The sequence below is a fragment of the Prunus mume genome, linkage group LG5, assembly GCF_029339155.1.
Source record: "Prunus mume cultivar Tortuosa linkage group LG5, ASM2933915v1, whole genome shotgun sequence".
Taxonomy (NCBI): domain Eukaryota; kingdom Viridiplantae; phylum Streptophyta; class Magnoliopsida; order Rosales; family Rosaceae; genus Prunus; species Prunus mume.
In genome coordinates this window covers 26,440,575-26,493,971 of record NC_142702.1, presented here as the reverse complement: position 1 = coordinate 26,493,971, position 53,397 = coordinate 26,440,575, and the positions used below count along the sequence as shown (strand labels likewise).

Genomic DNA, 53,397 nt, shown 5'->3' with positions numbered 1-53,397 from the left:
GTATTAGAGTAATTTAGAGTATCGCTCGTGTAGGAAAGAAAACATCAAAGACATTAAAAAGCGTTGATTAGGAAGCTTCATATCTGAGCATCAAACAATGCAGGTTGTAACTCATTTTGATTTTGACCTCGTTTTCTTCCATAAGAAAAAAAGTAGCAAATAGTAACCACCAACGTAGTCATTATAGAGAAAAAGGAAAAGAAAACGCGTTATAGGTTTTATTTTTTTATTTTTAAGTAAGTGGAAAAAAGTGAAATGAAAATGGTCCCGTAAACGACCAAAAAGACTTACCACCAAAACAAAGAGAAAAATAAGAAAATCAATGGGACCAGTTTCCACGTGTAGAAATCATATATCGACACGTGTACGACTGCTTCGATGATAGAAAATATGGGCCTACCAAAAACCAAAAGAGAACCCCCAAAACCCATGGCCCTCGCTTTTCAAAGTTGGTAAGACATTAGACACCACCTTCCGCTCTCTCTCTCCATCCTTTAGCTTCAGATTTACAGCAGAGATAGACACAGAAAGAGCACATAAGAAGAGAGAGAGAGAGACTCACTCTCCTCTCTTTCTCTCTCTTTTACAAGCATGCAAACCCTGAACCACGTTGTAGCTTCCACTTTTGCCGCTCCCAGCTCTCTTTATTCACATGCACTCACCTCTTTCCCCACTCCAGTAGCTCTGAGTTTTTTCCACGTTCATGGCGGTCTCAGCAGACGTCGATGCAGTGCTGCAATTCTTGAGGAAAAACGGGCTTTCAGATGCCGAGTCGGCACTCAAAGAGGATATGATTGAAAAAGGTGATCTGGGTTGTCTCGATTACGAGAAATTCTTGTTTCCGATGGTGCCTCCGCCTCCTCCGCTTAGAATTCCGGCGAGTTTCCGGCGATCAGAGGTTCCAGGGGGGGGCGAATGCTCGAGATCGAGCTCGCAGGAAGACGATGAGTTTGTGAGCATGGGGTCTTCTACTTCTAATATGTGCTCATCATCAGGTAGTTCAAAGTTATTGACTTGGATCAAAATTCAGCTACTGGTTGATAGCTATAAGCATATTCTTATCATTTCAGTTTGTTGTTTCTTCCAATATGCCAAAAAAGCAAAAAGAAAACTTGCGCATTGCCGCATGGAACTTCTACTGAATTTTTTTGTGTCCTTTGTTTCCTCACATTTTCTTTTCCCTGAATTGTGCTTTAGCAAATTGTCTTTTAGTCACTGATGATATGCACATGAAAAGGCATGCTGGAAAATCAAATATCATAGAGCACCTATAATATCAGTAACTCAAGGCTTATTAAATTTCAGTCTTTGTAAGATTTTCTACTGCTTCCCTAGTTCTTCAGCCAGGAAACAGAAGATTTCCTAGTAATTATCTTGCCATTGTTTCTTTCTGTTAGTTGATAGTTAATTAGAGAAGTCTCTCCCATTTTTCTTTCACAGAATTTACAAATCCGTATGGAATTCGATCGACATCTCCAAGTGGTTCCAAAGCCTCGTCTGATAGATTCTCTCAATTTGGCACTGCCCGTGATTACCATGATTTTGATATGCAAAATGACCTGTTCTGGCACGATGAGAAAGATGATGGAGACTTCATGACTCCTTGCTTTGAAGGGCCAGACTTCTTTGCCTGTCCCAGTGAGGATAAGTACATCATGACTTCGGACACAGACAAGCAAAATGAGAACCTTCCGGGTCTGAATTTTAAATCTGGAGCATTTCAATCAGACATAAGCCTCGATTACTTGGACAAGAATTGTCTTACTAATATTTCTCCCGTGGGTGATAAAAGTGAGCTTTATGTAACAGATCATTATAATTTTGATAAGAAAAATAACCTTGAAGGAGGCTTTGAGGAGGAGCCTGAGGGATGTGCTCCCCCTGCTTCTTCAGTCCACCTTTACAATTGCTGTGTCGGAGCTGAAGGATTTTATGGTGAACATTCTGCAGATTGCTGCTACCGGAGCTCAAAACAAACTGATTTCAATAATTGCCAATTAAAGGTTTTGGGGGACATTCCTCCCACTGACATTGGTTCTGCTCCAAATCATAGAATAAGCAAGAGTTCTGAAAATGACCGGGTTGAAAACTTTAAAGGCTCCTCTGGTTTAGATGGTAAGGTTGTAGAGAAAGATTTCATGCAAAAAGGACTTGATGGCTATGGAGTTGGAGACAGTGAAGTAAATGAAGAACCTTGTGAGCCTGAGGCTGCTGCTGATGGAGATGGTGTTGACACTGATGAGGTTCTGATGTACAATGCTAACGAGGATGAATATGAAGTTTTCGAATTAAGAATCATACACAGAAAGAACAGGTTTGTTGGGAATAGTATGCTTTCTATGGTTTTAGTTCTGTCATAGCTAAATTCTTGGTGTCCGTGCTGTTGAGCTAGTTTTTGCCACTTGTAAGGCATTGACAACTTATTGATTCATCTTGACCAAGAAGAAGCATTTATCTTGGGAGGATATTTTCTTATCTATGTTTTGATAGAGGTTTGAGCTCATGTACGTGTGTATTGATAGGTAATTATCAGTTTTACTCATGTGTTGTGCCGTTTACAGGACTGGATTTGAAGAAAACAAGGATTTCCCCATTGTGCTAAAGACCGTAATTGCAAGCAGATACTATATAACAGAATATATTGGTTCGGCAGCTTTCAGTAAGGTTGTACAGGCTCATGATCTTCACACAGGAGTCGATGTTTGCCTTAAGATCATAAAAAATGATAAAGAGTTTTTCGATCAGAGTTTGGATGAGATTAAACTTCTAAAGTTTGTCAACAAAAATGACCCTGGAGATGAACACCACATTCTGCGATTGTACGACTACTTCTATCATCAGGTATTTCTTTCTGATCCAATGTGAAAAGAACTTCAAATAATTTGCTTCATTTGAGTGGGACACGGTAGATTTCATTCACCGAGGCTAAGTTTATAACCCTATAATTGTTATATATGTAAGAGGAGGAATGATTACTCTGTTGGGTGATTGGAATTCTTACAATGGCATGCATTCTTCAAATTATTTAATATGCCCAAATTTATTCTTGCAAAACAGGAGCATCTCTTCATTGTTTGTGAACTCCTTCGGGCAAACTTGTATGAGTTTCAGAAGTTCAGTCAAGAATCTGGCGGAGAAGCTTACTTCACAATAAGAAGATTGCAGGTGCGTGTTTTATTAACTTGTAATGTTTTCCCTACTGGATTCCATCACTATTAGCAATGGCTTTTCAGCTGCTTTAAAAATTAATCGTGCCCTCTTAACAGGTCATAACCCGTCAATGTTTAGAGGCATTGGATTACTTGCATCACTTGGGAATTATTCATTGTGATCTAAAGCCTGAAAACATTCTTATAAAAAGTTACAGAAGATGTGAAATAAAGATCATTGATCTTGGAAGCAGTTGTTTTCGCACGGACAACTTGTGCCTTTATGTGCAATCTCGTTCCTACAGAGCTCCTGAAGTCATTCTTGGCCTCCCTTATGACGAGAAGATTGACATGTGGTCTTTGGGCTGTATCTTGGCTGAGCTATGCTCTGGGGAAGTATGTCTCTGTTTGCCTCAACTTTATTCATTATGTTCGGCTCTGTTTTATTAATAGCCAATCAAATGATGCTTTCTTAGGTTCCCATCAACTTGAAGGAATAATTCCTCTGGTAAAAATTTTCGTACATAAATACAGTTATGTTCATAATATCTATGTCTTCATCAGGTGCTCTTTCCAAATGATGCGATTGTAATGATCCTTGCACGTATGATTGGAATGCTTGGTCCTATTGATCTGGATATGTTAGTGAGAGGTCAGGAGACAGATAAGTACTTCACAAACGAGTTAGATCTTTACCACATAAATGAGGTGCATACTCCAAATCTCTCTCTAAATGAGTAGTTATAGACTTTTACAGTTGTTTCCGGTAATTCACTTAATAGTAAATCATCTTTACTTTTCTTTTTGTACTTAACGAATATAGCATATGGACTAACGCTTGCCATCCCATATCCAGGAGACAAGCCAACTGGAATATATAATCCCTGAGGAGTCCTCCTTGGAGAATCACCTGCAAGTAACCGATGTCGGGTTTATTGACTTTGTTAAAAGCTTGGTTGAGGTCAATCCCGAGAGACGCCCAACGGCGAGGGAGGCAATGGAGCATCCATGGCTTTCCTACACGTACGAATCGAGTCCTTTCTAAACCTGTGGGGGGTCATGGTTTCCCCTCGTGGCTTTATTTGCTGTACATTCAGTTTTGAAGGGCACATTTGTGAGCAGAGTTGAGTTGCATCCTGTGAGGCACAGGACTGACTGGGATGCGCTTCCAATATGCAATATCAGTTTTGTTTTTGTGTACATGTCCTGTTTGGCATTGTCCTGTCGTATATTCTCATGCTGATTAACATATTCATACTTTGTTCTTTGTACAAAATGCTCCCATAAGCAATCTCTGAGTGACTGGGTCATAGAAAATGTAATAAAATCTTTTTGGCGTGGATTCGGTTCTTTTAGATGCCAATTCTACGTTGGTCGTTTCCTCATTCGGTATGTTATCCAATTCAATCCAATTCAATCCTATACACCAAATGATCGTTTTCTCATTTGATATGTTATCCAATTCAAACTGAAGAATTTGTTTTCTAATAAAATTTAAATCTTTCCATGATTGATAAGTGAAATTGTTTGAAGCTGTCAGTGCCAGGTTTCATGAGATGAGAAAATGACCTTCAAATTTTCCATTCGTAGAAATGAAAGATAAAAGATAAAAAACCTTGACCAAAAAAGACAAAAAATAATAATAAATGTTCCTCATCCACTTTTGCTCATCATCACCAATCACTGAATGCAGACCCAAAAACACTGAATTATTTCAGCGGTGATGATTTTATCAAAACGGAAAGTTGGTCTTAAAGAAGAAAGGATTGTCTCTTCTGATTGGCGCGACTAGGATTTACTTTCCCACTTTTCTCCACGTTCCACGCCCTCATTTCGCGCGTGTAAATTTTGTCAAAACCTCCACTCGGAAACCCCTCAAAACTCTCTCTCACTCGCCTCCGCAGCGCGTCGGCGTCCGCAACCCGACCCTCGCTCTAGGCTTCGTCCAAAGCAGCATCGCCGAGAAAACAAGGAACACGATAGAGACAAAGAGGTGGTGTGTTTGGTTTTGATTGGCTGATGAGAGTTTAGAGTAAGTAAGAGAGAGAAAAGAGTCGCAGTTAACGAACGAACAAAAAGCCCAATCAATCAGCCTCCTCTGTTCTGACAACCAAAAACAATGGCCGAGTTGACTCAGGGCGAGGTGGTCTACTCGCCCAAGACTCTCCAAGTATGGCGGGCCTTGGTGAACTGGTTCGGCTTCTTCTTCCAGATCTTCCTCCAAATCCTCAGAGCCCTCGGTCACCACCCTCTCCTCTCTTCTTCGTCTTCGGCTTCGTCTTCTTCCGCCTCCTTCAAATCCCTGCCGGTCGTCGAGTTGCAGGAGCTCGAGCACGACTCTCCCGCCTCCGCGGTTGAAATCGCCGACACCCCAGATGCCGACTCCGACGACCGCTTCCACAAGCTCACGGTACGCTTTCGAATTTCAGCAACTTTCAATTTTTGTAAATAAAAATCTTGAATTACTGGAATTCTTGTTCTAATTTCTGGTTTTATTCATGTTCTGTATTAATCAATTAAAAAAAGTTTTGATTTTGCTATCAGTGGAATGTTAAATATAGAAGCTAATTTACGAATTTGATGAATAATTAAAGCTAATGGGACGAAGAATTAGTTTACTAAAAATGGCTGGATGATATGGAAATTCAGTAGAGAGAGAGAGAGGGAGGTGTGGTGGGTGCGCAGTGCACTCTTTCTTTTTTGTGTGTTTGGCACTAAAGAGCTACTACTACAGGTAGTTCTTGACCTGGATGAAACTCTAGTGTGTGCATACGAGTCGTCTAGCTTGCCCGCTGTCGTTCGAGATCAAGCTACAGAAGGTGGGTTGAAGTGGTTTGAGCTTGAATGCGTATCTTCAGACAAGGTGCTTTTCTTCTTTAATTGATTATCTTGTCTACATTCAAAAGATGCAAAGTTTGTTTACACGAGTGTGTTGGAGTTTGAAGGAATGTGATGGGAAACCAAAGGTCAATTATGTTACTGTCTTTGAGCGTCCCGGGTTGCAAGACTTCTTAAGACAAGTCAGTCAGTTTGCAGAGCTGGTGTTGTTTACTGCTGGTCTTGAAGGTTTGCTTATAACCTTCCATTTCCTTTTTTATTTTTCTCTTAATTTGGCCCTTCCTTTTCCTCTAACTATTTGGAATGTCTATGTTTCTGAATTGTATCAGGTTATGCTAGACCACTTGTTGACAGAATAGATGTTGATAATTTATTCAGTTGTCGACTTTATCGGCCTTCAACAACCAGCACGTAAGTGATGCTCCCTGTATTTTTCATCTTCTGTAAACAGTTTTGGGTCTCTTTTCCAAAATTAGTAGCTATTTGCAAGGAAAACCTCATCTGAGATTTTATCCGACCTATCTACATGAGTTTCTTCTGTTGCTTTTGCAAAAAATATGTATGTCTCACGTTGATGCCCGTGTAATTGTCCTCTTGAAATTGCTGCTTCAGTATTTTACTTGGAGATCGTCGTATGTCATAAGCACTTTCAGACACAGAAATCTTATGGTCCTTCATAACATGTCACCATCACTTACGTGTTTGATCACCCTATAAAGTTAGCCTATTACCAGCAGCACTCTAGTCTCTAGTTGTCTTCTAATTGAGTGTGATAAAATATTTATGCTCTTACAAGAAACCACATCATAAATGCCATATTGAGTTATAAGGTGTATTCATGTTGGAGTAGCACGTACGCAGCTAGTAATTTTCGAACTTTTTCTTGATGGCTCATGAAATTATTAGAGTTATTTCAAGCTCTGTATAGAATGTAAACTTAACAGAAGATTTTCGACATATATCTATACAGTTTATCACTTTCTGTGTTCCTATGTTTTATTGCTTCAAGTCGTTATCCCAATTTGTCGATGTATACTTTTAGGCAGCCTTGTGGCTCCGTGAGTATTGTTACTGACGTTTTGTTTAAATAGCTCAAGTACTGGTATTAAGAGGATTTAAACCCTTGGTTGTTCCCAGCTCAAGACTAAGTTGTTTAGTTTGGTAAAACCTCTAATGTTGGATGAATACAGGGAATACCGGGAGCATGTGAAGGATCTCTCTGGCCTAGAAAAGGATATGCGCCGAATTGTTATCGTTGACAACAACCCTTTCAGTTTCTTGTTGCAACCTTTGAATGGAATTCCATGCATTCCATTTTCTGCTGGGCAAACACACGACACACAGGTATAAAAATCAAACTTATTGAAATTTCCGGCTCTTTACCAGCTATTACGTAACTTCTTGGTTTCACATCCTTTTCCTTTCCTCTTAACCTTTGTTGTTCAGCTTTTGGATGTTCTTCTTCCACTCCTCAAGCACCTCTCACTACAGAAAGATGTAAGGCCTGTGCTTTATGAAAGGTTTCACATGCTCGAATGGTTTCAAAAGCAGGGGATTCCTTCAACAAGTTGGAAATAGTAGGATTTTCAATAATTATATGCAATGGAATTCCCGTTCTTCTTTCATGCAAATCCTCAACCGTTGCTTAGTTCAAGCCTCAAAGGGAGTGTCTGTACAGCTTCAGTGTGTGCACTGCAATTTGTTGATACAAGGCTGTGTTTTGACCAGAGGTCCAAGTGCTTCATCTCACTATCATACGAAAACCATTTATGTATCTAGATTTGTTTACTATGATTTTTGTGTAACTTTGTCTATATTGCTTGCTGTTCTCTTCAATCCCTTATGTAATTTGTTAGGATTTTGTGAAATTGTTGCCAATAATTATTAGCAGTTTATACGTTTCTCATCATGCTTGTGTTTTATCTGCTGCTGATATGAACTCAAAAGAGCCAGAACTCAACGGAATGCCATCAGTTTGCATGTGTAAGCGTACGTGCTCGAATTGGAATTACACCAGAGATGTTCTAAGGCCATCTCAAATGTAATCCTATATAGAGTGAAACTTAAACCACCAAAAAAAACAGAGTATAACTTGGCTTAGACCGAGTCTACTCCTTCATAAATAGATACATAGGAAGAAAAAATCAATTCTGTCTGGTCCTGAGTTGAGTGTGACCAGAAGTAACCTAACAATTCTAATCCTAGCCCCTTGAGCCACCAGAAAGTACATTGACGGACCAAACTTCAGCCCAACTGCTAGTCTCTGTGTCACTTTTTGGTCAGAGGAAAAACCCAAAAAGAGTCTTTAGGGCCACCAAACTGGACTGAACTATGACCATGTGAATTGACATTTTTAGGCTGAGCCTGTTGGATGGTTAACGCTAGGCCTCAGCTGCCTGCAACCGCTGGTAAATTTTGATTCACCACCGCCAAGCCTTTTTTCAATACAAGCGATAGTTTACAAGGTGGAGGGGTTTCTCACACACACATACTATCAAAGTATCATAAGCCATCACCGAGCCTTGCCCAAAATTAAAATAAACTCTACATATCTTCACCTTGCCCTACCTTGATCTTTGTGCCTCTCAAATTATCTGGCACAGCAACAAGGACACCCTTCTTTCTTCATAACTTCTTTAAGGTTGTTTAGTTGTTAATCGTGTCGTGTTAATTGAGGAGCAGCCAGCAATCCGACATTATGTTAGGCACTCATGGTTCCTTTAACAGCTTGGCTCTTATATATTCAGTGACAAAAGGCAAAGGCACGAGGGTCTGCCTTATTTTTCACTTTTTTTTATTATCTATATTTGTATTTTGTGTTCATTCATTCTTGCCTTCTTGGTAATTTGGCTGTCGCCTTTCATTTAATTTAATTTTTTTTTTAAAATGGATCGCTTTCTCAAAACTTGCCAAACCCAGACAAGCTGAATCTTGATAACATGCCTATGTTGCCTTGAGTTTCATCGCCAACTTTTCTCAACCTCACAAAAAGCCCGGCATTTCTAGGTTTCAGCTTCGCCTTTGTTAAAAATAATAATAAATAAAACTGAAAATCTGGAAAAGGCCACCTTCTGCATCATTATCTTTATATGCTGCACTGCATATATTATTATATCTGTAGCCAGTCAACATTCGACACATATATATATATATATATATATTGATGCCACAAGATTGGAGAGTCTGTGTGGATAATTTTAATGTATTTAAAAAAGAATTAAAAAAAACATAATGAAGTTGGATATATTTATTAGATTAGCACTGTCCTAATCTTGCGCAACAGCTATGAGTTACTAATAAAAAACTTGGGCCCAGATGTTCTTGTTGTTCAATTATTTTTGCAGTTGGTTGCCTTTTTATTATATCTTAACTCTGCTGACAACTATGCACTACAACTTTCCTTCCAGTTCACACTATTTTTAAATTTATTTATTATTGTTTTATCATAAATGAGGTTATTTTTCCCATTTGAGTGCTTTAATTATATTCAAGCCTCCTTTGGGCAGTTTAGGAGATTGCTTAAATTTATCTAATGATCAACAAATATTGGGTCAAAACTCTTTTTCTAGTCAAAGCTCAAAAGTACCTTTTTACTATCTTATTTCATTAGTTTAGATAAATACAATCCCCATCTTTTGTCTAAAAGCAAAAGCTATGTACAAGAATGTGAAAGTATTGTGAAATAAACTACAATTTATAAGTGAGGTAGGTCTTTTATGATAAAATTTCATCTTGCTGGATTATACATGTAATTAAGTTGAAGATAATATCGATGTTGATAGTAACGAGTTATTGATCAATCTTTCTAAAAATGTTTATCATATTTTGACAAAAATGTAGAAAAGCCTAATGAACTGAAAACTAGATGAAGAAACCTGCATCTCCTCTTCCACTTCACTTCAACCATCACACCTCTCTCACCTCCTCCTCGTCTCTTCCCATCACAATACATAAGTTCTTTCCTCTCTCCCTCCCATGAGATCTGAAACCTAAAATCCTCTTCTCTCCCTATGATTTTCTTAGTCGTCTACTGGCTTGCTGCATCTGCTTCTCCCCTACAACCCGTCTTCATATATGAGCTTTTGTTATGGAGGCGTGGATGTACTAGACTTTTTGTAATCTCTATTTGGTAATGACATGTTCATTCTTTTGAGAAAAAATAAATAAAATCTGCAGTATGCACATAGCAACCAAATCTTCAGTATATATGCATTACTAATTAGTGTATTCAGACCCAAAAAGAAGAAAGAAAGAAATAAAAAGAGTCCTTATTTTGTTTCATTATGAGAATGACTCTGTCTTTTTCACACGTCAAACGTTGAAATGCGATTAGACAACAGAATAGCAGGTTCTTCCTCATCTTGAAATGCAATGCAACTAATTAATTATCATTAGGCCATGTGCTTAGATTACTCAATATTCACGTACACACTACACAATTTAATTAACTAAACACGTCTGCTTTACCTTTTCTGAGATGATCATTTGAATATACTTATATCTATTTTTGCCAACATTCTTTTTGTTTGGTCGATCAGCTCAAGTTTTCTCCATTTAATAGTTTTATTTCCCTTCTCATTTGGGGGCTTATATATACATCTGTGTATATTAATTAGGTTACAACAACAATTACATCCATTTTTTGAATTGGTCATAGGTATACAATTCCTCCCATTTTTGAGTTCATATTTGCAAGTTGTGTTGCAGTTTTTAATTGGAGATTGTGTGTTAATTGCACCTGCTGACCTAAGGCAGGTCATTAGGTGAGCGGGATTGATTTTAATAATAGTCGTATCAAACTTATGTTCAAAAAATTAAAATTTTAATAATGTGAGTGGTGAGTATATCTCTAGCGAACAAATCAAGATTCAGTTACATATTCATATTAAACTTGACAAATTCAGCTAAAAACCTTAATATATATACACGCGCGTATGCAAAAATGGGAAGAAAAAGAGAGACTTTGTTTGTGAATTGTGATGGTGAAAGATTGGGTGAATTGGTAAACTTGAAAAATAACGACAGGGATGTATTTATCTGGGATCTTCGAGTGACCTGCCCACCTTTATTTGGGGTCTCTGTCAAACGTGTTTGACCACGAAACAACCCTTCTCTTTCATTTATCTTTCTTTTTGTTTTCGTTTCCTCCCTCCCTCCCTCCTCTAAAACATTTTATTTTATTTTACACTTACTCAATCACTGATTATGTTTCTAATTTAAATATATGAATTGCTTAATCCTTAATTATGTTTCTAATTGTCTCAAATTCTTTTTGGCTTTTGCTTTTGCATTTGTTTGGTCAAATATCTCACCCTACCTACTCCCTCATAAATATTTTCATTTCCTGAAATCCCTTTTTTTTTGCATGATGCATGCACATTACACGTGCTTCACCCCTCGGGGAGCCTAATTCAGATTTATTTTCCCACACGTGTTATGACTGTTCCCAGCGGCTTTCTAAAACTTGGTTCCACACAACTAGTTCCATAAAGAAAAATACGTGAAGAAATAAATAAATTCAAAGAATGACAGCAAATACAATGAAAAATAAAAATAAAAATAAATTAAATAAAACATAGTTTTAAGATGGTTCAGTGGAAGTTTAAAAGATGGTTCCGCGGATGTCACTCAAAGGCCGTTTACACCATACATGACACAAATGCAGTTTTATTTTTCACTATAGGAAACTGTAAAGCTTTTTAGCGTTCGGAGGAGTATCTTTTGTGATAATTGAAATACAAATTCTCAACCGTTGCATACGAAAATAACCACATAAATTTTACTCTTTGCACCCCCCTTTTTTTTTCCTCCATTGTCCTTTTCAATCATATTTGCAATACATTCTAGGAAGGAGTTCAAGCATTACTCAAGACTCAAGAGGTTCGTTCGAGGAGCGACCCTAGAGGTTTCGGAGACGACTACAATTTTAGTATTCTTTAAATTGGCTTTTGAAAATTATTAAATTAAAAAAATGGCTAAAGGGGGGAAAAAAATAAATTGAATAAGGAAAATGGCTAGTTTCGAAAATGTCCCAAACGAAAAAAGGAAAAAGAAGAATGAAATAAACGGATTAATATAAATGCTGTGAAACAAACTGAAACCCGAGTCTTTTATCAGTTTCTGATTCTGAGCTCCCAAATCTAACTTTGGATTTCTCTGTGTCTCTCTCTCTTCCTCTGTGTCTGTGTGCATGTAGACGCCTGAGAGCTCCACCAATGAAGCAGACCAGAGAGTCCAAACCCACCACCCATGCCGTCAATCTCCGCTCTTTTAGATGACGAAACTACCCTTCTCTTTCCTCACCACCTTCACCACCTTCATCACCACCCTCCTCTTCATCCTCCCCTCAAATCATGCCTTAGGCTCCGGCTCCACCCTCGCCATCGTCTCCGCATCCGGCACCGTATGCGGCCTCGTTTCAGGCCAACCGCGGCAGCGCATACTCTGCTACCGCCGTGGAGAAAACGTCACCGTCGAACCCAACATCTCGTTCTCAGCCATCTCCGGCGGCCGGGCATTCCTCTGCGGCATCCGCTCCGGCGGCTACAGCCTCCTCTGCTGGGACAACCTCTCGTCCCAAAACTCGACCTTTCATTCCAAACGCCTATACGTCAACGAAACCTTTTTGTTAGAAAATCTGTCAGTCGGCGACAGCCATATCTGCGCTAGAGTGGTCGGTACAGGCGCTGTGAAATGCTGGAGAGCCGACGACTTCTCCGAATTTCCATCTGGGTCGGAGCAATTCGAGTCAATTTCATCTGGGTCGGGCTTCTCTTGCGGAATTTTGAAGTCTAGCTTTCGGGTTCTGTGTTGGGGGTCTGGTACTACTTCAATGGCGAATGAGATTGAAAACGGGTTCAGGAACATGTCAATGTTGAGCATTGTAGCCGGTGGTTCGCACGTGTGTGGGCTCAACATTACTGGGCTTCTGGTCTGCAAAGGGAGCAATGATCATGGCCAGTTAAACGCCCCTATTGGCTCGCCATTTGAGTACTCTGCTTTGGCTCTTGGAGGTTACCACAGTTGCGCAATCAGGACATTAAACCAGTCTCTGATTTGTTGGGGCGGCGGAGGCGAATATTCAGTCAACGAAACCAATGGGGTGTCTTTTGAAACCATTGTTTCTGGGTTGAATTTCACTTGTGGATTGACTACGATGAATTTTTCAATTATTTGTTGGGGTCCTGGTTGGCCTGGTCTCTCTGGTTTGAGGTCAGGGGATGAGCTCGATTTGCCTCAGCTTCTTCCAGGCCCTTGTGTTCCATCTTCTTGCAACTGTGGTATTTATCCTCAATCTCAAAAACTCTGTGATGGCTCAGGTAACATTTGCAAGCCCTGTGTGCCTCCAATTTCATTGCCACCGCCACCACCCACCACCGACATTGCCATTGCCGCCATCTCCATCAGTTTCGCCCCCATCACCTCCATCTAAGGCTCTGACGACGGGTTTATTGGCGTTTGCGATTGTGGGTTCTGTAGGAATCTTTGCAGGTATTTGCACAATTGTTTATTGTTTATGGACAGGCGTTTGTTTTGGGGACAAGAAAATTCACAATTCAGTGCAGCCCACAATCACCAGAGCTGCTAGCTCTAACAATGGCAATGGCACAACATCAAACAATAGCCCCCCTTCGAGATCGTCCACCATTAGGCGCCAAGGGTCGAGAATTATGAGGCGCCAGAGAGTGGAACCTCGTCGGCGAAACACCCCGACAGGGCGGAGGAGTTCTCGCTGGCGGAGCTTGCAACAGCCACCAATGACTTCTCATCGGAGAACAAGATTGGCGCTGGAAGCTTTGGTGTTGTGTACAGAGGCAAACTGAGTGATGGGCGTGAGGTGGCCATCAAAAGAGGCGAAACAGCGTCGAAGATGAAGAAGTTTCAAGAGAAAGAGAGTGCCTTCGACTCAGAATTGGCCTTCTTGTCAAGGGTTCATCACAAACACTTGGTGAGGCTTGTTGGGTACTGTGAAGAGAGGGATGAGAGGCTCTTGGTTTATGAGTACATGAAAAACGGTGCGCTGTATGATCATTTGCATGACAAGAACAATGTCGAAAAGAGTAGTAGTTTATTGAATTCGTGGAAAATGAGGATCAAGGTGGCCTTAGATGCTGCTCGAGGCATCGAATATCTGCACAATTATGCAGTCCCTTCTATAATTCACAGGGACATAAAGTCATCAAACATTCTGCTGGACAACAATTGGACAGCCAGAGTCTCCGATTTCGGGTTGTCGTTGATGGGTCCTGAAGCAGATGCTGATTACAGGCCAAAGAAGGCAGCTGGAACAGTTGGCTACATTGATCCAGAGTACTACGGCCTCAACTTGTTGACAGCAAAGAGTGATGTGTATGGGCTTGGAGTGGTGCTGTTGGAGCTTTTGACAGGGAAGAGGGCAATATTCAAGGACGGCGAGAACGGAGGGACCCCGATAAGTGTGGTGGACTTTGCGGTGCCGGCGATTATGGCCGGAGAGCTGGCGAGGGTGTTGGACAGAAGGGTTGGGCCTCCGGAAGTGAATGAAGCAGAGGCGGTTGAGCTGGTGGCATATACTGCAATGCATTGTGTGAATTTGGAAGGGAAAGATAGGCCAACCATGGCTGATATTGTGGCCAATTTGGAAAGGGCATTTAGTCTCTGCGATGAAAGCCATGGCAGCATCTCCAGTGGTGCAATCTCAATCATCTCTGCAGAATTGTAAGTGATGCTCTGCCCATAAAAGCAAACAAGAAAAAAAGAGAAGAATTATTTGTTCAAATTTTTTGTCAATTTCTTTGTCTTTCTTTAGGATCATGTGGATGGGTTTTTACCGTTTTACCTTTTTGGATATAGAGACTAAAGATTTTAGGAGACAAGTTCCATCTAACATTTGAGCTGTAGTGTAGAATTTTGTGAACACTAACAGCCAGAAAAATTACAGTCTTGATTTGCAGCTTCATTCTTTCTTTTTTCCTTTTTCTATTTCCTGGTTTGTTTTTATTATTTAGAACTGTATATGGCATTGCCATTGCCAATTGCCAATGCATGTGTGTGTGTTGCGCATGAATTTGCGTAAATCTAAAAGGGTAGAGGACAAAGAATGTGAACACAAGTTTCGCTTTCTATAAAAACCATAATAAATGTGCTTTTTTCTAAAGTGATAGCCAAAAGATTACAAAGGCCTGCGCTTTGTACTTGATTGAGAGCAGGCAGCAGAGCAGAAGAAGGCCGCAATGGCACACCACACACACCCAACCAACAACCAATTTGAGAGAATTAGAATTTTTCAAAAGTCCTAAAATATCCCTACAAAGTATGGTCCAGCACAGAAAGAAGAATAAAGCAAAAAGTACTTCCAGTCCTATACTTTGAATGAATGAGGAAGAGAGAGAGAGCTTTGAGTCTCCACGTTCAGCAGTTTTGACTTTCAAACTTCAAAGAAAGCTGCCAAATCGGATAAGCCCATGTGGCCCCACAGTTTCTAGACACGTGTAGCCTCAATATCCTATTAGACTAGTACATTAAATCTAGCGGTGCCTAAAACTTAAATTTACTTAATATATGCAATGCGCACCATTCAGTTATTTTTGTAATAAATAAGTATATTATAAATACAGCTAGAGAGAGAAATGGAGAGGGAGGGGGGTTTGTCTATGAATTTGAAGTATGAACACTGTATAATATATGGACCGGGGGTGGCCGATGACCCACCCACCTCCTCCCTTGACTATGTATTTATTGAGAGGTGTTTGATGGAGATTGTCCGCAAAATTTAATTGTGGCTTCAAAGAGTTAAATATTATGAAAAATGCAACGTATATCTTTGTCAATGGCGCCTTAATGAATGTAGTTTAGAGCTATTATTAGTAGGGCGGTTTTGATCGTAGATCACTTTGAAACTTATATTTCATTAATAGTCACAGACGGAAGGATAACAAAATTCCTTTGTATTACTTCTACACTATCAAGATCACAAAGTTGGTGCAAATTCTTAACAATGTATGTATTATGGAGGAAGAAAAGAGAAGGAAGTTGTTGAATTATACAACCTAAAAGGAGAAGAATGTAAGGACTAACTTTGAAATTTTAAAGATCACAAACTCAATCGTATCACAAATTTGAAAGATTAGGTAACTGTTGGAATAATCAAAGTAAATTTAGGTTTTGGCAAAAAAAATAATTTCACTTTTGTTTTTCAAAAAGACTTTCAAATAGGTAAAGTGTTGGAATAATTTTACAAAATTTATCTCTCTTTTGTGTTTTTCCAAAGTCTCCCGCTATTTGATATGGAGTTGGAAGGAAAAAGAGGTCAAGATTTACTAACTCTCTTGGGCCTACGAGAGACCAAATGGACTGCTGGTGCCTTGAGAAGTCTTTGTTTTGATGGGGACATTCATTTGAACAAGAGAAATGGGAAGAGAGTAGCTGAGGGAGGACGGCAAATTCCAAAATTCATGTATTAATTTATTTCATACAAAAAAATAAAAAAGAATTAAGGGGAAAAGGGATTTTATAAAAAAATCAAGTTTGGAATCTCAGGGCCCAAAATAAACGTTGTTGTTGACCTCAATTCAGGTGTCATTAACCTTTCACATGATGTAAATTCTTTTTATCTTTTTGTCTATTGAGTCTCCATTGAACAAAAACAATAACAAGGTAGGAAGAAGTGGTCCAGCTACGGTAGGACCTCGTACTCATTACGTGTACATTATACTCGGATCATCATGATTCATTCGTTAGTTGGATTAACATGATCACTCAATAAATCATAATAACCCGAGTATAGCATTTTCATATGTTGGTGATTAGTACGAGATTTTATTACAGAAAAATCTTTGCTTTTGTTTCAAAAAGATGCAGAGGACCAAGTGAGGCACGTGTCGTTGGCACTGGACAGGTGTCGTTCCCAATGAGGCAACATCACGATTTCCGTTTGACACCGTCTGCGCCGTCGAATTTAAGCAATTGAAACTGCAATTTACCACATCAATCGAATCTACTGGAAATGGGAAAACTCCAGTCCTCTCTAAACCAGACGTCACGTTGAATTCAGAAACTTCTTGGGTTGAAGAACGAGTCATGGACACAATAGCATAGCAAGGGAGGATGATTAAGTGGTGTTTGACTTGGCATCTTAACTAAAGTTTATGAGTTATACAAACAAGTTGGCTACAAACAATGCCGATACTTTGGTAATTGTTGCACAAGTATATATGAAATATATGAGGTAATAAGGGGTAAAAAAGACCAAAATTTCGGGTACTATCGGGAGAAAGGATTTGGCCTGCCTTGGAGTGACCATTTTCTTAACTTTGAGGAAAAAGAATGTAGGGTGAGTACTCAAATCTGTGTTGGTGGGTAATGTATTACTCCCATGCTGGTTTATAATGGCTTAGATTCTAGGGTATCTTCCTTGTCTTTTCTCTTCAACTTCATTCATCCAATCATTGAGCCAGAGGAGAACCTTGTAGCCATAGTATGATACTGCAACTAAAAGCAACAGAAGTGTAACAAGTAGAAGAAACCGCTTCACGTTGGAAACAATTCTCTGTCAAAACAAACAGTGGTCACAGTTAGCAAGTGAATATAGAGGCAGTTCAACTTCAAAGTGCTCACTTTTACTTTCACGGAGATACGTACTTGCAGTGTCGAGATTTGTGTCACTTCTTGCACCCGTTCACGCCTTTTCTTTCGCTTTGGTCCATGCTTATCAGTATCTGGTTCCTTCACCTTCAAGACCAATTAAAATAAAAATAAAAATTGCCATTAGGATGACAGCAGCAAATCTAAAATTGCCAGTCATAATACCCGCATACATGTGGACCAGCAAAAGAAACTCTTCTGTTTGAATTTGAATATATTACCTCCACAATTTTAGGCCTACGCAACTGTAGTTCTGAATCAATAACCTTTAGTTTGCTTTTGCAATTAGAATTGCAAGGAATAAGTGCATGTCCAAATTGATTCTTAGATATATCTTTGGGATCAGAACCAGCATTCCGATAGGCTGCCTGAACATCGTGACATAACCACTCCTTTTTCAAGCTCTGGCATGCACAACGGACAGTAACCTTGCATAGAGTTAGAAATCAGGTGAGAAAACTAAATAGTACATGAACTAGTAATTTGTGCTAATAATATTCACATTCTTCTCCTTATAAACAACATGAAAAAATTCATTTAAAATCCGTCTTTCCTACTCTATTGATACAAAGTAAGAAGTATTTGTACCTTTTTAGAGCACTTCTCAGGGAATGAGCATTGACCAGGATGACAAAGCTCTGGGCACAGATGATTACAATAAGGCAACTTTCTGCACAATGAACACCAACTCTCAGCTCCTCTCTTAATTCAAAATTAAAAAATTTAAAATTTAAAAGAAGAAGCAAGAACTTGAATAATACTAAAAAGTAAATAATAAGCAGAAACCAAGATTTGTTTAGTACAATTGAGTTAAATTTCCAATAAACAAGCATGCAATACAGCAGAACAAGAGAAAGAAAGCATATACTATACCTATGACAGGGCCCTCCACATGAACGAGCTGCCATTTGCTCCTTTTCAGACAAGCTGTTATAATATATGCACTCAAAAACATGGACCATGGAACCACAGTGACATGATCGCTTTACAAGCACCTTGCAAGGGGGGCAGTCTCCAGGGTGGCATGACAAGGGACAAGGATGAGAACATGCAGGCTCCCTCTCCTGAATCAAGACATTTACAGCAATCATGTAACCCATTAGTTTTAAAAGTATCTAACAAAACTGAAGATAATATTTTAGAAAAACAACCCTAAAGAAAATCAGCAGAGCAGTCTAATATAAGGAATAAATAACACCTTCCCGCAAGGAAGATGACACTTCTCACAAGGCTCACTTCTTGCTTGCTGGACTGATGGCAAAGACTGATTCTTGAGCGGGTGACAAGTTTTGGTGCAAAAGTGATTACCACAAGGTAGAGGATTTCCACATAAGTTTTCACAGGAAAATAGTGTTTTATCTGAGCAGACCATCTGATACGAGGAACAAACAAATGATAGTGGATGAGGACATGAAGATATAACAAAGTCAAGTTTATTTGATTTGAAATGTTCTGCTAGCAAACACAAACCATTCTCTCCACCCCAATGTGCTGGCCAACACATGACCTCCAAACATGTTCTGGGCAAGGAGGGCATGGAGAACCAGGAGTACATTCACTCTGATGAAGGGACTTCTTCTTCTTTGGTTTCAATGTAAATTCTGGATTCGGAGGAGGTCTAGGACCATGACACCTGAAAATTAACAAAAAATGAATTACGGAAAAATAGTGGTACAGAGGAGAGGATAATGGAGCTACACACCAGAGGATGGCTTAAAATAACAACAGTGCACTGAAAAATCCTGCAAACCTTAGCTTGCACTTGTGACCACATGGGTATTCTTCTTCACAAAGTACTCTACATGGGGGGCAAGCTCCATAATGGCATTTGTGTGGCTGGGGAAAGAACAAAAATGATTGTTATTACCATAGCTTGAGATACATTGTTAAATGGGTTAACATTTTTCTTGTCTCTAATAAATTAAAAAAAAAAAAAAAGGAAATACCAAAGAGAAAAGATACACAAATGTTGGGAGAAGTAAATATAACTAAAACCAGCCCTCCAACTACAGTCCAAGGTATCTATCACTTGAACATTCATAACAGTTGAATGTTAGGAAAGTACAGACATGATAATGGTCACGCCATTAGTTTCAACCACCTAGATGCATTTTTGGGAATAAATCTAAGACACTCTTGTAAAGCTCTTAAGTAAATCATAACAACAATATTTGAGATAAACTAAGCCAAAGTAACCACTAGTACCTTGCGATTTTTTCCATGCCTGCATAAAAGAGTAATAGGACATGGCTTAGGACATCTGGGAGGCTTTTGATCCATCTCAATACCACAAGGAACCTGAATCAAAATCCATTAAGCAGGGGACAAATACATCTTCCGACCAATTTGGCAAAGCTACTTAGAAGTAGTAAATTTCATTATGCAACAAGCTACCAACCGGGTCTGTTTTTCTAAATCATAGAAACCAAGACAAACTAAGTAAAAGAAATGAGAAAAGAACAAAAAGTACGAACGCTTTTGCAGCGGTCACAATCAAGGCCACCATTAGTACATATGTTATATATCCTGATGAAATATTCAGAATTACCATCTAAGTACAAAGATGAACTAAAGAATCAGCAATGAGAAAACTCGCACCTCAAAGTGTGTCTCGCCGCATAAACATGCAATCGTCACCATCACTGGGCAAGGAGCGCAAGCACCTCTGCAGGAACAAAACTCTACTTCAGAAGTTCACAAACTAAAAGCTTTTCTTTTTTAGCTAGGGCTTCAAACTATTCACTTATTTTTCCTCTAATACAAGTAGACTTTTCATAGAAACACGTAAGTTTAAGAATGCAATGCCAGACTTGTCATATTGATTTCAATTTCTCATAAGTTTAAGAAACACTTAAGTTGTGTGCGTTATTTTGATCTAAATGGGGTGTACTACCATGATAAGCTGATTAAAATACAGATTGAGACTAATAGCAAGAAATGACACACCAGTTTTAAAGCCAAGAGAAGTTCATAAGCTGAAAAAACAGGGTTCCTATAATAATGAACAGAATGTACCAGCACTTTTCCCTTGAATTTTGTCCTTTCAACTAATGGACTACAGGCCATAATCTTGCACAGCCATGTGATAGGGTAACATACCTATGGCATGGAGATGGGCACTTGTGGTTCTTACATCGAAGCTTTCTGCCACAAACCTAATAGTTCAAAAATCAATACAATACAAATTATTTGTAGACCTAAAATAAGAAAGCAGAATGAGAGAGAGAGAAACCTCCGAGCACGGTGGGCAGTCCCCATCACAGCAGCGACGCTTGCAAGCATGGCGCCCACAATCCCTTTGTCTCTGGCACTTCCTTTCGCATGTCAAATCTTGATGGCAAGGAACCTATTCTAGATCCAATTGCACTATCTTTTAGTGATTTTATAAATAAATAAAAAAGAACTGAAATAATCCCTCTATAATCCAAAGACATCTAATTTTGAGCAAAATAGCAGACATCATACCTCCTTCTTCAAGCTCCCGCACCGGCATGACTTGATGACAACTGTTCTGCAAGTCACAATGCACTGTCCACGATGACACCTCTCCGGGCACCTATGGTAGCCACAACTAAGCATCTTACTACAAGTTGCACCACACAAAGGCACAGAGGCTTTGCAAGACAATCCTTCATGTACTGTCTTCCCACAGGGGCATGTCCTCTTCCCCTGAAATGGGCATGGTCCGCAATCCTCCGAATGACAGCCTTTACTACACTTATGTTGCCCACACCCAAGAACCTTTTCACATGGCTCCTCACACCTAAAATCAAGCCTTTCACAACACTCCCTCTCCTCCTCTCTCTTCCCACATTGGCACCGGTACACTGCCCGAACCGGGCATGGCGGGCAGGGCCCCTGATGGCAAATCTCCGAGCAGCAGTGGACCCTACAAGCCAACAACTTCTTACAAACATTGTTACATGAGAAATTCTTAAACCCACATCGCCGAACGTCCTGCACAGACCCACAAAAGCATCGAGCTTTTACGAGTTTTGGACAGGACGGGCAGGGACCCGGGTGGCACAGAAGCAAGCAATGGTGGCCGCAGCTGTGATTCAGAGGCCTATTGCAGACCTCACCGCACGAGTGGGGCAAAACCCACGGGTCATCGCTAGGTGGGTTCTCGAGTTTTCCACAGAAACAGAAATAAGTCTTGGGAATTTGGGATTGGGGGTACTCTACCCTACATTTGGGACAGTTCCAGAGGGATACCTCGGCCGCTTTCTGAGCAGAAATGGGAAGGCGCGTGGAAGCCCGTAAGGCGGACAAATCGGAGGCCTGGCGCGCCCAACTCTGGATGCAAATGAGGTGGAAGACGGAGAAACAGACGGAGGTGCAAGACCAGATCGGGTGGGCGGGTCGGATCCGCTCCAGGCATATGAGGCATGAAAGAGCGCCGGAGGACGATGAGGTCAGGAAAGATTGGATCTTGGAAAGGTCGGTGTTGGTGGCTGATGATCGGCCGGTGAATTCCAAGTATGATCGGAAAATGGAGTCCGAGAGGTCCGAGTGGCGGACGGGTTCGGATCCGGAATGGCTCCGGTCGGAGTCGGTGTCGGAGTCCGAGTGGGGTGAGGACATTTTGGGAATTTCGGTATGAAGCAGTTATCTACTCCGGTTTCGCAGAGCGCGGCAGATTCAGAGTCTGTTAAGAATTTGAGCGCCACGTAGTTGGGAGTCTCTATTATTCGGATTCGGAATTTGGTGCATCCGTTTATGGGCCAGTGAGCCTCAAAATAATGAAGCCCATTCAACATTTGGGCGGGCCCATGAAGTCCAACTAGCCCATTTACCTAGAATAACTAATAAATTATCAAATAATGCAAAAGATTTCAAATTTTATTGTGAAGTACAAACTGTTCTCTTCTCAATTACTTCAATCTTACAAATTTATACACTTCCAGACACACAACGTATATATAAATCACACAGAGAGAACTAAATGCATAACCATATACATACAAGCTCACAAACAAAATTTACACACAATGTAACACAGCAAAAGGCTTTACATTATTGTAGCGTGTTCTTCTCTGTTCTCTGCTATCACAACGTCCACGAAACTGGTTTCAAACAAATTCGAAGTGCATTAGAAGCTTTATGGATTTGTACTTATCTCCCTTAGGGCTACGTAAGGGTTTCACACAAATTCGAAGTGCATTAGAAGCTTTACGGATTTGTACTTTTCTCCCTTACGGCTATGTAAGGGGACTGCTCGAATCCCTTTTCTTAGCTCCGACACCGGTAGGCACGTTTGACCTCCAAAGTCATCTTTTTCTGACATGTCATACTCGTGAACTTCAATACGAAGCACGGCGAGTTCTGGAACAGTTAATGGGAATTCAAATTCCTCATCCCAAGCTGGAATCCAGTCGTCCTCTAGGGTCTTTGTCTTCTTCATCACACTATCAGCAGCAACTCCAGCAATCCCTACCTGAATGTATAAATAAAATCATCACATTGTCAATTCCTTGGTATACATGATTCAGAAATTTTCAAAAACACTAGTATAACTATGAAGCATCCAGACAAAAGCCAAAAGACTGGGAATGGGAAGTGGTCAAAGATGTGGGTGAACGAACCCACGAGACAACAACAAAGTGCACAAACGATCAAGTTCCCAAGTATGACAACAGAAATGAAGGCATCAGTGGGTTAGTTTGTATTGGCCTGGTGCTGTTGCTGGGTAGCGTGTTTTCTGTGGTTTAAGGCATCTTCTTTTGGCTGATTCTGCCATATTTTCCTTTTTCTCAGGGTTTCTTCCTCTTTTTTTTCCTTAAATAATTCTAATTTACCCCAAAAGAAAAAACATAAACAAAGGCATTCATATCAAAAGTCAAATCAGAGAACAGGTAGCCACATGAATTAAAATGATGTTGTAGTCTTCAACTTACCCTTGCATAAAAATCGGGGGGCGAATATGCGTCAAAGTGTGTGTGCTTGAAATCATAATACCATCCTTCTCCCACATATACTTTTACCTTTTCAAGGGAAAATGAAAGAATAACCATTAGTTATGAGATAGAACAAAATGAAGAAATGAACATTATAGCAACAAGAAGCTTAAGAATTACTGACAAAAGTCTGAAACCTAGCAATAAAGCACTCACCTTCAAAGTTGTTTTAACAGGTAACTTATATTTAGGATCGAAGACCTCATTATGTGGACCAGTCTTCAACAGAAAATCCGGTTTTTTCACATAGCCGCACCCACCATTGGCTCTAAACATTCCTTGCATCACCCACAGTGATCTTCCATATCCCTGTCACAGGGAAACCCATTCAAAGCAATTGCAAGAGGTAAACTTCTGGGAAAAAAAAAATTCTTGCAAAACCTGAGTGATCTTGCCCTGATTCTAAAACCAACACTAGGAGCAACAAAACACACCAAAATAGCATAAGCCTAAGTGCCACATATTACTCTTAAAGTCATAATGCAACTCCTCAGAACTTCACCTGATTGACGGTTATTGACACAAGTTCACTCCAAAAGGAGAATAAAAAAACAATATTAATTATATAGCAGAATGGAAAATAAATAAGCACTACCAATATGGAAAACTGGACTTTTAAAATGAATAAAAAATCATTACCTGCATATTAAATGCAACCATTTGGGCCCCATGAGACCACCCAATCATTGGGTTGTAGTTTGATGAGTCAACGCGTATGCCCTTTGGGTACACCCTCAGAATATTCCTCTGGGTAAATCTATATGAAACCAATCATCAGAATGGAAATTTGATCTAGTATTGGATAAATGCTTTTGTTATCAAAAGGTTTTTGTTTCTTTCTTTAGCTAGAGTACAGACAGAGCGAATTTTCTTTTTTATGGGATGTCTGAGTGATGGTTGTTTTAGGGATGAGGATTCTGTCTTCAGTTTCTAGTTCACAGCTATGTTTGTCTACACACAATTACTAAACAAATTGAATTAGTGCTAATTTATCTAAAGGTTTAAGTAAATAGGTTGGGATAAGGTTAACTGGTACTTAACAACACTTGAAATAACACGACACAATTTTCGCCCTAGTGCTACATTTCTATTGTAGTAAAAAATAGTGGTATGTAATTGCCATGCCATAGATGGGAAGAAATTTAAGAGATCCCTTTACTAGTTCACAAAAGATTTGGATCAAATACCTGACAATTTCCTTTGCGTAAACTTCTGATGCCTTTTCAAGCTGTTGCTCACTTAAGCTAAGACGCCGCACTTTATCAGGATCTACTTTGAGACACTCCACCAATCCACCTTTGGGTTTCCCAGCATGAATGGCAATTAAACGCTTATATTCGGGTGCTACATGTTGTGGGGACTTATCATTATCTTCCTCACCGTTGCTATCGTCTTCATCCAATTCATCCTGCTAAAAAAACAACTGAAGTAAAACAAAAAACCAAAAATTGGCACATTGAATCAGCAAAGCAGCAAGTTCGCAAAAAATCACCACACCTTGTCATCTGCCACAATTGCACCTTTGTGATCCGGTACTTCTTGACCCCAAGCTTCCTCATCAACTTGGGTTTTTCCGCTCTTCGGATCATTTTCACTTTTCACAGCATCTTTTGCCTCGAGATATTCCTGAGGTGGTTTGGTCGATATAATAATCCTTTTCTTTAGTGATTCTGGGGATGGAAATTCTTTCAGGCACTCTGAGCCAGGTGAAAACAGCATGTCTCCAAATGTTTGAGTAACCAACTAAAAATTGGTGACAACACAGTAAATATCAGAACATGAGAGCTTAAAATCCTAATAAGGAAATCACAAATACCCACCTGAGCGACTTTAGCTTGAAGATCAGGGGTAAGATGGTCTTCTAAAGTTATTACAACAGGGTATTCAGATGCAACAAAGGCATGTTCCTTAATAGACTTCAAACACTTGATAAGTTGCACTGGTGTAGTCAATGTCCTATAATAAAACAAACCCAGTTTCTTCTCAATTTGGTACCAACAAGAAAACATACCTATACTATACAAGGCACTATTACATTACCATTTTTAACAAATTTGTCCAAATGGGTACCAACATTACAGCAAAAGATTGCAAATTTCATAAGCATACATACCCTCCATGAAGTACATCCACATCATCCTTTGTGGAATTAGGCCAAATATCCAACTCAATCACCCTCACTCCTCTATGAAGCGCTTGTATGATAGGAACATCACTGCAGTCACTGCTCAGCTGGTTCCCAGTCAGATATGAATTGTGCCCTGTGTGTATGAAATAATGCGACAGAGGCGCGCTCATATCATGATGAACCTAATCACAAATGAAATAAACAAAAACTAAAACTAAAAATTCATAACAAAAACAAAACAAAATGAACTAAATTGAGAAGAAGAACAAGAACAAAAAAATTCGATAAAAAATGAAAGATGAAAATGTAAGGAGAGGTACCCCAACGGAGGGCGAGAGAGGGGGGTTGATGTCGCTGAAGAGGTACTTGAAGAAGGTTTCGAGATTGAGAACCTTGCGGTGGAAGATGCTGAGGTGCTTGAGCTCGCGGAGGCAATGGTCGATGGTAGCCTGAGCTTCCTCCTTGGTGGCCTTCTCTTCTTTCTGGACTTCGGTCAAGAACCTATGGAGGTGATCGACCGTCATTACGTCATTCTCCGAGTACTGATCGAACAAGGCCTTGATCTCCGGCGGTGCTTCCGATATGGCGAGCTTGAACCGTCGCTGGAAGCAGAAACACACTCTATAGGTGGTCTGTTTGGACATGGGGATCGGCTCGTTCGGGATCGGAATCCGGAAGCGGAGGATTTGGGGATGCGTCGGTCTGTCCTGTCCTGTCCGGTGTTTGATTGTTTAATTGGTTCCGGGAACGAGAAATTGGATGGGAGAGTGTAGTAATTCCAGAACAGTGGTGGGGAATCGAGTGGGGCCCAGACCCCAGACAGTTGGGTTAACTTTTACTTTACACCTGGCTGATGATAATTGTTATTAATTTTGATTAATGAGATAAGGTGTAGCTTTGCCATATTCAGCTTCAAATAAAATGGATAAACTTAGCATATTTTTTTACCCCAACCAAAAAAAAAAAAAAACACTTAGCATATTTTATGATTAACAAGTCTCTTGGGCTACACCTATATTTGTTTTTCCTATTCTGCCTTTGAGAAGAACATGCTCAATTTCCCTATTTATAAATGTCTATAAACATTCTCATATAAAAAAAAAGTCTGTAAAATTTTTTATTTTTGTGTTTCATTTCATATGAAACTTAATTGATGGAGAACATTTATTCTTAACTTACCCAATGTAGAAAGAATATTGCATAATTTTCAATTAATTATTATAATACAAAGAGTGAACATTTAGAGTATCTCCAACAGCCACTTCAACAACTTTTAAATTTTAAAATATGTGAGCCACATCATAAAAATTATCTCCAACATCTCTTCAACCTCACTCATCAAAGCTGCAACATCTTTCTCTCTTCAGGACTAGTAACTTGACTTTGGCTATTCAAACATTTAATTTAATTTTGCAAAAACAAAACCTACCTTGAAAATGTTAAAAACATGCATTTTTTCTTTTTATATAATAAATACATAGACATTTTTCACATGTTTTTATTTTATTATTATTATTATTATTATCAACATATTGTATTAATTGAATTGAAGAGTTTATTAGAGCAAAAATTATTCAAGTAGCAAATAAGGTTTTTCAAATTGCCACGTAAATCAATAACCTTCAATTTAAAAAGTTTTATTTATTACTACTGTTTGAGATGCTTTTACCATTTATTTTTTTTGGTTAACCAATTAAATATATATATATTTTTAAGGATGATTGGATCCAAGAAGCAATATAGATAAGATATTCCTTATTAGTTGGCAACGTGTTTGGTGAGGCTTGCAATGTTCAATTATTAATTAGTGAAAAAATTAAATGGTAATAAATCAACACCCATTAATAGTGGTGTAGTGGTACCATGAAGGCCCCATCCCAGCTATCAAATAGGACCACGTCGGATCATTCAGAAAGAAAATGACAACCACCAACATCTCCATGGATGGACATGGATGGATCTATTGAGTCTTTGACTTTTTGAATCTTGGAATGGAAATGCATTAACTTGGACGACCCCGCATAATTTACTGACATCTTCATGTCGGCATCTTTTCTTTTCCAATTCTTTTTTCCTTTTTTAGTGCTTAATCTTGATCATTTTGTTAAGGGTTAAGTGACACCGATAATTCACATTTGCTTAGGTATTAAAGAATCTCAACTCGTAAGGAGCTTATTTTAAAGTGGTTAAAAACAGTTACTCATGCATCTGAAATCATGTATTCGAATTCCTCCTCCCTATTATCGCTTGGATAACTAATCTCAACTATGTAGTAAGGGAAGATTAAAAGTTAATGCGTATTATAAAGGTGATCCCACTGGCAAAACTCATGAGTCATGATGAGTCAATGTCATGGCTTCAATACAAGGCAAAGCTAAAACATAATCAACACTCTCACTGACTAGTAATTACACATGGACCTGCATACAGCTGATGTTGTTGAAGCCACAACAAAAATTTAAACAGAGATGCAGGGGGGAAGTGCCTTTATCCTGAAGTATTAGGCAGATCTAAGTTCACACAAACTGAAACCGCATTAGAAGCTTTACAGATTTGAATTTCTCTCCCTTCTTATCATAAAGGGGCACTGCCCTAATCCCTGGCTTTAGCTCGGAGACGGGCAAACAGTTTTGCCCGCCAAAGTCATCTTTCTCAGACCTGTCATACTCTCGAACTTCGATTCGAAGTATGGCAAGCTCTGGAATGGTTAGAGGGAATGTAAACTCTTCATCCCAAACAGGTATCCATTCATCCTCAATTATCTTTGTTTTTTGCTTGCCACAATCAGCTGGCACTCCAACAATATAAACCTGCCATAAACCCCAACACAAGACTTTCAGTTGGCTTGGCACACACCAGTGGATTAGCTTCCAATTTGAACATTCAAAGAAACATAAAATTAGCTTAATGCAAAACAAAATTGATCTGACCTTTGTATAAAAGTCTGGTGGGGAGAAGGAATCAAAGTGTGTTCGGCTAAAATCCAAGTGCCATCCAGTTCCCATGTATACTTTTACCTGTCAAATAACATCCCTGTTCTGAGACCATTGCAAAACTGCCAAAAATGAACTTCACTTTTTAAGTTAAAGAAAATATGCTCACCTTCAATGTCTTTTTCACTGTCAAGGTCTTTTTAGGATCAAAAACCTCATCATTTGGACCCTTGTGCATCAAAAAGTCAGGCTTTTTTACATAACCACATCCTCCATTGGCTCTAAACATCCCATGCATCAACCAATTGTATTTGTCATTTCCCTGTTAAAGAATTTTTGACATGTTAGCAGGTTTCTATATATCTGTCAAATATAGAATTATATTATTTTAGAAAACAAATAATCCCTTTATTTGGACCTTGAAACCTTGAACTTGCAGCTAACCTCTGACCAAACAAAAAATACTTGAAACTAACCTGCATATTAAATGCAACCATTTGAGCTCCATGCATCCACCCAACATGTGGTTTGTAATTCCCGGAGGTGAATCGAGTTCCTTTCGGGTACACCCTTAGAATATTCTTACTTGTGAACCTAGAGAACATAGCACAACAGCAAGTTACAGAATCATTAAGCAGTAGAACAACACAGATATTGATGGGATGAGTTAACTTTGTGCAGGTACTACCTTAGGACATCAGTTCCGTGATCCTCAGCAGCCTTTTCAAGTTTCTGTTCGCTCAAACTAAGACGTCGAACTTTATCACCAACAGCAAGAGCATCCTTCAATTCACCCGAAGGTTTTCCAGCATGAATTGTTATAAGACGTTTGTACTCAGGTGCTGATTGTTGGAATGATTTGGCTTCAGCTGCATTGGCCTTGTCAATAGCTGGCTCACCATCACTCCCACTCTGTGGCCAGTATAAGAAGTCATGTGAAGAAGCCAACCCAGAAACCAAATTGGGAGATAAACTAATTGCATTGCATTTCTCAGCTGACCTTTTCATCTTCTTCAGATGAATCCTTTGACCCACTGCCTTCTTTTGGTGGTTTTGTTGAGATAATAATTCGATTTTTTAAAGATTCAGGTGATGGGAACTCTACCATCTGGTCTTCTGCCTCCGGATAATACAGCGTGTCTCCAAATGTTTGCATAACCATCTACATTGTGCAAAATCATAAATTCGAGGTCACAAAGAAGAGAATGCAAAATTTAACTAAAATTGTAAACCTTTATAGACAAGATTTGAATAGACCATAAGTAGATTATGCAAGAACTAATGGAAGCTAACCTCTGCAACTTTGGCCTGAAGCTTGGGAGTAAGGTGGTCTTCGAAAGTTATAACGACGGGGTATGGAGATTTAACAAAAGCATGCTCTTTTATGGACTTCAAGCATTTGACCAATGTCACAGGAGTGGTCAAGGTCCTGCAGTGCACAGAATTTATTTAACCAGAACACCAATTAAAATGAGATGGATTTTGTAATGAGCTGAGCTAGTGGTTAAGTATAAGTACCTTCCATGAAGAACTTGAACATCATCTTTGGCAGAATTTGGCCATAAATCAAGTTCAATAACTTTGACACCTTTTTCCAATGCCTTGATGATTGGGACATCACTACAGTCACTACTAAGTTGATTCCCAGTAAGGTAGGAATTGTGCCCTGTGTATATGAAGTAATGTGATATTGGAGCAGTCATGTCATGGTGTATCTGCAATCACATATACATTTGTCAACAACAAACCTAATATAATGCTAATGTGGTGGTCCCTCTAACAAACGCGGCTGCCAAATGTTTTCTTACCAGACTTATGTTATTAGACTACTATGCTCCAAACACAACATTTTTTATCGTGTTTTTGGAGTGGCAACATCAAAACAAAATAAAAATGGGTGCGAGTTTGTGTCTACCTGTTTTTTCATGGGTTCTTCTAGACACAGGAAATTGAAGAAATCCTCAAGGGTGAGGCCCCGCACGTGCTGGTGGTGGTGGGCGGCCTCGCCAGGGTGGCTTCTCGAGAACTCCTGGAGTATGCGGTGGGCGTCGGAGAGGGTGACGGCGTCAGCCGGCTCGCCCTGGTGCTCCACCAGAAAGCTCCGGAACTGGTCCACGGACATGAGGTCCCCATCCTGCGCGAACTTGGAGAAGATTGCCTTGACGTCGGGCGGTGGGCCTCCCTCGCTCGCCTTGAACTTCCTGTTGAAGCACTTGAACATCTTGTAGTTGTAGCTGCTATCCCCCATTGCCTTCTCAATCTGTTTGCTCTGCTTTCGATTTCGATTCGATCTTCTTCTCGGTTTCTTTTTGTAGCGTTTTTTCAAGTGCTGGGTCGTTGGATCTTCTCGGGATTGGATTGGATGAGAAAATAAGAGAAACAGGGGAGTAACAGAGACAATGAAACGATGAAGGAAGGGGGAGAGAGGGAGTGCCTAGAATTCAGGTCGATCGCTGGACGTTAACAACCAATCAACTCCTCTAACTCCAAAAACTTCTTCCGTTTCAAATTAGTATACTATTTTATTTTTAAGTTTCTAGGGGAGAGCCCATTTCAATTTACGTGTCCAAGAAATAAAAAGACAAAAGAGCTACGACTTAACGAGGTTGTTGTCTTCTTTCCAGTTCCTTCAATGACTTTTCTTTTCTTTTTTTTGGTCTGGACCACGTGGTGTTTCTGGATGGACCCCAATTATAGATGACATTTTTAAGCTTTAAATATAACACAGATTATTTCTTGCTCACACCGAGTCGGCGTAAGGAGTAAAGTACTGGTTAAAGTAGTGATTCCATACGAGAGTAGAGATCGAACCCTTGACATTCTCTTAAGGAATAAGAATGCCGAATCATTCACACCAACCATCTTGGTTAATGACTTTTCTTTTTCAGTCACATTATTTTACACTCTTCTTTTTCTTTTCTTTTTTGATAGATATAAATAAGTATGAATGCTCAACTGTTGCCTTGCCTGTTGGTGAGAGTAATTGAATATATTTTAGTAATGGAGTAGGCGGGCAGGCATACAATTAAGATTGATACAAGACAGATCTGCCTGCGGCTGCCAAGACTTTTGGATCAACGAAGAGGCAGGATCTGAACCATGAAAAAGTTCGATAAAGACAAAACTCGGTCTTAAATCCACTTGGCATAATCGGAAGCATGTAAGAGATAGCTAGCATGTCCCAGTCCCACGTGCAAAACAAGGAAATACGACACCTTATCTGTCCACTGTACTGAATAGGTAACATCTCACCCGCCCTGTTTAGGGCAACTTAAGTAATAATTAGGGTTATTTTTCTTTCGCCTAATAATTAGTTAACATTGCTGCTTCCTTTTACATTTGTGTTCAAATGATTTAGTGTTGATATATGTATCAATTGAAAGGATAATTTTTTTTAATTTTTTATAAAACGATATTCTAAACTATTCTAATCTAATCTCCGAGAGTAGCTTGTAGTCGGAAGTGGTAAGTTTGAAGAGGATTGTAATTAGAAATTGAAATGTCGAAGTCTAGCAAAACGAAGAGACAAGGACCATTTATTCTGTACCCAAAAAAAGCTCAAACATAGACGAGTTACCATAGGCTTGGTTCACCGACCCAAAAGAGGACAGGCTTGGCTTAGACGTCGGGACAAGGTTTGATAGTTGGGCCCAGCTTTCAAACATACGTTAATCCAGTTGACAGGCCCACAGACACAGAGATACAATCGCGGACTCACAAGCGGAGCGTACAAGTCTACCAATGCAGTGAACCAGTGGACTTGGAAAGAGGAAGCAGAGAGAGATGACCACCAGAAGAAGGTTGGTTTTGGCAGCAGCTGTTTTGTGGGTTTTGCTGCTCTTCGGCATCTTATTTGTATGTGGTAGAAACTCCAACGCTATTTGTTGTTATTTTTTGCAATCTTATTTTCTCTTCAAGATACATATTCTCTAAATTGTTTTACGATTGTCTTGTGATTTGATTTCAGACTCGATTTGGCGACGATGGGGCTCTGCACGAGCCAAAAATTGGCAAAAGCGAGATCCTTGAGGTGAGGATTCTTGTTCTTAACAACCAGTTTTCTGTGGAAACCAATTTCCAGAGCTTATAATATTTGGTGTTTCTATGTTTGACAGGAAGAGGATTTGGAGCAAGTGACCCACAAAGTTTACTTCGATATCGAAATCAACGGAAAACCCATTGGTATGAATTCTTCGTCAGATGAAAACCCATTGTTAATTTCTCCCACTAACTTCTAAACTTCAATTCAAAGTTGAGAATTTTGTGCTTGTGGTAGATTACTTGGCAGAGGCAATGTTGTTACCTTTATATTATTCATGTTCTATTTTGCTTCAGGTCGCATAATCATGGGTCTCTTTGGAAAAACAGTTCCTAAAACCATAGGTGGGTACCCCAGTAAAGTGCAGACAATTTTCTTATGTGTGTGTCCATTGAGATATATTATATGAAAAGAGTTGATCAAAGTTTTCTGTTTCAAATGCAGAGAATTTTCGAGCACTTTGCACGGGTAGCCAAGTAACTTTAGCTCCCTTACTGTGATATTTGATTATTTGCATGGAAGCCACTGCATTTTTTGTTGTTATTTTCAATTTTTAACGAGCCCTCGGGGTTTCAGGGGAAAAAGGAACTGGAATGAGTAGGAAGCCTCTTCACTACAAAGGAAGTGCATTTCATAGGATTATTCCCAGCTTTATGATACAGGGAGGCGATTTTACTCTTGGTGATGGACGAGGTGGAGAATCAATTTACGGCGATAGCTTTGCAGATGAAAACTTCAAACTACAGCACACTGGGCCAGGCAAGCTAAAGTCTTCCATATACCTAGATAGTTTCTTGCAAAATTTCTTCCAAAATGTTGACTTATTGGTCTTCAAGTTAAGCTAAAACCGCAAAATGTGCGAAGTGTATTCTTGCCTATCTGAATCTTAAGCTCTCTGTCTGACAAGCAGGTATTTTGTCAATGGCAAATGCCGGGCCAGACACGAATGGATCGCAATTCTTCATTACAACTGTCAAAACTAGCTGGTACGTTTCATTATTTCCATTTATGGGAACATATAATCCTAGAACTCGCAACTAGATTGATCGAGTCATATGATTACGAAGTAGGTTATGGTTCTGACAGGAATGCTTTAGCCTCCATCTTTGAATGGAATGTTTCTAACTTGAAATCCTACATTTTGCTTTGCTTTTGATTTTAAGGTTGGATGGGAGGCATGTCGTATTCGGCAAGGTGCTTTCTGGAATGGATGTTGTGTACAAAGTTGAAGAAGTAGGAGGACAGAATGGGGTGCCTAAGAGTAAGGTTGTCATTACAGACAGCGGCGAACTTCCATTGTGACTTCTTGTACTAATGTTCTTACATACAAATGATACGCGGATTCTTCTTTCTTTGAAAAGTTATTCAACATAACATATGTGTCTGTTCATGTTACACAATACTGATACGTGTATTTGCTATTATTCAAAAGGAGTCTTTGATTCAGTTACTTGGCTAAGAGTGCCTCACCTCTTCAATTACATCCTTAAAACACCACCCCAAACAACACACTAATTGCATCATTCAACAAACCAATCAATACAGCATATTATTGGTTCATTGATTTATTATTGACCAAATGGGGTAACAGACTCAAACACACACTTTTGTTTTAATACAAGTGACAGTTTAAACTAAATAATCAAATTTACGAGACTTAGGTGCAAGTCCTAACCAACCGACTTAACCCGCGCCAAACAACTCAAACACTATTATTACAACACTGCAAAAACCCTAGCTGCTTGCGACTATTGAATTCAACTCAAATTCCAAAATGATGATGGGGTTGGAGTACATTCTACTGAAAAACGACACTAGTTTGTGGGCTTGGCGTTGGCGTTGGCGTTGTCGTTGCGGTGGTGAAAGAAGGTGGAGAAATTGGAGGAGAGGTCGGAGTAAAGCGAAACGACCTTGGAGATGTTGCCGTTGATCTCTTGGATAAGACCCACGTTCTTGACCATGTTGTCGGCGACTCGAGAGCGGTGGTTGTCGTTCACCTGCTGGATCAGCGCTCGGTTCCGATCCAGTACGGCCTGTACCTCGCGGAACCTGCGGTTAAACTGGTCCCACACCTCCGCATCCTCGGCTTCCTCTTCTTCGTCGACTGAGAGTGAGCCCGAAACGCTGCGTTTAGTTGGCGTTTCTTGGTGGTTGAAGTCCATGCTCGATTCCGCTCCGGAGGAGGAATCCCGGGTGGTCATGAGCATGGAAAACGTGCGCTATTGGTCGGGTCGGACAAGGAAACAAATATCTAGCAATCAAAAATACATCACCAGGGACCGCAAAATAAATTTCATACTCTTTGTTTGCCTTAAAGATAAAATGATAAATGAATAGGTGCGTGCTAGACTAGTAATGCTAAGTGCAAATAATTAAATAATGACGTTTAATTAAAATTACAATGATCTCATTAACTTTCACCAAAATTACCAACTAGCTTTTCCAATGTAGGAAAAATTACAAATTGGGACAATGATTCAGAAAGGATGGATCAGATTAGAGGTAGAGTAGAGGGCACAGTACAACTAGTCAGTTGGCTTTCTTCCTCTTCCTCCCAAGTACAGAAGCTCTCTCGAATCGGGGGCCGCCTATCCGCCACTTCTTAAAGGCCGCCATTGACGACTGAGCTGCCTCATACACTAAAAACAATTGTGTAACCATTTTGGGTCAACATTCATATAGAAGAAGTTTGTGAGACAGTGATGAAAGATGTGATAAAACATGTAGGGTGATATAAATCTTATGATTGGTTTCTTCTTTTGTTAAGTACGACAGCAATTTTGAATGTGCTGTAAATGCTGCGTTATGTGCCTTTGCCAAGATTTTCTGATACCTGGTCCTAAATGCAGATAATAGGAATGATCCCATGTCCCTATCACCAACCCTATCCATCCAAATGATTCAAACAAAATAAAGAAAAAACTAGTTAGAATCAGTTTGTCTGGCCACAAATAGTACATGTGAACAGCACAGATTGTTGAGTGTCCAATTTACCACCCAAAAACAAGAACAGAAAATAAATCATCCAGTTGTATTTCTTTGGATTCAGACAAGAAGCATCAGTCAACACTAAATGCCCTCCTACCAGATCATAAACCACACTAGGCCAAGTCTACAAAGTGAAGGTCCAAATGTTAAACCAAGAGTGCCAAGCCAACCAATAAATGTCCAATTCTCAACGTTATACATATTGGTTTTTCTTTTTCTATTTTTGCTTTTAGCGTTTTTCTCATTCACTTTTGTGTGTCAGATATACTAAATTAATCTATTGTATGTACCTGACTTTCATAGGAGAAACTCAGGGTTTTATATCCCTTGACCAAAATTTTCAATAGCTGATGTTGGAGAAATTGAATTACTTCAGGAATAGTTTTCATTTTCAAATTGACAAAGAACAAGATCATGACAATTCACAGTGAAAAAAGTTAATCCAGAATGGGAGTCTTCTCATGTACCATTTTCTCAACCTCTACCACACTAAGGTTCATTTATATGAAATATCCACCTATTAGAAGATAACTCAAAGAAAAGCATAAAGAGAACACACCGATCAAGTTATGTATACAAGAAATGGGTAGGAGGGAGACTCACAGCGGTGCTATCTTGCATCCAAATTCATAGAAGTATAGACATCGAGATCTTAAATCCACAGATGCACCATCAGCCCCAAGTTCCAGTTTTGTTCTGACAAAAGAAGAAATCTACAAGGGTTAAATATGTAATACCAATCACTAATTTTGAACTTTGAACTTGAATCACATAAGTCACTCTTCATGTCTTCCCCAAAATCTAATACATGCCTGGGGGCTGGTAACAACTATGTTTGATCAATACCAACTAATAAATTCAATGATATGACAATTAAAACATAATATAACGCATAGAAGAAATGTCTGGATATCAGATTTCAAAGACGAAAATAATTGAAAACCGATTACCACTTGCCAGAATGAATCTCCCTGCAACACAGCCCTAAAAAATGGCCATAAATTATTTTGAAATAAACCTATACAGATCATTACCTTTGATTGAAACATGCAGGAGCCTTCATCTTTGCTACTTTTCTGAGGTGTAACTCGTGAGCAAGCCAGTAAGGCAGCTCTACCTTTGAACCGGGTTCAACCTGAAATACAGGCCCAAGAAGATATAAGAAAATATCTCCTTTGAACAAAAACCATTCACTCCAAATCCACTCTGGTCACTTACACAATGGGTTTCAGCACTAGGATCAATATCAACCCCATTTACTGCTTGCTGGAAAACAACTGGGACACGCAGCTTGGAAACAGCAAACATGTTTAGAACACAGAATTAAAATGACAAAGTAAATAAAGCAAATGGAGTTTAGATGTGAAGGATACAAAGAGACGAGAATTAACCTGTTCCTCCACAAGAATATCATCAATGTCATAGTAACTTGCCATTTTCAGAAAAGATCCCACTTGCCGTACAATGCTCCCTGCCTTCTCCAGGACAGACTCCTGCAGCAACGGATCCATGAGCCCACAAAACCCAAAATGACATATAGAATGTAAGGCTAAAATTTTGACATTCTAGTTTAATAAAAGGTATTTAAAGCGGTCTTAATTGCTTAGGATTTCCCATATTTATGTGACAGTGTTGCATTTGAAAAAATTTGGGTTTACGATGTGTAATTGGATTCTGCAGACATATCGAACCAACGGATTCAAGATTTCTTGTTTATGCCAATTCAAAATGAAGGGATACCAAATATCAACAAGTTATGAACTCTAAGAAGCATTTTGACAAACAAGTTGGAGGCAAGAAACAGACCTTATTGATTTCATAGAAGAAGCACATATAATTATTTTCTTTCTTTCTCAGGCCGAGTATAGGGTAAAGACTACTCAGAAAAAGAGATAAAACCCACAAATACCCAGTTAGTAAAACATACATATCCAAATAATCCTAACTTTAAAAGCAAGAATCAGATCAAGCGGACCAAAATATGGAACTAAAATTCTCTAAAATCCAATCTGAAATGACGATAAAGAGTTGAAATTAATTATATCGAAGTTCAGAATTACCTGAGTTCTTGTTTCCCTTTTTCTTTTTTGGGGGTGAAATCTGTGGCCGACGAGAGAGATTTAACTAAACGAAGGGAAAAAGACGATCCAAAAAATGAAATGAAATGAAAAGGAGGGAAACTCAAAAATATTGGAAGAGCCTATACATTTTAAAAATTTTGAAAGCGTACAGCCGAGCGGCTATACTGTAGCGTTTATTTTTTTATTTTAAATAGTACGACCGAGCGGCTATACTGTTGTCTTTGATCTCTCTCCCTCTTATTGGTCATGGACTCAAATCTGTTACTCTCTTTAAAACATTGGATGAGAGATGTTCTAGCTTAGTTAAAACATTGGATTCTTCAAAGCAAGAATGATTTTAGAGAAGAAAATACGATCAGGTCATATCAAAGGACAAGGCTGATGAAGATCAAGCTTTGAAAACAAAAGCTGCTCTAGAGAAAGCTGCAGTTGTGCAAGAGCGTTTTGTCAAACAAAGTAGGACAAATATTCAATTATGCTCAGATACGCTCATGTTGACTCATATTGACTCAAGTATTTTTATTCTTCTCCACTATGGAGGTATTTATATAAGTACAAAGATGTGTTAACCCTAAATAAAATAGGAAATATATCCAAATTACAATATAAAATAAATATAAATTACAATAGAAAATAAATCTCAATTATAATAGGACTAGATAAACGGGTAAGTAACCAAAATCCTAACTTAGTAAGGAACCAAAATCCTAACGAAGTAAGGACTCGCCAACACTCCTCCTCAAGTTGGGCAAATATATTTCGCATGTCCAACTTGACAAGCGAGTCGCAGAACACCATACTTGAAGAAGCATCAATTTGTAGAGAAGTCCTTTAGTCAACCACAAGTGAAACAAGTGACAAACTAAAGCAAAGTTTGCAGCAGAAACCATGTGAGTATGGCAGTAGTAAAGCAGAACACAGAAACATGTGAGCATGGCAGTAGATCGACGAACACGAAACCTGTGAGCACATCAGCAGATAAGGCGAACACGAAATCATGTGAGCACGGCAGCAGATAAGGCGAACACAGGAACCCTGTGAGTACGCAAAGATAAGGCGAACACGATAAACCTGTCAAGACGACAATAGGTAAGGCAGAACATAGAAGCCCTGTGAGCACGGCAGTAGGTAAGACATAACAAGGTCAATAGGCTACTTCTCCATAAATACCTTCATATTTGAGAAGAATAATAAGATGAGAAAATATGAGCGTATCTTAGCATAACTGAATATTTGTCATACTTTGTTTGACATGGTATAAGAGCCTAGGTTTTCTTGTGACCTGTGTTTGCGGTCTCCTTGAGAGTCGTTGCTAATCCTTGAGATCCTCTGACAAATTGAGAGTCGTTGGCGTTCTTCATTCCTAACCCATCATGGGTCTTCACCTTGCTGTAAATCCCCTTTTCTCCTTTCCTTAATAATCAACCTATATTTCTTCTGCCTTAGCCATAGCCGCACATTTCTGCAATTTTATCCTTGTCTTTGTCCTTACCGTGTTTATATTGAGTCATTACCTTTCTTTTTCTCTACCTATGCATGCTGCTGCATTTTTCTCTTACTTTTCATCTCTCTATGAGCTTTCTTTCTGTTTAAATCAGATTGAGCCCATGTTAGTTTCAGTCTCTTGCACTCACAGCCGAACCTCTCTTTTAAATGTATACCATATGGGCAACACGCCCTTGGCCATTGATGGCCTGATCTCTTTCCTCCGTGAGCCTCGTCACTGCTCACCGAGCCATCTCAAACCTCTGCGAGCCTCGTCACCACTCGTCGAGCCTTTTCCTAACTGGCCTTTGTCTCTCTCTGTCCTGCCTAAGCTACACTGTATATGTTCCTTTGCACAGCCGCTCTACTCTGCTCTCTCTGTGCGCCTATATGGCCTTTTTTCCCATTTGATAATGTGTTTCACTTCCTGCCCAGAAACATCTATGTTTTCTTACTCTCTATTTATTTGGGTGTTACTTTCTCCAAATCTCGACTTTTATACATCGTCGGATTTGAGGGGGAGTGACACTCTGCTCATCTATTCTACTGCAATTCACTACCTATACGCCATGGTGATCCTTCTACATCCGCGCGTCAGCCGCATTTCTTAAATGCCACTTTTATTATGGTTCCGATGACCTCTTCTCTTCAAAGGGAGAGAGGGAATGAAGAGAAGTTGTCTCTGTTGTTGTTGTTGCCATAGTTGTTTGCCTAGGGGGAGTGAAGAGAAGTTGTCTATGCAATAATGTAAGTATTTGTCATTGTTATTGCTGCTGACTACTATGTCCTTTGCTGGTGCCAATACCATTGCTCATACCTGTTAGGTCTCTTGCTAGGGACAATGTTATTGCTCCGCCTATTATGACTCTTGCTGGGGACAGTGTTGATTACTATTGATGATGCATGTTATGCCCATTGCCTTGTTGCTCTTGTTGGTGCCAGTGCCTTGTATTGCTGTTGTTGGTACCAGTATTGTTGCTCTTGACTGTTATGGTGCAAGTATTGTTGCTCATGCCTTTGCCTGGTGTGTTTCTGTTGTGGTCACGCCTATTGACCTTGTTCTGCTTTACCTCGCCGTGCTCACGGGGCTTCGTATTCTGCCTTACCTATTGTCGTACTCACGGGGTTTACGTGTTACGCCTTATCTTGCCGTACTCACAAGGTTCATGTATTCCGCCTTATCATTGCGTGCTCACGTGATTTTGTGCCGCCTTATCATTGTCGTGCTCCATAGGATTTTTGTGTTCTGTCTTATCTATTGCCGTGCTCACATGGTTTCTGTGTTCTGCCTTACTACTGCCGTACTCACATGGTTTCTGTATGCCTTACCTATTATCGTGCTCACAATATTTCTGTGTTCTGCTATGTACCCTATTTTTTAGGGTTTGCTCTAATGTTTCCGCTGCGAACTTTGCTTTAGTTTGTCACTTGTTTCACTCGTGGTTGACTAAAAGACTTCTCTACAAATTGATGCTTCTTCAAGTATGGTGTTCTGCGACTCGCTTGTCAAGTTGGACATACGAAATATTTTTGCCCAACTTGAGGGGGAGTGTTGGCGAGTCCTTACTTTGTTAGGATTTTGGTTCCTTACTATGTTAGGATTTTGGTTACTTACCCATTTATCTAGTCCTATTGTAATTGAGATTTATTTCCTATTGTAATTTATATTTATTTTATATTGTCATTTGGATTTATTTCCTATTTTATTTAGGGTTGTACTTCTCTATAAATACCTCCATATTTGAGAAGAATAATAAGATGAGAAAATATGAGCCAATATGAGCGTATCTTAGCATAACTGAATATTTGCCTTACTTTGTTTGACACATTCAAATACGGAAACACAAAAGAGAGAAGATGCTTTGAGGGAAGAATTTGCTACTAGTTTGGCTGAGAAGGTGGTGATCCTCTCTCTCTCTGGACGGTGGATGCTAGTTGACTTGTTGAGAGTGATCTAATTGTATTGTTCTGATTTACTCTTGCAATTGTTAGTTGTTGTGAGTTGGCTTTATGTCTCCTCCATATCAAGAACAGAAACAATTCCGTTCTACTCTCATTATCACAAATGCTTTCATGCATTAGGCCAATGCCGGTCAAAAATCCAATGATTCATATGATATTTAAGGGCTGGTAAGGACAAATTAATATCAAATGATTGTTGAGTAAAATTAAATTTTTTGTTTTTATTTTATTCATTTTTCTTCATCTTTCATGCCCTTTTTACATGTTTTCTTATCTCCTCACCCCCCACCACAAAAGAAGAAGAAGAGGAAACTCTGAAAAATCGACCTAGGCGACTCCTAAGCGCTCCTAGGCAGTAGGCGGGAGAACACTGCGAGTTCACCCTAGGCAATAAACCTTTTTCTTTTTTCTTTTTTGAGAAAGCAAACCCATTTTTTAAGGAGCAAACTGTGCTGCACGTTTTTAGTTGTTATCAAAATGCATTTAATTTGGTTAATTACACGTATTAATTGGTTTTTAGTTTTATGTTTTGAACTTAATGGATAATAAAAACATGATGGATGCAATATCAGTTTTTGTTATTCGTGGTTTCTATGGTTTACGAAATTATCAGATTGCTTCCTCTTTTTTTTTGGTGTCGTTCATGGTCCTCAAGGTTAGTATGTGTGATCACAAATGATCTGCCGTTAGGTTCTGTCAAAAACTCCATTAGTTTGCTGATGCGGCATTTATATAATTTTTATTAAAAAAAGGGCGAAAAACCTCTCGACAAAATTTCGTCAACACAGGTCTATCCCGTGAATTTTCGCGAATTGGACTTTCTCCAACGAAATGTCGTTTGAATGGGTAATTTGGGCAATTTTAATCCAACAAAGTTTCACGGGATAGATCAGTGCCGATGAAAATTCGTCTGGAGAGATTTTATTTTAAAATAAATATAAATTTAGTATCTTTTAGGTCTTATAAATTTTATTTTTAGTAATTAAATAATATCTTAGACTTATTTAATTATTATTTCTTTAGTGAATAATTAAATACTTTAATTAACTTAATAAATGGTAATTATTATTTTTATTTAATCAAATATTTAAATACTAATTATTCACTAAGTAATAGTAATTAAAACATAACTACTAAATAAAGTAATTTAAAAAGAGTAATTAAAGTAATTATTCACTAAGTAAAGAGTAATTAAAAAACTTAAATCTTAATTAATCAAAACCCTGCAGCTTTAGTTCCAACCAAAAATAAATAAAAATTATCCCTAGCCCTTTTAAACCATCAATTTGCCATCATATCCTTCCCACCATGTTTAGTTCCAGAAGTCATCTATAGTTTCTTTTCTTACGAAGATTCAGATTTTTGCAATGACTTGCTGATTGTTTACCAAATCTTGTGGTCTTAAAAAGACTAAAGCGATTCTTATGCTAAAGTAGAGATGAGTACCCAACATTATATTTACAAATCCCCCATTTGAGTACAAATATAAACCCAACACCTAAACCAAAACTAAACTATTATTATTTATTTTTAAATGAAAGCTTAAACTTGAGATTAGACCAAAGAATCATTTCCATCCAGAACTGCTCTATCAAATTAGAGAGAAGGAATTTTGATGTACACCATATCATCTTATTTAGATTGTAAAAGATATATGCAATTCAAGAAGGAATACATTAAAAGTGATAATTAATTGGTATGAGACATGCGAAATTAATATCAGTTTTGGAATTGAATTCCAGGTTTGATATAAGTACGGGGAAGAAGGGGGAATGGCCGCAGGAGAGAGGAAGAGATGTGGGTAAGTGATACACTGCAAAAATAGAGTTTTAATCTAAATACAATTATGATGAGGTGGAATAATTGAATTCTTGGATCAATTAAATGGTTAATATTTTCTTACATGCGTGCAAATGCACCTATGCTAAAGGGATATTTGTAGAAATGTCACCTGAACTTATACATCAGTTTTAATTTGTCACCTTAAAAAAAAATTTAAGAGAAATGTCACCTTAATTTTTCAAAATCCATGATTTATCATCTGACTTTAACATCATTCAATTTTTCATCAATGATTAAGGGTATTTTAATCTTTTCATTTTTAAGAGTAATTTAAAAATGGAAAAATCATTATACAAAATTGTATATCTTTAAAATATAATATATATATATATATATATATACACAAAATCTCTCTCTCTCTCTCTCTCTCTCTCACTCCACATACAGAATATGTATCACCCTATCTCTATCTCTCTGTACTATATTGTTACCAGCATTCAGATCTTCTGTGTTTGTTTTACATACATACAGATAGGGAGATGTTGTCATGGCATGCAAGTACAAATTCAATTGATGTATGATTTGGCTTTATCTTCTCTTTCAGTGGAGACATAAGGGCGGCCATGAATTTCGACGTCATTCCAGGCTACCTCTGCAGAACATGTGATTTCAGACTAACTCTGTGGGAAGCCAACAGGAAGGGGAACTGAGTAACGTTATCATCCAAAAGCACAGGTTGGCTCCTTCTGACCGTTGGCCCTTGTAATGTGTACCATCTTGTGTATGAGGTTTTTATATACGAGTCTCAGCATGAGGTCAAATCCATCCAAAAAGAAACGAACATCAAAACAGGAAGGATCCGAAAATCAACAAGGGCAATAAGGCCATGACAAATACTTAATTCAAACCATCCTTATGGTGCAAATGCCAGTTTTGAATAACAAAATACCATATTTAAGTTTCACTGGAGAAGACTTTCCTATCAGGTAACAGGCTAGAAGAATCAAGAAAGAGGCACTATCAGAGGCGGAGCCACAGTGGGGTCGTCGGGGTCGGACGACCTCTTGGAAGCCATGGAAATAGCCTTGGAGGTCCCTTGGAGCACTATGGCATAGCTAGAAGACAAATGGAAGTGGGGCAGAGTTCAAACTCTGTACCATAGCCAAATGCAAAGGGGTTGCTGTTTCCTATGAAAAGCGAAAGGAGCATGAAAGCACTGCTCAAAACGGCCAAGACAGGGAACAAAGTGAAGATCAAGGAAGCAGCAACCATCAAGAGCCCATCATGGAAAATTATAGGTATTGGTTTGTACCAGCCCATTGGCACGGGGTGTAAACCTTCCAGCTCATCTGGTCATTATCAAGGCAAGGCAAAATTTGCGCGGTGTCTTTTTCATTTGGTTCCTATATTTACAAAGAATGGAACTCAACCTAAAAACCATAACTCTGCCCTCCATACTGCACATAAATGTACTCTTTTGGAGATGAGGATGGGGCGGAATTTGTAAGATTTCAGGTATGTCTGATGTGGGGGGTGAAGGCATGTCATTTTTCTTTAGAGAATAGTAAACATCAGCTATAAGAAGCCAAATAATATCAGGGTCGATAGATGCAAGAATATGCCTATCTTTTGAGGTGCCCTTTGTGAAAATCTCACATCGAAAATCTATATTTTTATAAAGGTGTTTATATACAAAGCACAATGATGGTTAGGTAAGTCTGGTTAACATTGGAGAGTTGAGCCAATAAGCTTGGCTTTGAATATGGCTTTCATTAATAAATAATTATATTAATTAAAGACTTGGGCCTTGGGCCTTGGGGCTCTTGGGCTATGGAGAAATTTAATTAGGACACCCAAACTATTTCACAAAAAAATAGAAAATAGAAAATAATTATTTTGCGAACTTTTAATATAATTTTTTTATACTAATTAATAATTAAAATATAATTACTAATTAAAGTAATTCAAAAAAGCTAAGATATTACTTAATTACATATATTAAATTAAAGAAGTAGGCCAAAAAACAAAAGTAAAGAAACTAATTGTATGTATAGCCGCGCGGCTATACTATTTATAATATTTAAAAAAAGGCGCCTAGTGCATAGGCGCGGCTATACTATTTATAATATTTTTAAAAGGGCGCCAGTGCATAGGTGCCACGTGTCAGACAAGTAAAAGTCGGCTATACCCTTTAAAAAAGGGAAACTGAGTATAGCCGCACGGCCATACTATTTCTTTAAAAATAAAAAATCTCGATAGCCGAAGCGGCTATACTAAAGCCCAGCGCATATGCGCCACGTGTCAAATAGGAACAGCCGTTATACTATTTTTGAAGACAATTATTAAAACTGGTATAGCCGCCCGGCTATAACGTTTTAAAAATATATATTATTTTTATTCAATAGTATGTGAGAATTATGTGTATGAGATGTTAATTTTGTGTGTCTTATTAAAATTATTGTAAAAGATTGGTGTAGCAAACATGAGAAATACGTGTATAATAAATTATTAAACGTGAAGATGCTAGAATCTTTATATGGGTAATAACTCTTGAAAAGTAAAAATGAAAAAGGGACAATAGTTACTCGAGTAATGACCTAATAGTAATGAATAGGGCTCAAGGGTCTTTCCTACCAAACATTAAAAAAATTTAAAAAATAAAGATTGAAAATTGAAAATTGCATTTTTTTCATCCCCCCTGCCTCCTCTATTCTCCCTTCCTCCCGACCACACCTACCTCTCTGTTTTTTCTCCCCATGACCTAAGCACCCCATCCCCACCCGCAACCCAGCCCCACCCTCTACCTCCATTTGACTCCCATGGATAAATATATCTTACTGCCTACCAAGATAATAATATTTTGTGAGTTTATGTTTTCGATTTTTGTGAATTTTTCTCTTTGTTTCAATTCCTAAAGTTTCTAAACTTTTCTAAATTCATTATTTCATTCTTCTTTGAGAGCTATGAATATTATGTAAGTTCTTTCTTAATATATAAGAAAAAAAAGAAATTATGTTAAATATATATCGTGGTGAAAGAAAAGAAAAAATGTTTACTGAGAGTGTACTACAAAGATAGACAAACTCGTATGACGATCCATAGTTGTACTGACAATATGATTTCTCTAAATTTGGTTGAAAAAGAAGAAGAATGGCACTCAAAGGTTATTCTATGAGAGTGAGACTAGAGGAAGTTTGTGATCTTATTATATCTATTTTATATTTTTCTTTTTTTAATATATCGGAAAATTTTGAACTTCTGAACTCTTGTAACATTCATACAATTTTTAACGCCAAGGCCAATTAGTTACTGGTGTGTCAAGTAATAAAAATTAGAATACAGTGTTTTTCATGTAATCAAAACACTGACCCACGAAGTTTCTTATCAGTTTGATAATATCCAACATCCCCACGTAATGACCACATATGGTTCTTTGCCCTTTGTTTAGACATTGAATATTCATCCCCAAACTGAAATTTCAAATAATCACAAGAGAATATGAAAAACAAAGAGAACTTATCCATATCCAATATGCAAGCCCTTAAGTTAGCAAACAGAGTTAAAGCAAAACCAATTTTAGTGAAACCCCTAAACCCTAAACCCATTTCAGAAAACCCACTAAACCAATTTCAGAGAAACCCCAAACCCTAAACCAATTTCAAACAACCCCGTCAATCAATTTCATACAAACCTATAAACCCTAAGCGTAAAATAATTTCACATGAAGCAAAGTACTGCATTTGCGGTGAACGATGGCATTGCTCTCTGATGAACAGTATTTATTTGGGAGAGAAGACATAGAAGAGAGTGAAATTGGCATGGCGGCTAGAGATGAGAGAGTTAGAGTGAGAGAGGCGCAGACGAGTGCAGGCAGAGTGACCAGAGAGTAGAAGAGACTCAGAGCTTACTGAGCTGTAAATGGAGTCTGATAAGTGGCGGGAGGTAAATTTCAGAAAAGTGTTAGGGAGCAATAAGTGGACAATAATTTTATATTTATAGTTGATAGTTGTAAAAAAATTTGGAAGAGTAGTGGTATTTTTAGTTAAAATTATCAAATGGGTGGCCACTGAGGGTCATTTCCTTTTCTTTTTGGGGGTGAAATCTTGTTTATTTATGAGAGAGATTTAACTAAAACGGAGGGAAGAAGACGATCCAAAAAATGAAATGAAATGAGGAGGGAAGAGGGGCTATAAAATTTTAATTTGTTTATATTTTTATTTTGGCCAAATTGTAGCAATAGTCTTCTGGAGTATACTTCAACTTTACTTTTCGTCCCTCACATTGTTTTGTTGTTATCGTGGTACTTTAATTATGCCTCCAGTTACAGAAACCGTCATTGCCGTCATCTCTGTCAAATTTTCCGTTAAAAATGATGACATGGCGTTGACAAGTCCTACTTGGCATAGGCAAAAATGTATTTTCGCACACAATTAAAAAAAAAAATAAAAAAATCATATCTCTCTCTTTCAGCCCGATTCTTCCCCCTCTCCCAATTAGGTCGGAGGTTCACTCTCAACCATGAAAAATTTCTAAAGCTTCCTCCCAATATCCATTTGAACTGCAAAACACCATATATGGAAAAAGAATCCGGTAACAACCCATCCATTCGTAACCTATAGAGGCCAAGGAAGGGATTTTGGAGGAGGTTGGTGGTGGGCTGTAGCTAAAGCCATGTTTAAATGATTGGGGGCTGGGAAGAAATTGGTGGGCGGGAGAAGAAATATGGGTGAGAAGGGAACTTGATCAAAAACCAATGCAAGAAGAATATATGAAAATGGGACAGACAATGCAAGCTGACCACCTAGATACCCATAAACCCTCTGCTTCTCTGTTTTGATCAGATGAGGTGGACGATGAGGGCTGGGGTTTTTGGGTTCGTGGTGTGCTGCTGGGTTGGCGGCTACGGTAGAGGGTGGCTGTGGGATAGTTTGAGGGTTGGAGCTTGCAGGTGGTAGTCATGGAGAATGGGGAAAGAAGAAATCGTCGGGGGAGAGAGAGAGAGAGAGAGAGAGAAATATATATGAATTTCTCAATTTGCCCTTAATTTTGACATAAAATTTAACTAAGTTGACGGAAAGACCAATGATGCAATACAAGATCTAATTGAAACACCACGGTAACAACAAAACAATGTGAGGGACGAAAAGTAAAGTAGAGATACCATTGCTACACTAGCCTTTTATTTTTAAAGAGTATAAATCCGTGCGGCTATACGTTTAAAATATTCTTTAAAGCAACTTATTCAGGCTCAGTGTCTTACTGTTGTCTTTGATCTCGCTCCCTTGTTGGTCATGGACTCAAATATGTTACTCTCTTTAAAACATTGGGTGAGAGATGTTCTAGCTTAGTTAAAACATTGGATTCTGCAAAGCAAGAATGATTTTAGAGAAAAGAAAATACGATCATGTCATATCAAAGCACAATGCTGATGAAGATCAAGCTAGTTCTGTTGAAGCAAGCTCAGTCTGCTCAAGAGGAGGCTCAGGACTGGAAACAAAAGCTATTCTAGAAAGCTGCAGTTGTCCAAGAACGTTCAAATACGGAAACACAAGAGAGAAGATGTTTTGAGGGAAGAATTTGCTACTAGTTTGGCTGTGAAGGTGATCCCTCTCTCTCTCTCTGGACAGTGGATGCTAGTTGACTTGTTGAGAGTGATCTAATTGTATTGTTCTGATTTACTCTTGCAATTGTTAGTTGTTGTGAGTTGGCTTTATGTTAAAAATATGCAGAAAACTCAACACCCACCAGCTTAGTTCTGCCTTGGCTTTATGTCTCATCCATATTAAGAACAGAAACAATTCCATTCTACTCTTATTATCACAAGCTGCTTTCATGCATTAGGCCAATGCCGGTTAAAAATCCGATGATTCTTCTGCTCTTATTATCACAAGTGCTTTCATGATTCTTCTATCTTTGAGGTGCCCTTTGTGAAAATCCAACATCGTAAATCTACACTCCTATAAAGGTGTTTATAAACAAAGCACAATAATGGTTAGGTAAGTGGTTAACATTGTAGAGTTGAGCCAATAATTTTGGCTTTGAATTTGGCTTTCATTAATAAATAATTATATTAATCAAAGACTTGGGCTATGAAGAAATTAATTATTTTGTTGACTTTTTCTATAATTTTTTTTATACTAATTAAAAATTAAAATATAATTACTAATTAAAGTAATTCAAAAATGCTAAGATATTACTTAATTACATATATTAAATTAAAGAAGTAGGCCAAAAAACAAAAGTAAATAAATTAATTCTATGTTTCTTCAATTTTAAAAAGATAAAAAACTGTCCCAACGAAAGTACGTCGGCATAGGTCTATGATGGCAAAATTTCACGGATTAAATTTTCTTTTAAAAGAGTATAGCGGACAGCTATACTATTTATAATATTAAAAAAAAGGATGCACCCAACGCATAGGTACCACGTGTCAGAACAATAAAGCCGGCGGATATACTATTTTTTTTTATAAAAGGAAACCGAGTATAGCCGAACGGCTATACGGTTTCTTTCCAAAAATTTAAAAAAATCTAGTATAGCCGGGCGGCTATAGGATTTCAGCGCATATGCGCCACGTGTCAAACAGGAACAGCCCTGCGGCTATACTATTTTTGTTTTAAAATTTTGAAAAAAGGAGTATAGCCGCCTGCTATGCTGTTTTTAAAGACAATTAGGGAAACACTGAGTGTAGCCGTGCGGCTATACCTTTTAAAATATATAATCGAGAGACAGGGCCAAGCACGTTACTCTTTTCTTGTGTAAATAGGATAATTAGAAATACGCTTTAATTTATTTCCTAATATCGTCACGAAAGTTATAAGGATCACTATGAATATGGATTAATTTATTTCCTAATTTGATTGGATTTCCAACATGCATTATTTTATTTCCTAATATCGTATTGAAAGTTATAAGTAGGAACAAATATTTATTTTCTAATTTAATTGGATAATTGAATAATTATCCTAGTGTAATTAGGATAAATAGAAATATGCATTAATTTATTTCCTAATTTAATTTGATTTCCAACGTGCATTAGGGTTTAGGACGTTGGAAGATATCTATTTGTATATAAATAGAGGAGCTGGATGAGCAATTGAAGACATATAACAAATATTTTCATCTCCAAAATCCGTACATTAGTCTTGATCAAGTGAACAACTTCCTGCGGATCCAGTCCCTGATGGACGCCTTACCAACAGAAATTCATCAAGTACCTCGACTTTTTCTTCTTTCTCCCTCTACCTATGGTGAACATAGGATGTACCGATTAAAATACGATGGCAACGGGTTATTGACAAAGAGCAAACATGCAATTGTTTCTCAGTTCAAGTCCATAGGTCCTTATTACGAGCACGATTTTGTTTTCTGCAACTTGTTTGGCTTTAGGAGGGGTGATGTGGATGATGGAAGATCATTCGTCTTGGTGAATCCTTTGAAGGGAGAAGTTCTAATGCTCCCAACAACGAGTGACCTCCAAGTTCCACCTAATAGTAGCTACTGCAATGATACTTACATGGGATTTGATAATATGATTTGATAATATGACCAACACCTACGACGTGTCTCCCGCCATCTAAAGGAGGACCACCAGACAATGGTGGCGGCTGAAGTTCTTGTATTGGGGACAAGCTCATGGCAGGAGTTACCCTCAGCTCCCCCTTGCTATCCATCTTGCGCTGTGGCAACATCTACACATGGAGCCGTGCATTGGTTGGTTAGTCGAGATCACACGTCGTCGTCGGTACATACACTTTCTTTTGACTTCAAGAACGAGGAATTCTATTGGACTCCTCATCCCCTTGCCTTAAAGAAAAAGCCGAATCTTTTGGATTCTGTTCACTTGCTTAATTTCAGGAGATCTTTGGCCCTAGTGGATGTTTCTTCGTCAAATATAGAGATATGGGTATTGGTATTGAAAAATTATGATGACAAGAAGAAACATGAGTGGGTGCTAAATTACAAAATATATATGCACAAATATCCTCTTCGTCTTGGGACTTTTGTGTCTGGGGTTTTCGACTTTGGCGAGTGGGAGCACGGTATATATTTCCACGAGCAGAACAATCGCTGTAGGAGAATTATATTATTTGTGGATCTAACACATAGGTCCATGAAGAGTGTACTACTCAAAGATAGACAAACTCGTATGACGATCCATAGTTGTACGACAATATGATTTCTCTAAAGAATTATGGGGATTTGGTTGAAGAAGAAGAAGAATGGCACTCAAAGGTTATTCTATGAGAGTGAGACTAGAGGAAGTTTGTGATCCTATTATTTCTATTTTATATTTTTCTTTTTTTAATATATCGGGAAAATTTTGAACTTCTGAACTCTTGTAACATTCATACAATTTTTAATGTCGTACCAATTAGTTACTGTGTCAAGTAATAATAAAATTAGAATACGTGTTTTTCATGTAATCAAAACACCTGACCCAATAGTCTTATCAGTTTGATAATATCCAACATCCCCAGTATCACTGACGTAATGATCACGTTTCATGCTTGTTATAAGTTAAGAACTCCCAATAAGTGAAGTGGGAGAGGCCCAGATTTCTTTGGCTCTCTGTAGTACTTCCAAGCACAGGCTTAGCTGCCTCCATCCGAAAAGATTAATATGAACAAGGACCATATCAAAATTTTCCGGCTAAATGGTGTTTAGGCATAAGTGATACTCACTGCTTCTACTAAGTTATAGTGTGGGATTGAAGGGAACAGGTGATGTATGACATGGGTTCCAATGTCATGATGGATGTTGTTGATCAATCCGTAGTCTCGATGGAGGGTTGTCAATCCTCCTCTTAGATAACTCCATTCCTGTCTGATAAACGCAGAACGTCCAAAGACATTAATGTGAGAATGAGAGAATGTGGTAGAGATTTTCATTTTCTGCCAATTATGTAGAAGCACAAGAAATAGAACATACCCGCCATAGTGCTTACGCATTTGGCCCGGACCCATTACGAAGACAGACGACTAGTGCGCGCTGGGACAACCAATTCGCTGTTTGGATCAAAATGAGAGCCACTCTTTCCTGGACTTCGACTCCACCGTGATTGAAAGAAATCAATGTTGAAATATAATCATGTTCCGCTGATTTCTCGCCTCTCCCTGATTTGTCCAAATTCGGGTGACTTATTCGTCACTGATTGTTCGGTCACGATTGTTCATTCTGCTCGATTTGTTAGAGCGGTATAATTCTATTTTTTGTTCTGTCTATTTTAAATGATGTAATGAGAACCATTAGATCATAGTCTAGGTGGATTCTCTAGCTTAGATTTGGTATGACACGTGTAGCACCTAATAGGTGACATTGTAATTCATTAAGAGAATCACATTTCTCTCACGCTACCACACTATGGGTGGCGCTTTGTAAGAATTCAATAGAACGCTGCCTTCTCATTTCTATTCATTCTCTCTAGCTGAAATCTCCTGAAAATACATCTCTTCCTAAATCGAAAAATACATATACAAACTAAGAACTCTAACATGGTATCAGAGCCAGGTTCGATTGCTTGAGCTGGGCGTGAATCAGTGTTTGAATCGGAGAAATTGGGTTTTGTTTGAGCTAAACTTGAGCTATCCAAGATCGCGACAAATCCAATGTCTAATATGCACGGGATCGAGTACCTTCAGTCATGAACTCCAATTTTCAATGGAGAAAATTATGAGCCTGAGTATCGAATGAAAACTATTCCAAATCTCATGGTTTATGGATCCGCGTTGAGAATGGGTTAAGTGACCTAGATCCAAGAAGGAGAAAAAGGAGGCCGCAGGACACCGAGAAGTCTATGATGGTTCTGGTGAAGGATCGCACTTGGATTGATCCAAAGTGCAGTCAGATCGCTTGTTCCTGTGATTGTGAATGAGGAGACCTCAGTGGTGCCCAGGATATTCTCAAGCCGAATTCGTGAGGAGATAAACAGGTACGAAATGTCAAATCATTGCAAGGGCTAATGAGGGAATTTGAATATACCCGCATGAAGGATAGTAATCTTTATCTGTGATATCCTCGTTAGGTTGTTTGATATAGTAAATCATATGAAGAGTTATGGTGAGAACTATCTAGAGAGAGACAATTGTCTGTAAACTATTGTTTAGTTTACCTAAATCTTATGATTCTATCCGCTTCAACAAACACTCTAAGGACCTTGAAACACTTGAGGTTCAAGAGGCTATGTTTCACCAAGAGCTTTGAGCCTGATTGATAGACACACCGAGAATCTACAGAGCCGCCTACTAGTCTCAATGTTGGTAGAAAAACCTTGACCCTAGTCCTAATGTTGTAGAAAAACCTTGAAAATGGAATTGCTTCACATCAAAAATCTCAGAAAAATTGGAAATCAACGATGAAAACAAATGGCCTGCAACATTGTGACAGATTTCATTATGAAAATGCTGGTATGAAGGAAAACCTAAATGCCATGG

The 53,397-nt window shown here is 38.6% G+C and overlaps 9 protein-coding genes across 14 annotated transcripts; 4 read left to right on the top strand and 5 right to left on the bottom strand.

Moving 5' to 3' along the window:
• The first annotated feature begins 448 nt into the window (after positions 1-448).
• Positions 449-4,534, top strand: LOC103332787 (Protein kinase superfamily protein). Of its 2 annotated transcripts, XM_008235540.2 has the most exons (8): positions 526-995; positions 1,441-1,791; positions 1,951-2,314; positions 2,562-2,841; positions 3,058-3,165; positions 3,267-3,545; positions 3,714-3,857; positions 4,006-4,534. In XM_008235540.2, exons 1-8 carry the CDS (start codon positions 704-706, stop codon positions 4,192-4,194), a joined length of 2,007 nt encoding a protein of 668 aa, XP_008233762.2. In that variant the 5' UTR covers positions 526-703; the 3' UTR covers positions 4,195-4,534. The 2 variants fall into 2 exon arrangements, with proteins under 2 accessions (XP_008233761.2, XP_008233762.2); XM_008235539.2 differs by having other exon boundaries at positions 449-995; positions 1,441-2,314.
• Positions 4,535-5,141: 607 nt separating this feature from the next.
• Positions 5,142-7,896, top strand: LOC103332786 (Haloacid dehalogenase-like hydrolase (HAD) superfamily protein). The gene is made up of 6 exons (XM_016794355.2): positions 5,142-5,559; positions 5,884-6,012; positions 6,095-6,215; positions 6,317-6,398; positions 7,178-7,331; positions 7,434-7,896. Exons 1-6 carry the CDS (start codon positions 5,269-5,271, stop codon positions 7,563-7,565), a joined length of 909 nt encoding a protein of 302 aa, XP_016649841.2. The 5' UTR covers positions 5,142-5,268; the 3' UTR covers positions 7,566-7,896.
• Positions 7,897-11,975: 4,079 nt separating this feature from the next.
• LOC103332785 (putative serine/threonine-protein kinase-like protein CCR3) lies at positions 11,976-15,794 on the top strand. The gene is given in 4 exon segments (XM_016794801.2): positions 11,976-13,377; positions 13,379-13,670; positions 13,673-14,684; positions 15,125-15,794. Coding segments are annotated over 4 exon segments (2,634 nt in total). The 5' UTR covers positions 11,976-12,261; the 3' UTR covers positions 15,339-15,794.
• A 1,279-nt stretch (positions 15,795-17,073) lies between these two features.
• Positions 17,074-22,273, bottom strand: NFXL2 (NF-X1-type zinc finger protein NFXL2). Its single transcript, XM_008235537.3, has 13 exons — positions 21,075-22,273; positions 20,842-20,955; positions 20,709-20,764; positions 20,208-20,274; positions 19,815-19,907; positions 19,360-19,445; positions 19,080-19,242; positions 18,808-18,981; positions 18,483-18,673; positions 18,198-18,279; positions 17,831-18,037; positions 17,607-17,696; positions 17,074-17,514 (listed from the first exon to the last, which is right to left on the bottom strand). The coding sequence occupies exons 1-13, from the start codon at positions 22,191-22,193 to the stop codon at positions 17,359-17,361; spliced, it is 2,598 nt and encodes an 865-aa protein (XP_008233759.2). The 5' UTR covers positions 22,194-22,273; the 3' UTR covers positions 17,074-17,358.
• Positions 22,274-22,430: 157 nt separating this feature from the next.
• Positions 22,431-26,463, bottom strand: LOC103332783 (phosphoinositide phospholipase C 2-like). 2 transcript variants are annotated; one of them, XM_008235535.3, is made up of 9 exons: positions 26,015-26,463; positions 25,680-25,876; positions 25,387-25,522; positions 25,064-25,309; positions 24,754-24,977; positions 24,206-24,323; positions 23,723-23,875; positions 23,507-23,593; positions 22,431-23,046 (listed from the first exon to the last, which is right to left on the bottom strand). In XM_008235535.3, the coding sequence occupies exons 1-9, from the start codon at positions 26,336-26,338 to the stop codon at positions 22,753-22,755; spliced, it is 1,779 nt and encodes a 592-aa protein (XP_008233757.1). In that variant the 5' UTR covers positions 26,339-26,463; the 3' UTR covers positions 22,431-22,752. The 2 variants fall into 2 exon arrangements, with proteins under 2 accessions (XP_008233757.1, XP_008233758.1); XM_008235536.3 differs by having other exon boundaries at positions 24,754-24,974.
• Positions 26,464-27,977: 1,514 nt separating this feature from the next.
• LOC103332782 (phosphoinositide phospholipase C 6-like) lies at positions 27,978-31,280 on the bottom strand. Its single transcript, XM_016794541.2, has 9 exons — positions 30,543-31,280; positions 30,146-30,342; positions 29,921-30,056; positions 29,628-29,789; positions 29,316-29,539; positions 29,104-29,221; positions 28,797-28,949; positions 28,625-28,711; positions 27,978-28,504 (listed from the first exon to the last, which is right to left on the bottom strand). The coding sequence occupies exons 1-9, from the start codon at positions 30,873-30,875 to the stop codon at positions 28,211-28,213; spliced, it is 1,704 nt and encodes a 567-aa protein (XP_016650027.1). The 5' UTR covers positions 30,876-31,280; the 3' UTR covers positions 27,978-28,210.
• A 1,041-nt stretch (positions 31,281-32,321) lies between these two features.
• Positions 32,322-34,116, top strand: LOC103332781 (peptidyl-prolyl cis-trans isomerase CYP20-1-like). 4 transcript variants are annotated; one of them, XM_008235532.3, is made up of 8 exons: positions 32,323-32,482; positions 32,595-32,657; positions 32,743-32,809; positions 32,963-33,010; positions 33,111-33,134; positions 33,243-33,425; positions 33,577-33,652; positions 33,830-34,116. In XM_008235532.3, the coding sequence occupies exons 1-8, from the start codon at positions 32,411-32,413 to the stop codon at positions 33,966-33,968; spliced, it is 672 nt and encodes a 223-aa protein (XP_008233754.1). In that variant the 5' UTR covers positions 32,323-32,410; the 3' UTR covers positions 33,969-34,116. The 4 variants fall into 4 exon arrangements, with proteins under 4 accessions (XP_088908226.1, XP_008233754.1, XP_008233755.1 ...); XM_089052101.1 differs by having other exon boundaries at positions 32,471-32,489; XM_089052100.1 differs by lacking the exon at positions 33,111-33,134 and having other exon boundaries at positions 32,322-32,482.
• ELF4 (EARLY FLOWERING-like protein (DUF1313)) lies at positions 34,081-35,017 on the bottom strand. The gene has a single exon (XM_008235530.3). It carries the CDS (start codon positions 34,871-34,873, stop codon positions 34,481-34,483), a length of 393 nt encoding a protein of 130 aa, XP_008233752.2. The 5' UTR covers positions 34,874-35,017; the 3' UTR covers positions 34,081-34,480.
• A 2-nt stretch (positions 35,018-35,019) lies between these two features.
• LOC103332779 (DNA replication complex GINS protein PSF3-like) lies at positions 35,020-37,835 on the bottom strand. Its single transcript, XM_089052103.1, has 8 exons — positions 37,715-37,835; positions 37,461-37,530; positions 37,046-37,147; positions 36,873-36,944; positions 36,689-36,789; positions 36,258-36,350; positions 35,500-35,550; positions 35,020-35,305 (listed from the first exon to the last, which is right to left on the bottom strand). The coding sequence occupies exons 2-8, from the start codon at positions 37,485-37,487 to the stop codon at positions 35,299-35,301; spliced, it is 453 nt and encodes a 150-aa protein (XP_088908229.1). The 5' UTR covers positions 37,488-37,530; positions 37,715-37,835; the 3' UTR covers positions 35,020-35,298.
• Between the last annotated feature and the right edge of the window lie 15,562 nt (positions 37,836-53,397).

Bases quoted from the DNA above. Each gene is read 5' to 3' on its own strand.
- LOC103332787 (XM_008235539.2), top strand. From the start codon at position 704: ATGGCGGTCTCAGCAGACGTCGATGCAGTGCTGCAATTCTTGAGGAAA. The intron at 996-1,440 runs GTAGTTCAAAGT...TTTCTTTCACAG, and splicing joins TAATATGTGCTCATCATCAG to AATTTACAAATCCGTATGGA. The intron at 3,166-3,266 runs GTGCGTGTTTTA...CCCTCTTAACAG, and splicing joins TCACAATAAGAAGATTGCAG to GTCATAACCCGTCAATGTTT.
- LOC103332786 (XM_016794355.2), top strand. From the start codon at position 5,269: ATGGCCGAGTTGACTCAGGGCGAGGTGGTCTACTCGCCCAAGACTCTC. The intron at 5,560-5,883 runs GTACGCTTTCGA...CTACTACTACAG, and splicing joins ACCGCTTCCACAAGCTCACG to GTAGTTCTTGACCTGGATGA. The intron at 6,399-7,177 runs GTAAGTGATGCT...GGATGAATACAG, and splicing joins CGGCCTTCAACAACCAGCAC to GGAATACCGGGAGCATGTGA.
- NFXL2 (XM_008235537.3), bottom strand. From the start codon at position 22,193: ATGTCCTCACCCCACTCGGACTCCGACACCGACTCCGACCGGAGCCAT. The intron at 20,765-20,841 runs GTTTCTCTCTCT...TTGAACTATTAG, and splicing joins ACTGCCCACCGTGCTCGGAG to GTTTGTGGCAGAAAGCTTCG. The intron at 18,982-19,079 runs GTTTGTGTTTGC...TCCTCGTATCAG, and splicing joins ACATTGGGGTGGAGAGAATG to ATGGTCTGCTCAGATAAAAC.
- LOC103332783 (XM_008235535.3), bottom strand. From the start codon at position 26,338: ATGTCCAAACAGACCACCTATAGAGTGTGTTTCTGCTTCCAGCGACGG. The intron at 24,978-25,063 runs GTGTGGTGATTT...TTGTTTTTTTAG, and splicing joins CAATTGTGGCAGATGACAAG to CAGGATGAATTGGATGAAGA. The intron at 23,047-23,506 runs GTAAGTTGAAGA...TTATACATTCAG, and splicing joins CCCCCGATTTTTATGCAAGG to GTAGGGATTGCTGGAGTTGC.
- LOC103332782 (XM_016794541.2), bottom strand. From the start codon at position 30,875: ATGGGGGATAGCAGCTACAACTACAAGATGTTCAAGTGCTTCAACAGG. The intron at 30,343-30,542 runs GTAGACACAAAC...ATGTGATTGCAG, and splicing joins AAGAACCCATGAAAAAACAG to ATACACCATGACATGACTGC. The intron at 28,950-29,103 runs GTTAGTTTCAAG...ATTCTTTAACAG, and splicing joins TGGTTGCATTTAATATGCAG to GGAAATGACAAATACAATTG.
- LOC103332781 (XM_008235532.3), top strand. From the start codon at position 32,411: ATGACCACCAGAAGAAGGTTGGTTTTGGCAGCAGCTGTTTTGTGGGTT. The intron at 33,135-33,242 runs GTAGCCAAGTAA...TCGGGGTTTCAG, and splicing joins TTTTCGAGCACTTTGCACGG to GGGAAAAAGGAACTGGAATG. The intron at 33,426-33,576 runs GCAAGCTAAAGT...TCTGACAAGCAG, and splicing joins ACTACAGCACACTGGGCCAG to GTATTTTGTCAATGGCAAAT.
- ELF4 (XM_008235530.3), bottom strand. From the start codon at position 34,873: ATGCTCATGACCACCCGGGATTCCTCCTCCGGAGCGGAATCGAGCATG.
- LOC103332779 (XM_089052103.1), bottom strand. From the start codon at position 37,487: ATGTGCTTCTTCTATGAAATCAATAAG. The intron at 37,148-37,460 runs GTCTGTTTCTTG...CCGTTGCTGCAG, and splicing joins TCTTCTATGAAATCAATAAG to GAGTCTGTCCTGGAGAAGGC. The intron at 36,790-36,872 runs GTAAGTGACCAG...CCTGTATTTCAG, and splicing joins CTAGTGCTGAAACCCATTGT to GTTGAACCCGGTTCAAAGGT.